At 35.7% G+C, this 72,089-nt stretch overlaps 2 protein-coding genes across 6 annotated transcripts; both read left to right on the forward strand.

Annotated features, from left to right (window-relative positions):
* Positions 1-303: 303 nt before the first annotated feature.
* LOC114281578 (uncharacterized) lies at positions 304-31,799 on the forward strand. 5 transcript variants are annotated; one of them, XM_082892472.1, is made up of 13 exons: positions 304-644; positions 13,814-13,923; positions 14,018-14,128; positions 14,243-14,300; positions 15,832-15,921; positions 21,004-21,098; positions 21,290-21,343; positions 27,709-27,846; positions 28,954-29,011; positions 29,112-29,226; positions 29,328-29,397; positions 29,852-29,923; positions 30,931-31,799. In XM_082892472.1, exons 1-13 carry the CDS (start codon positions 467-469, stop codon positions 31,045-31,047), a joined length of 1,266 nt encoding a protein of 421 aa, XP_082748598.1. In that variant the 5' UTR covers positions 304-466; the 3' UTR covers positions 31,048-31,799. The 5 variants fall into 5 exon arrangements, with proteins under 5 accessions (XP_082748598.1, XP_082748596.1, XP_082748597.1 ...); XM_082892470.1 differs by having other exon boundaries at positions 326-644; positions 14,243-14,312; XM_082892471.1 differs by having other exon boundaries at positions 326-644; positions 14,018-14,060; positions 14,178-14,312.
* A 2,433-nt stretch (positions 31,800-34,232) lies between these two features.
* LOC114281579 (Pentatricopeptide repeat (PPR) superfamily protein) lies at positions 34,233-36,281 on the forward strand. Its single transcript, XM_028224083.2, has one exon. It carries the CDS (start codon positions 34,333-34,335, stop codon positions 35,842-35,844), a length of 1,512 nt encoding a protein of 503 aa, XP_028079884.2. The 5' UTR covers positions 34,233-34,332; the 3' UTR covers positions 35,845-36,281.
* Positions 36,282-72,089: the final 35,808 nt, after the last annotated feature.

Genomic DNA, 72,089 nt, shown 5'->3' on the forward strand with positions numbered 1-72,089 from the left:
CCAATGACTTTTGGTGATGTTTTGAACATTTCAAGTCTTCAATGACTATCAAACGAAAGTTCAACGATGATCTGAAGGTGATAGATGTGGCAACTATAGTGACAGTGAAACATAAGAGTATTTTGATTTTTAAATTTTAAAAAATAAAATTTTATAATAACAATTAAAAATAAACCAAAAAATCATGAGAACTTATTAGTCCATCTATCTCCCTGCCAAGAGTTTTTCAGTCAGCCCTCTCTATTTTTTTTTTTACATATTTTTAATTTAAAATTTTTTATGGGTAGTGTAGCCTAGTAAAACATCTGGGTTGGGTTTTTAACAGGTCACCAAAACTCACTGGCCCAGTAAACAAAGGCCTGGGCTTACTCATATCCTCTCTCTCTCTCTCTCTCTCTCTCTCTTACTTTGTCCTGTGAGTAAACTGAGCAGTGCTTGAAGTTCTTTTCTCTGCATAACCAGTAAGATGAGCAATCAAAGCCAAGGTGAAGACTCAGCAGATACAATGGCAAAGGCCATGAAAGCTTCTGATGATCTTTACAACATTCGGGACTCTTATTTTCCATCAAACCCAGATGACAAAATCTCCAGATTGCAATCCGATTCGGATCTTGCTCTCAAGCTCCTCGATTCCATTCCTTCTGGTACTTACTCAAAAAACTCTTCAATTATGTGTATAATTATTATTATTATTATTATAGTATCTGTTGGTTCCTGAGAAAATGTAAATGATTGGGAATTTTGGAGGGCTTTAGTTCTGCTTTTGTTCTTCAATTTGTGTTTACGCTAAAAATTATATTAAGATATGAAATATTTGATGAATAATTTCAATTTGTGTGATGGGGATTAGGAAATGATCAATGTTGCCATCGTGAGTCTTTGTTATTAATTTAATTTACTGTTGAATTGAACAATTCAAGTGCTTATGTTTTTATTGGTGGCTTCAAAATGAAAACAAAAGATGGAACAAATGATGGTCACTTTGTGAATTCACGATTGGTCGAGGCCTATTGAAAAAAGTGAATATATGAACAAGAAGAAATGGAACATATGTTGCTAAAGTTAATATCAACTTATGATTTTAATATTGTTCTGCTTTGAAATTTTGAGTTGCATGATGCAAGAAATGGTGAATGTTATTTGATCAGTAAATTTAGCAACCCAATTAAATGTTTGACATTCTTTTCCCATTTTATAGTCGAATACAAAAATTTGACAAAAAATGAAGTAGAAAAGATTGCGATGGTGAGGAAAATAATAGAATTCTGTGTTTGTTATAATAAAACAATAAAGACCATTTGAGGAGAGTACAATGAAAATTAAACTGGTTTGTGCTTTTTCCATTTATTCACAGGTTTTTAAATTGTTATTCTTATTGGAGATTAATTTATTTCTAATAATGTTTAGAAGTGTTTATTTATTTATTATTTTATTTTAGTTGTGTGTGAGGAAGAAGTGTTCTATTTTGTTATTTTGAAAGCTTGCCAATTATCTGTTTTTAGAAACTCTGTTTCTTGGCGTTTGAATTTCGCTTAGTTGCTATTTGGTTAATCTTGGTTAGGAAGTAATTTTTGGGATTTATACCATATCTGATTCAATATTCTGTCCTTCAAAGGAAAGCAATCTTGAACTCGAAGTTTAGAAGACATCAAGGGTACACCTAAATATTTGACAAGAAAGTGCCCTTCCAGAATTTGCGTAAGCTCTAACAATTCAACCTTAAATTGATCATCCACCCCACTGATAAACATAGAGCTCTTTTGCAAATTTGGTTGGAGGCCAGGCATTTGATGAAATGCAACACATTCTGAATCAACTGCAATGAATATCTGTCAGCTCCACTAAGGGTTGGTTTGGGATGTCCTAAAAAAGTGCACTTTTTGACTTATTGGTGGGTTTAGGTTGGGTTTGATGTGTTAGAGAGGTGATGTGATTTAAATAAGATGATGTGACTTAAATAAGATAGTGACTTTTTGACTTTTTGGCTTATTTAGTACATGCCAAACTAGCCCTAAATATGAACAAATCATCAACAAAAGCAAGATGCAAAATGCCCAATTCTTTACACCTAGGATAGTAAACAAAATTACCAACAGCAGCTCTATTATGAAGGATACAATGAAAACTTTCCATGACAAGTAAGAATAGATAAGGAGACATAGGGTCATCCTGCCTAAGCCCCTTCTTAGCTGGAAAGCAATCAACAGGCTCCCCATTAATCACTACTGAGTACATGACAGAAGAGATACATTATTTTACCCAATCAACCAACTTTTGGGGGAAATCCCTAGCAACCATAGTATCAAGAAGAAAGTCCCATGCAACTGGGTCATAAGCCTTCATAAGGCCAGTCTTCCAACATACATCTACCGGGCCCCTTATTTTTATGAAAACCTCTAGCTAGCTCTTGCATCATAAGAACATTATCCACTATGTACCTTCCCACAATGAAAGCTGATTGGGATGAACTGATTAGAAAAGGCATCACTTTTTGCAATCTACCAGATATTATTTTAGCGATGCACTTATAAGTTATATTGCAACATGAGATTGGTCTAAAATCTTTGACAGTGATGGGGGACTTAACTTTGGGAACCAAGGATATAGCAGTACATTCCAACCTTTATGCATTGAACCGGTATGAAAGAATGACTTCACCGCAGACTCTACATCAGGCCCTACAATATGCCAATTAGTTAGGTAGAACCTTGCATTATACCCATCTTGACCTGGAGCTTTTTCTCCCTTAATGCTGAACATAGCAGCCTTAATGAGATCAATTCCGGAACAGTGTTGAACTTTGGGTAAACCTAGACGTTGAAAAGTATCCAAATTTGTGTATCTACTGAGAAAAGCTGAGCCCAACAACCGCTTATAGAAATCAATAATCTCCATTTTGATAAAACTAGGGTCTTCCAATAAAAACCCCATCATGACTCTGAATGCTCAAAATCTTATTCTTGAAATTGTTGGTACATAACTTCTTGTGAAAGTAACTAGTATTTTGGTCGTCCAACTCGAGCCATTGTGTAGACACCCCATTTTTAACCGCTCTTAAGACTTGGGTGCTTCACTCTGAACACTCGATGATGAAATATTATACTGTGTAATTGTTCGAATCTTCAACAAAAGAGTTCAATTTTAAGCATCAAACCCAAACCTTGCACCCCATTTAGACCAAAACCTGTTTTTCTAGCCTGACCACTCAAAAAGCAGCAAGACCAAAAAATGACCGACAAGCCACATTCTTTTGGCCGGCCGGCCATCCTCTTGGCCGGTCGACCATGTTTACCGAGAGCAGATATTTTGCAATAGCCAACTACTCCCATGCACGAGCTTTGGACCAGTTGTCTCTTTTGCAGATATTTCCATTGAAGGCGGTTGAAAGTCTATAAAAACAACACATTCCCTCTGATTTTACGGTTAGAGAATTGTTGGACAAGCCTAGAGTTCCCTCAAAGCTTTCCTCCACCCTCTTGAATATAGATACAATATACATGCACCATTAAAGCTCAAACTTGAAGCTTTTTGTTGAACCTTTGAACGCAATTTCAGATACTTGAGAGTGTTTAGATTGTGGTTTGTGAACTAAGAAGATCATCCTCTCTTCCAAGAGGTGAACTTTGAACTTTTTACCACCTTTTCTCTCTCTTTTTCTTGTCTTTAGTACTGATTTTCAGAGTATTTTAGGCTTTAAAATGTGATTTAAACCTTGTTGAAGGTGGGAGGGTTAGCCACCCTTCCATAGGCTTGTTCTCTAGTGTTCTCTCTTGTTGTTCTTCCTGTTTTTGCTTCTTTTCTTTCATTTCAGCACTGTTTTAGGTAGTTTTTGATTAAATATGAACCGTATATATGTATTTAAAGCTTGTATAGATATTTTGATTCTTGTCTCATATCTCTCTCCTTGAAAGATATTGCAAATCTCTCTTCTAGTTCCCTTCTTTTTAGCATGGAAATGGATGTTTCATCCATGTTCCATGAGTAGGAAGATGAGCTTGCAATCATCTCTCTATAGCTTTCATTTCTTGCTTTTACTTAGTTTAGTTTTGTTTTTGCTTCATAGCTATATGAGAGCTCTTTAATCAAGACCATTAGAGACTCTTTTCTGGTTCCTTTGAAGTATGGAAATGGAGGTTTCAATCCATCTTCCATGAGTAGGGAGAAGAGTCTCTTTGGTTTTCTTAATGATGGAACCTCTTGTGCATGAGCTTTGCTTCCAAGAATGGCTTCTCCTAAACCTATTATCTCTAAGCTTCACTTGCTTTTGTTTTGCATGAGATTAAGTGGGTTTTGGCCATATCTTTGATTGTATCTTTCATAATTAGTTTTAGTTAGCTTTGCATCCGTTAATTGCCATCCCGTTGCTTCACTAATCATCATTTAAATACCCTTGGAATGTTTGATGATTTGTGAAGCAAACCTACTCTCTCCTTGAGAATTTTTCATGACAGGAGAGAGAAGGAAGGATGAACATCTTTTGGAAACCCCCTGGTTTTGCTCTGTTCCAGTTCTGACTGCAGTAGATCCTCTCCCAGAATCCTTGGCCGGCTGGCCATTATCTTGTATGGCCGACCACTTCTTAAGGTCAGCCAACCCCATTTTTTGTACGACTGTAGTGTTTTTTCAGTGAAACAGAGCAGATCTTGAGGCCTAAAACAGAGTCATTTTCAGACTGTGAACAGAGCAGCTTCTGGTAGTGAGCAGTGGGGGTTTCTAGAAGATGTTCTTTCCCATGTGCATGTCCCTGCCTCTCATTCAAGTCCATTAGATTAGTAGCCTTGACATTTGTGTTTTGTAATAATTAGCTAGTTAGTTCATTCATTCGGTGTTTGTAATAATTAGTTAATTAGGACATTCAGACCCTTTTGTGTGAGGGCAAATTTGTAATATGTGATGTGTGTCTCTTAACCCCCATTTCTTTCTCCCTTTCATTTATATGTTTACCGTGGTTGTATATCATATTATGTTTTCGTTCCATATCATTACCACGCTTTGTATCCATTTTTGCATACATTAAATTCGGCTGATCATGCACAATGCTCTTACCAATTCCTAAATGATTATGTGTGCTACCTCATGTTTTGAGTGGCTTCACATGTCATATTAGTAGCCGAATTTAGTAGTTGCATTTTGTATGTGTTGCATTAGTCATGTACATTGTTAAGGTCATGCATTTTTTTTTTTTGATAAATAAAGATTTATTAAGAAAGTATCAAGGAGATGTTGAAAGAATACAAAAACCGAACCCTCAAATAGGGACCTAACCAACTAAATCATCCACAAAATTTAAAACAACAAATAAATCAGGATCTACCTGACCCGACACCCAACTATACAAAACACCACAAAAACGAGACTGTAGTTGAACAATCGATTCCTTTGGAAACCTGACAATTCAGCTCCAACCAAAGCAGCCACATCAAACACAAAGGAGCAAACGCCCAGGCTCTTTGCTGGTGCTTCCTGACTCGACCACCCCCCCAAACAACCACGCACATCCCGAACTTGCTTGGGTTGCACCCACACCAACGCCAAACAGAGAAAAAACAAGCACCTACAGGCGAGAAGCAATCGGACAGTGAATAAGCAAATGATCAACGGTCTCCGCATCCGCACAACATATGTAGCACCAATTCACCAAAATATGATGCCGGCGAATAAGATTATCAATAATCAATAACCTACCAAATGTTGCCGTCCACACAAAGAAAGCCACCTTCGACGGAACACCAGAAACCCACACATGACGCGAAGGGAAAGACCTCTCACCATCGCCACACAAAATCCCATAAATGAAGAGACGGAAAAAACACCTTTCGTGCAAGGAGCCCGCCAAACCAAAACAACCTCCTTCGCATGGCCAATCCTAACCCCATACAAGAAGGCCAACAAGTCCACCAACTGACCAACCTCCCAATCCTGAGTCTGCCAATGTAGCACTATATCCCAGACAAGCGCCTCACTGCCACCACCCAAATATGAAGCCACCGTCACATTAGGATCCACTACCAACTTAAAAATCAAATAAAAACGTTCTTGTAAGGTGATCTCCCCACACCACCGATCTTTCCAAAATCACACACGCATACCATTACCCACTCGATAATTGATTTGATCCCAAAACCTAACCCTACCCAACCAAATACTTTTCCACAGCCCACATCCATGAGAGCCCCCCACCTCCCTGGTGGCTGGTACACCAATCACCCCTCCCTAAAACATATTTGGATGCCACCACCCTCTGCCATAACTGATCTTGATCATTAGAAAACCGCCATAACCATTTACCCAACAAGGTCAAATTGAACTTACACAACTGCCTCACCCCTAACCCCCCCTCATCCTTAGGACAACAAATCTGCTCCCAACTAACAAGGTGATACTGAAACTCCCCACCATCACTTCCCCACAAAAAATCATGCTGCAATTTCTCCAAACAACTAGCCACAGACACATGAATAACATGGATCGACATTAAATAAGTTGAAACATTACTCAAAACACTCTGCACCAAAGTCAAACGACCACCCTTCGACAAATATTGCCGCTTCCACCCGGCTAGCTGACTCTACACCCTTTCTAACACCCCATCCCACACCTCCTTCGCCTTATAAGGAGCCCCCAAAGGCAAATCCAAATAAGACACTGGCAAATGAGACACCTTACAACCCAAAATGGTTGCCAAAGTTGAAAGCTAGGCGACCTCCCCTACCGGAATTAACTCTGACTTGGCTAATTTCACTTTCAGACCCGAGACCGCCTCAAAACAAAGCAAGACACAGTGCAAATGCCGTAATTGTTCCGAATCAGCCCCACAGACAATTAAAGCATCATCAACATACAAAAGGTGAGAAACACAAACCTCATCCCCCACTGAAAAACCTGCCAGCAAATCGCCCTGCACCGCTCGCGACAACAATCTACTCAGCGTCTCCATGACAATAATGAACAGCAAAGGAGACAATGGATCCCCCTGTCGTAAACCCCGAAATGTCTGAAAATAACCCGCCCGCATCCCATTCACCAAAATCGACATTCAGACCGTCGAAATTCGAAACCAAATCCACCGCCTCCACTTTTCCCCAAAACCCATCCGTTCCATAACAGCCATCAAAAAATCCCAATTGACATTATCATAGGCCTTCTCAATATCCAACTTACAAAGAACGCCTGATTGCCCTGCGCGCAGATGAGAGTCAACACACTCATTTGCTACTGACACTGCATCCAAAATTTGGCGGCCACCTACAAAAGCGTTCTATGACTCTGACACCACATCCCCCACTTGCAACTGAAGCCAGTTAGCCAAAACTTTCGCGAGAATCTTGTACACACTGCCCAATAAACTAATCGGCCAAAACTGACAAATACCCGCAGCCCCTCCCACCTTAGGGATCAGAGCAATAAAAGTCGCATTGAAACTCTCCGCAAATTGGCCCGTCTGATAAAATTGCCCTATAATTGCCATCACATGCCCTTTGACAACCTCCCAACAATGTTGGAAAAAGGCCATAGTGAAACCATCTGGCCCCGGAGCCTTATCTCCACTCATCCCCTTCAAAGCATCTACCACCTTCTCTTCTGAAAATGGTTGCTCCAACCCCTCAGAATTCAAGAGGCCACTAAACACCACTCCATCAACCACCGGGCGCCATCCCTCTTCTTGTTCCCTAAACAAATGCTCATAAAAACCAACAATCCCCACCCGAACCTCCTCTGCGTCCGTCAACTCCACCCCCCATCCACCGTAATCTTCCCAATCTGATTCACTTTCCTATGGGCATTTGTCATCCGATGAAAAAACTTTGTATTGCGGACCCCTGCCTTCAACCATAAACACCTTGATTTCTGTCTAAAACTAACATCCTCCATCTGACCAATCCGAACATAAGTAGCCCACAAGCACTCCTTCTGAACCACCTCCTCGTCAGACAAACCCACATCAGTTTCCACAGAATCCAATATCTGCAGTTGAGCCAACACCTCCTCCTTTTGTCCATCCAAATGACCAAAATCCTCCTTATTCCATTGTTTCAAATCCGCAGCAATTTTAATTTCCCACCATTGGCTCACCCGATCTATAAACCCATAATAACGAAGCCATATATTCTCAAAACGAAAAGGCGAAGGGCCCCTCTGAATACCCCCACCATCCAACGGAATAGGCTAATGATCAGACATCGGCCTAGCCAGACGCCGCTGAACTGCCCCTGAAAACGATCAATCTGAGAAGCACCGCCATGTGTAATCCCTCCCTGTAAAGGCAAATCCACCGAACGCAACTCATCAGTCAAATCTGAAAAAGCTCGCATGATGCCCGACAAACGACCCCCTCCCAACCGTTCCCCCGACCACCGCACCATATTGAAATCTCCCCCCGCACACCACGGCAACTCCCAACGAAAAGCAACACTCTCTAACTCCTCCAGAAACAGCCATTGCTCCGTATAACGAGCTGGACCATACACTCCTGTGAACACCCATCGATAACCATCATCCACACATTTGAACAAACAAGACACTAAAAAAGCCCCAACCTCCTCCTCTCTCACCACCACCCTTGTATCCCACTAAACAAGAATCCCCCTTGCCACACCAGATGCCGGAAGGAACACCCACTGAATACACGACCCCCCTAAATCTCTTTAACCACCTCCCCACCCACACACTCCATCTTTGTTTCTTGAATACAAACGACATCTGCTTTCACACTCCACAACTAAGCCCCCACCGCCACACGTTTCCCTAGATCATTCAGACCGCCCATATTCCAGGATAATACCTTCAATCTCATTTCAAAAATAACTGTTTGTCCCTTCCCCGCCTGACTTTCTTCCCAGAGTCCCCCGAACGCCTATCATAGTTAATAGAACACTCCAAATTCCGTAACTCTCTATCCTCCCTCTGACATTGGACCCCAGTCCGAACCACCTCCCTCAACGGAACCCCACTACGCCAAGACATCTCTATTGCTGAAAATAATTGCATTGCCTCTGACTCATGCCCCTCAAAAGAAACACCCAACAAACGACTAACCTCACTAATTCTTTTTAAAACCCAATCTGAAACCTTAGTAGGTGAAGGCTATGAAACCCCAAAACCGCCCCCTACCTCTGCCCCCCGCCCTTCACCACCTAAACCTGCCTGACCCTCTGAAAGTGATGTCGATGCACCCATTGGTGACCGTCGTCAATCGTTATCTCGCCCGTGAACCTCTATTGTCGCACCACCACCACGGCCTAGGGCACCCGAAAGCGACCCAAACACGTAATGAACCGAAGGGTTCAAATTGGGTTGACTCGGCGGACGTGTAGCAACAAACGAACCACGACGTGGGTCGACTCCCAAACGGCCCTGCAAACCTCGTGGACCCAAATTGGGCTTCATAAATCCAAGCCCAAATGACTTCAGTCCAAGATGATCAACTTCCATATCCCGACGGTGCCATGGCCCAATATGGGAACCTCTCTCTCTTTGGTCCAAAGCCCCATCTCCCAAATAGGCTTTATTAAACTGGCTCAGACCCACACCCCTCATCCCAAGTCCATGGGCTCTACCTTGATCCACCCTTTGTGGCCCAAAACCTCTACCCAACTGCTCATTAGGAAATCGTCGAAAATCTCTCCTATGATCATGGCCCAGCATCTTTGCACGAGAATCGCGGCCCCAATCTTGCTCCAGTCGCATTGTTGTCGGCGGTGCCCATCTACGCCGACCCCCTGACAGCCACCATGATTTCCGCCGGCCCATTCATCCCCAACCTAGGTCGAAACCTTCCAGAACCGGTGCAAGACCTTCCTAGCGGTCATCCACTGGAGGTATGAAATTCTGATGACGACGAACCCCTGAAGACATGACCACCTGTACCACACGCTCATTCTGCTCAGACTTCAGCCACGCAGCTACACTCCGGCTGCCACCCGACACACGACCTAGAAACAAACCAGAAGCAGTAGCCCCATCCACCTGTCGTAGCCGTGAAACCAGCCATCTGATCTCTGCCCCATACAAAGCGATCTCACTACGGCGGCCTTGTCCTCGTTCTACCATCAACAGCCGTCGAAGACCAGTAGCAGCCGCCCCCAATGTCCTCTATCTCGTACGACCGAGGCCCTAGGAACAGAAGGCACCGACGAGGACCACGCTCTGGCACCGACAATAGGTTTGCCAAATGCCCTCGCTCTCGCTCTTTCTCTCTCATGCTCTTTTACCTCTATAACCTTTAAAAACAGCTCAAGAACAATTAAGTGTATTGAAATGCCTTGTGACACCAAGCAAACTTAATCCCTACATCTCTCTCACCTTCGAATTGCCAAAGCTTTAATCCCAAAATGTGCCTACTCAACTCCAAAAAATAAGCACTATAACCATTAAGCCATCAACATAACTGTTTTATGCATTTTTCTAATTGTTTTCTTTTCTATGGCTTGCTTCGGAGTACTAGGTGAGCATTTTTGCTTTAGCATATTACATGTGTGTTTGTGTTGCCATGTTAAGCATACTACCATGAGGCTACATGCTTCTTTGAAATACCTCTTTGAGTGCCTATGGATGAAGGCTATTTTGTTTAAGTTGGAATGACTTTGATTATTGTACATATGAGCTAACTTTTCTTTTAAGTTGCACATATTCAAAACTCTTTTAAAAAATGCATGAAATCAAAGCATTCCAATATAGGTGATGTGGTCTATACTTGTGTGCCTCACATAGTAAGTTAGCATAATAAAATCAGAACAAGAGCATATAATATTTATAAAATTCATATCTGATTAGTAGAGGCCGATCTTTGATCAGGTGAGTGGGGTGCTCAATTCATGACTTTCCTCTCTCATACATAAGTTTCCGAGTCGAGACACCTTGGTTATGACGGACAAGTAGCCTTTGGCACGAGTCACGGATTTCCTAAATTTCTCAAAAATATTTAGGTTGCGACTCTAAAAATCTGGCAATACAGTCCATTTTTGGCATCTCTGATGATTAATGGATTTTTTAAGATTTATCGGATTTGGACTCTCATTCGTTTTTCTGTTTTACATTGCACTTGTGAAATCAGATTCAGAACTAAGGGAGTTCGAACCTGTGAAGCATGGACACGCCAGATTTCATGCCGTGGCAGTGTCTGACACGGGGACACACCGGATGGCGTGTCCCTTTAATTTAATTATTTTTTTTGCAGGGACACGGCGGGGACACGCGTGTCCACCAAATCTGGACACGCGTGTCCAAATCTGGACACAGAGAGCAAAAGAGAAGAGTAAAGTAGAAGAGCAAAGGTCAAGAGACAAACCTGGTCTTCGATCCAGTCAACTCGCCTGTTAACCTCCATCCAGTCGACCACCATAAGTCTCTCTCTCTCTTGCCAGTCGACCTCCATCCATGACCTCGACCTTGACTCGCCTGTCGACCTCTATCCGTAAGTCTCTCTCTCTCGTCCCTCTCTCTCGCCTTCCTTCTCACTCGCGTCTCTCGCTCTCGCTCTCGCTCGATCACTCTCTCTCTGCTCTGATCTGATCTGATTCATATAATATATATATATATATATATTTATTAGGTTTAATATTAATGTATCTATTAGGTATAATATATATATATATATGTATTTATTTAATATTAATAAAAAAACATATCTTATATCTTATATTTTATAATATATATATATATATATATATTAATAAAAAAAAAGTAGATAAAATAAAATAAAAAATTAATAGAATCATATTTATTTAAAAATATAATAATTAAATAAAATAATTAACTTGTATTAAAATAAAAATATTTATATAAAAAAAATTTTGCCGTGTCCCCAGCCGTGTCCGTGTCCCCATTTTTTTAAAATTGCCGTGTCCCGTATCCGTGTCCGTGCTTCATAGGTCCGAACTGTAGGGCTATCGTACCCGAGGAGACTAACCCCTCCGAGAAGCGCGAAAAGCTAGCTACACATTGCACTCTAGATTTCTGCCTTTTAAAAGATTCTTCGGCAAGGCTTAGTTCTGGATACTTATGCATACTTAAGAGAGTAACTCAGATCCAACCTTCACTAGGCTATCATTGAGAATAGTATCTGTATTCTGACTCTGAAATTGCTCAAGGTTAGCTTTTGCTTCTGCCACTCCCTTAGAGATATCAGAAAAATGAGCATGGTTAAGGTTCCTTAAGATGGGCTTAAGCCTTTTCAATTTGAGTTGCAAAACCTGCATGGGGGAACCGCTAGCAGGAAGCAGCCACGATTGAGTCAATAAACCAATAAAAGTCTTATGTAACATCCAAAAATCGAAAATTTGAAAGCTTTCATCATGCCATGATCCTTAGAAATGGATACAACAAGCGGACTATGATCAGAAGAAATACCAGGATTAAGGGCCACAACTTGAGAATTTGGAAACAACTCCAGCCATTTCGGATTAATGCAGACCCTATCCAACTTGCTTTTCCTACTTCCCATACCATCCTGCTTACTAGACCATGTAAACCAGGCACCTTTAGTAGTAATTTCAGTAGCATCAGTATCATTGAGACAAGTGATAAAGTCATCAGCTGAACTTGGATCAAATCTAATACCATCCAACCTTTCAGAAAAATGTCTAACAACATTGAAATCACCTAAAATAATCCAGGCCTTATCATCCACCCTATATTTGAGATTCCTCAAAACAGACCATCATCTCTTCCTAACAGTGGAACTATTAGAACCATAAACAACGGAAACATAAAAGGACTCCTGACAAGAACTCATCTGTGCTAATACTGTAATAGATCGAGGAGAAATATCAATAGGCAAGACCATCAGGCAAAATGGCTTTTGTTGCTTCTTCAATCTCTCTTCTCTCTCTCTCTCTCTCTCCCAGATAACAGTAAGAATTGACTTGTAAGATCAAAGTTGTAACATAACTTATCGAAGTTGGATCGGTAAGTTGCTTTACATCGCACATTATAAAATAGTTACTTCGAAAATGATTTTACCCAACTTCTATGCAACCATACACCAAAATTAGGAAAATATTTTTAATGAAAAAATCTTACATCAAAACAAACAGATCCTTAATGTATTATGGGAAAAAAAAAAAAAACAGAATTGAATCATAATAAATCGTAGCGAATTGTAATTAATGGTAAATTGAATCACATGATTCACTTAATTTTTGATTCAAGGGCATGATTTGAATTCGTTTCATTCCAGTAGAATTTTATTTGTTAAGAGACTGATAAATGCGTTTCAGTTTGTTGCTTGAAATAGTTGTAGAGATGAAAGTTTATCCCATAATTTAAGTTATAATTTATGTTTTCTACTGAAAGGTTGGGGGGATCATGTACTTATTTGGTCATAGGGATAAGATCGTTGCATTCTTCCATTTTGATTTTTCTGCAGAATTTGAAAAATGTAGGAACCTTTGGCAATACAACTAAAGGATTTGAAAACCTAGCTCTAGGTAAATTCTTGTTTTGCATGGATTTACAAGAATTTACCATACCTATGTTATGTGATATTTCTGACTTTGATGATTTGTCATTATTGCTTGAAGAATTGATTGTATTTTTTCTACTGAAGCTGGTGTTCTGTTATAGTTTGGCCTCGAGGAAATAAATAGATTAACAACAGGCATTGACTTAAGGTGTATAAATATTTTTTCTAAAAATTAATCTTGGTTATCATAATGGACTGCCATTCTATTTTGGTTTAACCACTGATACACTGACAGTTAATTTTAATTGTTAATCTGGTGTTCATCAAGTGATTTTCTGTACATTTCTGCATTCTATGGTTTTTGTTATGATTATGTTTTTCAGAGCGCAAAACTTACATGATTGTATGCAGAGCAAAGGAAATTACCTATGCAACGTGCAACATATGAATATTTGAGGGGAAAGATATTAGATGTATTTCCTGATTACAGAAAAGAAGCAGAAGACCATCTCTCGAAAGCTGTAAGTCAGAAAAAAAGTTTCAATCCTGGTTGTTTCATGTGCTGCACTGCTAAGGCTGAGGGTTACGTTTTGAAATTGGCTGATGTTATTCCAGGTGAAGTTGAATCCATCTCTGGCAGATGCTTGGCTATGCTTAGGTAACTGCATTTGGAAAAAGGGAGATCTACCTTCAGCAAAAAACTGCTTTACACTTGCACTAAGCAAGGTTACGTTTTTTGAGTTCTGATATATTTCCATTGTTTCTCCAATTTCAGCGGTGATGTGTGCTTTTATTCCATCTGTGTATATTCAACTACCAATACTTTTATATCTGATGCAGGGTCCAAACAAAAAGATACTTTGTCAATTATCTATGCTAGAAAGAAGAATGGCTCAAGGCAAGGATCTCAGTTCAGTGTTATTTTTCTGTTTTCTCTTGGTTCCTCTTGAATACAATCTTCCATATTTGTTAAAACACAAGAAGTTATGATTCTGTTTTCTCCTATGGTTACATTATACTTGGGTTCTTGGTTCTTTGGGAGATAATTTATGGAGTGCTCTCTATTTTAGATCTGGAATGTTTGGGCCATTTATTTACATGAGACTTTATTCTGGTCAAAATCGAACAGTCTGGGCTGCTGCTGCCCAGACAATCCGTGCAGAGGGCAGTTTGAGTATGTTTCCTTCTAACCTGCAACTCCCCCAGTTTGACTCTTATAAGATAGTTGAACTGCTGATGTTGAAATCTGTTAGGAAGTGTTACCATTGGATGGTGCATGCTTCATTTGTAATTTCCATCCTATAGAGATCTTAAGATATCAAATTTGAATTTGCTTTCAGGCCTTTTTATCTTATCTCTTTGGTTCTTGGTGGCATGAAACTTAATGCCATAGACTCTTTCCTCCATCCTTCTATCTTGTCTTATAATTCTGTAGCCATACAAACATCTCTGTTACCTATCATGGTCATATTTCTTCTCATCTAATCCTTGCAAAATAAATAAATAAAATACCTAAATTAATTTATTAAATAATAATAAGAAAGAAAGCAAGGAAAGTTGTCCTAATTCCCAGTGAGTTTATTGTTTATTTTTTTACATTCTCTGCAGTGAGCTTATTTAGGAGATTAATGAATCTATTTTAGTTAATAATAACGCTGTAAGAGACATTGCTTGTACCTGTGATCGTATTCTTGTTCCAAAAACCTTTACTGGTTTTTCTCGTGTCTTTGTCTATCAAAAGGAAGAAGGAAAGAGAAAACATTCACTGCTCTATCTATTTTTTGATTTTGAGCTTCTTGAGTTCTGAATCTTTCTGCTTGTTTTGTTGCTACCAGTTTCGTTGATGTCTTTTAATCTAGTACCTCTGTTGTGGTGTTGATGGAAGCAACAGGCCTAGAGATGGTGAATTTTGTTAGAATTTTTGTGTTCTTGACTGACTTTTTTGCCCTTGTATTGCCAGCTATATTTGCTGAAGACAATCTGATAATCATCAAATTTAACTGGTCTAGAAACTTTGGGAGTACAAAGAATAACTCCATCGCTTGGGAAAAAAAAAAAAAAGCATGATAGATGGAGATAAAAAAAAGATGGTTTATGATTTTTATATTAGGTGAGTATTCTTGTAAAAATGTAAATAGGGCATATTTTCTAGTCAGTCAAAGAAGGGTAAAATATATAAGAGAAAATTAAGATTGGTTTATCATTTCAAATCAGAAAGTAGCCTCATTCTCATGCTATTTGTGGTCTCTAATTTTCAATTTCTGGTTTGCTAAGGCTTGTATAAGGTGTAAATATAAAAATAATTCGGAGATCTGATCACAACAAATGGAAGCATTGCAGAGCTCACTCTCTCTTCGAGTCAAAGGCTGTGCATCAATCATAATATAAATGCATTCATCTGCTTTCCTAATTCTTTGTTATCTTTGTAGGTGCTGATAATCAGGCAGAGATTGTCGAGGAAAGCATCAAACATGCAAAGGAAGCTATAATGCTGGATGTGAAAGATGGGAATTCTTGGTGTAAGGCTTTGTATCAGATCTAAGCTAAAACAGTAGTTTGAATTTCTTTGGCCCCATATATCCCATTTGGTATGTTGCATTATGTAATATATTGTTTTCTTAGCCATGGGAAAATGCATTGTTGTCAAATCGGGATACGAATCGTGTATTGTTTTTTAATTTTTCTGAATCACGTATCATATTGTATCGTATCATGTATCGTAAGATACTTTAATACCTTTAGAAATAGGTAGAAAATTAAATATAGTTATAAAAAACAAATATCTTATGAGAATAAAACACAGCAATGTATAATTTTGTCAATTACACAAGCAAAGTTCCTTAAATTAAATATATGCATGTAACAATACATATTATCTTCACAATACATAGATTAATAACGCAAGATTCTTAATACCATACAAAAGATATGTTAAAAAGGTCAAAAAATAAACTAAAAGGTACCATTCTCATCTCAAAAACAACTTTTTTATAATAAGTTAATGAAAATTTTTGACAATATTAATTTACATAAAATAATTTGAATATTTTTTTTTTCAAATTTGTTAAAGAAATTTAAGGGCTTGTTTGGTTTGTGTTTGTAGAGTAGTTTTTGAGATAAAAAGTACGAAAACTTATTTGGTTTGCCTTTTTTCAGAGATGGTTTTGGAAAATTATTTTAGGGAGAGAGTTTTAAAAAAAGTGATTGATTTGATATGTATGAGAGAGAGAGTGATTTTGGAAAGAAGCAAACCAAACAAAATTTTGAGATTTTTTTTGGAAAAATTTGTTTGGTTTAATTACTCTTGAAAATTTGTTTGTAGAGAATTTTTCTCAAAATTTTTTCCCAAAAACAAACCAAACAAGCCCTAAGTATTTATGCAACATATGTATCGCATTATGTATCGCGTATCGTATCTCGCAACATATATCGTATATATATCGTAAGATACATTTAATTTAAGATACGTATTGACGATAGTATCGATTTCCTTCTGAAAGGTTTCAAATCATAAGATACGTATTGTGAATCGTAAGATACTGACAACCTTGGGAAAATGCACAATGTTCCTTCACATGTTAGCTATCAACTAACTTTTCTAAGCATACTTAGTTTAAATAATGGTTTGACTACTCTCCTCCTATCCATGAACATGCATATTTGAATGCCTGCATGCATGCATATATGCATACTATCAGACATACAAATATTTAAGGTTGCATACATAGACATGATATATTCACATACACACCTACTTATAGTGTTCTAATTAGCTTAACATCTTCTAAAAGGGCAGTGCTCTCCCTAGATGCCAAATATTTGCTTCTGCAACATCCTTTGAGCATCAGGTTGTCAAAGGACTAGTGTTCCCATCAAAGCCCGTAAGATAATCTTTCTGTTGTTTCTCCCTCTCTCACAGCCAATTCTCTATGTTTCTTTCACAATCACACTGTGGGCTTTAAGTTCAGCTCACTCTTCCTTGTCTCAGGCGGTGCAAAATTGCCATCATCACATTGCACTAAATTAAAGAGATGAAGTATTTTGATGTTCCATAATTTTGTCATTCCAAAAGATCTGTTTAGAAGTGAAGCAGAGATATTTACTGGGCAAAACTGGATGTGGATGTGAGTGTTCTAAGGGAGAATCCTCAGGAGAGATGGTGTTGCTATTGTTAGTCATCAACTAAGGTTGCACGAATCATGGAGGTGAGGTGTTGCATGATGTAATTGCTTTTACTTCCCCATTCCAAAAGTTCTGCACCAGATATCAGCTGCCCAGAAATGATTGTGTTCTAATCAATAGAGATCATGTAATGATTTAATTTGATAGCATAAGATAAGCTTATAAAAGATAAGCACAAACATAGGAGGAAGGTACAAAGTGCAAATGCCATCAAAATGGAATTGCTATTTAGTCAAAATAAATATAAAATAAAACAATTATAGCAAAAGTCAGCCACAAAACCTATGAACAATAGACCCATTAGTCCATTAATTACTCCTCTTCAAGAGAATGCTTGGTGTAAGAATAAGTTGACTGCAGAACTTATTTTATTGTTAAAAAAGAAGAAGAAAGAAAGAGTGTTGATCTCCCTCTGACTGTTGTTATTTATAATCAATTATGCTTAACTAAAAAAGTAGCCACCATATTTTTTATAATGCTAGTCAACACTGCACCTCAAGTTGGTGTGATATAGACATCACACATTGAGCTCGCTGGGGATACAGTTGAAAATAATAATTGGAAGACCTTTTGTGTATCTCCCATTTTCTCCTGTCGACTTTTCTTTTATAAAATGCCTATATACTTCAATATGCCTAGTCTCTCATGTTTAACTGGATTATGAGCAATACTAATAGTAGATTTATTATCATAATGAAGCCTCATAGGCTCCTTAAAGAGAAGGTCTATCTCCTTCAACAAAACCGTTAACCACGAGAGTTTGCACACTTCATGTGCCATCACTTTAAATTTTGTTCATTTTACTATGTCAAGTGAGGTTACTGTGAAGTGAAGTCCGACGTCGCCCGAGTACTTAATTAATGTTAAGTATATACCCTCACCTCTTGAGTTCGTTTTTAAGGTTGAGTTCTACCCAAGACCGTGTAACATGGTATCAGAGCTAGAGTACTCAGAGATTGGTAGGGTGCGTGTCCTTAGCCTGCATGCTGCAGGTGCTGCCGAGTAAGCACGCTAGGCGTGAGAGAGGGTGTGAAGTGATGTCCTAGATCGCCCAAGTACTAAAGTAATGTTAAGCATATAACCTCTTGAGCTAACTTTTGGGGTTGAGTTCTATCCAAGACCGTGTAACAATTATCTATAACAAAGGTACCCACATCTTGAAGTGGACCCCCAGTCCATAATTGATCCCACCTAGTTAGCGTTTGTATAGGATTTAACTCTCAAATAACCATGTTTGGCAAAAACCTTTCCCGGGAGCTAACTTTAGGGACTGGTTAAGAAAAGTTTGAGGGACATGCACAAAGGACTCACCAAGCTAGCTGCATAGACTATGTTACGTAGTGTGAGATAAGTTTCCTAACCGTGTTCAAATATCTTCTAGCATTTAGCAAAACACTCTAAAGTCTTCACCCAATTTATGATTTTGACCAATTGGGGTATCTATTGGCTCACAGTTAAGCATTCCATTCTCCTTCAACAAAGTAAAGGCATATTCCTTTAGGAATTGAAGACACGCTCAAAGTTTGAAGTAATGGTTGCAGTCACTATAATGGTAACAGTGGCAATGATTTGGTTTTCGGGTGTGATGGGTGTGGCATAACAGTTTCAGCAATTAGAGCTGCAATTTTTTTTTTCAGGCAACTTTGCGAAAACTTACAGATACATATGTTTTGTTATTTCAAAATTACATTTATTGGGATTAAAATATTTTTGGGTGGGTTTTGTTTAATTTCAAAACATGGTCTAATATATGTACTGATTTTTATACTAGTTCTGAGTCCCATATTAAGAGAGTTTTACATATTTTCTTTCAACAGTTAATCATTTCTTGAGTCATAAATTCATAATGCACCACTTTAATATTATGTATTTTGTTACTAATAGTTTATAGAATAGTGTTACATTGTGTTTTAAGTTTGCAGGATTAAGAAGATCTAAGTTAGTAATTACAAATCCTATCTAAACAAAGAATTTCTATATTAGTAATCACAAATCTAAGTTATCTTGAAGGGATAAACTGGAAAATTAATGGAAAAATAGATCTAACCTTGTTTGCAAACTTTAGTTTAAGGATCGAGATGCTCACATGTAGATTTGAGGGTTGGTGACAAAAATCTTGTACATCTAGGTTTTTTAGAGGCCAATAGTGTGTTTTGTATGAGATTGAGAAGTTGAAAGGGAAAAAACTTAATAAAAAAATAAAGCTTTTATTTTGTTAGAGCCAATTATGCCGTTACAATAGCCATAGCAGTCATAAAGATCTGTTAAGGAACCATAACAATAGTTACACCTGTGACTTTTATTCCAGTAAATATTGTGGCCGTAAGGGGTAGTGGAGGTGACCCATCCGGTTATGTTACACCATTATGTAATGATAACAATCACTACTTTAAATTTTGGATACATTTATCATTTCCCCTATATCATTTTTGGTGCTATGTGCCCTAGCCTTGTGGCTACCTACCCATTACCTCACTTAGGCCCTGCTGTAAGTGACAGGCTTGTGCGCTGGGTACAACATTTTACTAAATCATATGCATAAACTATGAGGATAGTAATATTAATTATGTACCTAATGAAGACAGTTTGACCAGCTTGAGATTGTCAAAAGTGAGACCCACCCCAAAGTGAGAGAGCTTTGTTTATTTTCTTGTTTGGTATTCATTGGGTTATGATGGCATCATGAGCGGTAGGCAGGAGCTTGCAAATTGCAGAGATAAAGGAAGGCTTGGATTGCAGCCCCCATGGCCATGTGTGTTGTGTGGTGCATGTGGAGAGATAGGAACTGTTGGCCTTTGCTGATGTTGAACTGCCAATACAGAGATTGAGATCAGTTTTGATGTGTACTTTTCATTATTGTCTATCAGGTTAGTTTTTAATTCACTTCCCCGAGTTAGCTTCAGCCATACGTCTTTTCTCGCATTGAAGGAAACAACCTTTTAGATGTACAAAATGTGTAAGTTCTATTAAAAAGGATGCAAATAATCCTAAGTGATGTGAATGAGGATGATTTTTGAGAAGGTTTGGTGTGTTGCTGAGGAGGTGAATGTTGGAATGGCTGTTTTTCTCTCATCTGAGACAGCCAAGACAGTTGCAGAGATGATAGCTATCACTACAAACAGAAAAGGAGACAGAAAGAGGGAGAAAAAAAGAGAGAGATGTATTGAGGAGTGAGAGGGAGAAAAGTTATTTTGTTGACCTCTTCACTTTTGTGAGCTTATTGCCCTTTCACAACCTGAAGCTTTAAAGGCACCTTACAACCATTATGTCCGTAGCATTAATGCCCCCCTTTTTAAATCCTTGTTTATTCCATCGGCATATTTGTTTACCCACTTTTTGGTGCCTAAAGTTTCATTTTATTTTTATTAATGTTAATGTCTATATTCTCTTTCTTTAACATCTTTACATCTTCCTGACAGACAACCTAGGAAATGCATGGCTCACATTTTTCTTTGTGACTGGAGCATGGGATCACAGCAAACTTCTGCAATCTTTAAAAGCATATCAAAATGCTGTAAGTGTGCACAGTACTAGGTTTTTGTTTGAATCCAATTTCTGATGGATTCTTGTGATTTTTTTGTTGTTGCTGAATGTGTTAAGTTTCTATGATATTCTTTTATACAGAAACATATTGTCAGCCTTTTTGTTATAATTTTTGCCTTTCAGAAGTATGAAGATGTTCTAACATTTTATGATTTGTACCAGGAAAAAGATGAGAGTATGAATTCCAACCCTGATCTCTCTTTCAACTGTGCAACAGTAAGTTGTTTTTTTTAGTCCCCAACTTTCACCTTTCTAAATTTTATGATTTTCTGGAACTTTCTTTTTTTGTCTGCTAGAACTGAAGATTCTTCAAATATGTAACTTTGCAACATTTCTTCGTATTCTATGTGTCCATGCCTCACATGATTTATGGATATGGACCATTTGGCTATTTTAGGTTGATGTTTACTTTTGCCAGTCTGAAAACTAGGGATTAAGCAAATTAAGAATATAAATCAGTTTCTTCTTCTTTTCTTCTTCTTCTCATAAATGTTTTCATGGACAGAAAACAGAAAACGAAAACAATACTAAACGCACTAGTAGTTTACTTCTATTAAAATTAGGTGTAGCAGTGGTGGATTAGTTTTGAGTTACCAATTTTGTTGTCTTAATTTGGTCATTACAAGGATAGAAAATATAGCTGCATGGGTGTTGGTGAGGTTCTTCCTGACTGTTATGTGATTGACACTGCCTATCACTGTGAGACATACAAAAGCAGTTGCACTTGATGGCATGGGAGGCTGGTCTTCTATTTAACAAAAAAAAAAAAAAAAAAAAAAAGAGGCTTGGACTTCTAGTTTTGTGAAATAATGCATGCATAATGTGAGGCATTGCTAAAGTGAGTTGACCCAGGTGGGTGACATAGATTAATACAATGTAGGCCAATTCTGCACCAGTGGAAGGAGCAAATGTAGTTGAAGTAGTGGCACTGAAGAGTTAAGGGAAATGGAAAAGGCAAAAATTATCTTGGCTGGGGCAATCGTATAATGAAATGGCCAAACAGATTCATGTGTTGACCCAAATCACTAGGAGGGCAAATCAAGTCGAGTTTTATTTTATTTTATTTTATTACTATTATTATTATTTTTTTTTTTTTTGGGGGGGTGGGGGGGGATAGTTTTTCTCTCTTATTTAGTGAAGTAACATTTATTTGTAAATCTTGTGGACATTTGTGAGGCTTCGTTAATTATAACTGCGTAAATTGGGTTGGAATGGTCATTTTAGCCAGAGATTAATAGTGAGGGTGGTTGATGCCATGGTAGAATGGTCAATCAAGTGAACGAGTCCTCCTCTCGATTGCTGCTATTCGCCATTGGTCTCCATCACTTACATGCTAAGAACGCTAAGCAGCAGAAATTGGACATAATGCACCGATGCTTGTCTGCCGACTTCTCTATTTATAGATTTCTATTCTATGATGAACGAAATCTCTAGCTATAGTAGTTGAGCCGTATGAGAGCTAAGCTCCACTTTTGGCTTAAGAAAGATGGAGAAGGGCTCTTCCTAAGTAGGAAAATTATACTTGCAGGCATCCTTTCCACTAGAACAAGTCCTTGATATTGAGAATTTACATGATGTCATGTAATAAAATATCTGCATGATATAGTTCTTTGTTTTACCTTTTACCTTTTACCTTTTCAGTTCACTATTGTGATGCACCTTTGGTACTAGTATTACAGCAATTTGATACATTTCAAATTCGTACCACATTGGTGCCATAGCTAATTTGCTATTTTGATAATAGTGTTGGAAAATGTGTATAAAGTGTATTGAAATATGTTAAAAATGAATAAAAATATGTAAAAATGTTTTGGGATATGTAAAATGTGTATTGGAATTATAAATATTTTGGCTTTATGTTGTTCTTACTGACAGCCCTTAGGGCTGCAAGACCCATAAAATAGCATCTAGAGTTTCCTTTAGAGACTAACTATTAATTATTAGTTGGCTTTATCATTATTCATTGTCCGGTCACATCTCAGTTATGGAGTTTTATTGTTGCTTCGTTTAGTTTGGTTTGGGTGCAGCCGGGATCCGTGTTGGGTGTATTACAAAGTTGGGGTGAGGCAAGGGTGGGGAAAAGGCGTCAGAAGGCTTGGTTACTTGCTTCTCATTGTTTGCTCTGATTGGTTTGGTTGGAGTGTAACAGGCATGTTTTCAGTATGTGTGTTACTCAATTCTTTGGTTAGAAAGTAGGTTTCTCTTGGTGTTGCATAGTTGGATTACGGGTTCGGTTGATCTTGACGTTTTGACTTTTGTAGATTTTGTGGAGGATTTGATTAGTTTGTTTGTTTTGCCCAAGGTGGGTTGGTTTAGTTTTCTTTGTATTCTTTGCATCACTTTGATGTTTTTCTAATAAAGTTTGATTATTTATCCAAAAAAAAATGTTGAAATGCTTAAAGTTGCTTCAACATTAGCCTTAAGATTCTTTCTTATCTTCATTAAGGGAGTGTTTGATAACCCAATTCAGCTCTTAGAACTGAAAATATTAAGTGATTTCTTAATTAAGTTGGTTTGATTGTACATATATGGTATCACTTAAAAAATTAAGTCCCACTTAAAAAAGGTAAAATTTTCAGTCAAAAAAACCCTACTTTTTTCTCATCACTTAACGCACTAAGTGGGGGAAAAAAGAGGTGCTAAGTCATATAGGTTTAGAAAAGTTATTTCTCAAAGCATCCTTCCTCGCGGTTTTGGCTGCTTTGTCTGCTCTCCCTCTCTGTTTTGGCTGCTCTTCCAAGAATTCAATTCATCTATTGCGACAAGCAGGTAAATCTAAAAAATTATTTTTTTATTTGGATTTAACTTGCATATATATACATGAATACATTGTTTATGAGTTTTTATTTTTTATATGTATTAACTTGTGTATGTTTGCATATATATACATATATACGTTTGTGGGATTTTTTATTATGTCTTTATCTTGGTTCTTCATCTGGTTTTTCTCTAGTAGGTCTTTCAAACAAAATCTTTTGATTGAGTTTTCTGAATCTATTTTTGAAACAAATTGAAAAAATAGGAGGGGAATTGACACAAGCTAATCAAAATTTTATGCTCAATTTACATGAGCAAATTGCAATGCAATTGCACTATTTATATTGAGTTATAAATGTAATTATCATATTTGCACATTGACAATTTTTTAGTTATTATTAGAAATTGAAGAACAATTTTTTTTTTTGTCACCAATTTTCTAAGATAAGTTATGATAAATTTTTATAATTCCTACATGTGAAAGGATTCTACGGACATTTGATATTGGCGATACCATGAGCAAAATGATGAAATACGACATAAGTTTTTAATTGATTATTTTTGTAATTATTATTTTATTGCATGAATGATTTAAAACATATACAAGAGAGAAAAATCCTAATAATTATAATCTTTTGAAATTTTGAAATATAATGTTATAATTACGATTACAATAATTTTTTTACCAATTGTATTAGTGTGATAAAAGAATTTAATGAAATATTTCAATGTAAAAAATAAAAATTAAAAATTTAATTATTTTTGACTTCAGCTACTTGTATAGATCAAATAGCTTAATTGAATCAGTATTTAAATTTCAGTATATACCAAGCAACTTTTTAGATTAAAAAATTCAGCATTTAGTTTTTCGTACTTAATTTTCAGTTTTATCAAACAGCACCTAGTGTCATCCTTTGCAAGTGTTATCTTGTGCAATTATTGCTTATATATGCTTTTTAGTTCTAAACCCATGTATATTACTGCAATTGTAGGGCTGCAAAATCTCCTCTTTTTTGTTTTTTGTTTTTTAATTTGAAAAAGCATTTTCAGAATAAAAATAAGATTTCTAGAAATACAAAAGAGCTAAGCTAAGATTATAAATTAACCAAATGACAAATAAACGTTACTTGTATGAATATTATGATTGATTTCTGTTGTCCACTGATTTGTTAAAAGTTAAAACTTCAAGTTGCAAAAATTTTAAATCCAAAAATTAGTGATATAAATATTTTTTTCCTTTTTAAATTATCAATATATAGAAGATTTGTGTACACATCTACTTAACAATGTTCTTTCAGATAATGGTTGGTTCGGGAAAAAACTTCTTTTGCAATTTGTTATGATTGAAAAGCTTAAAATATTCTTGTGATTCAGTTGTTTTTTTAATTCTGATGAAATAAAGTTCTGTTTTTTATTTATCAAAAAAAAAAAAAAAGTTATTTTTCTTCTTAGGATAATTCAAAGCGTGAAGTATTGTCCATTTTATTTTATTTTATTTTTTAAAAATTATAGTAGTATCGCCCAATTTCTTGTGCTGCTATTTATTGTTTTTCCTATTTGGTCAATAGCTTATTTTTGTTTCTTAAAAATCTTCTTTGGATGGTTATTGTTGACAAAATAAATAATGAAGTTACCCCTCTTTCTAACATCTTAAGCTTTTAGATGAGTTGGTGGGTAACAATTCAATATGGTACTCGAGCAGACAATAGATTTTATGTTTGAACCTCACTATTTACTTGATTATTAAAATACTTGCATGTGTTTACACTAACTATGAAGAAGAGCTTGGCCACACATGAGGATCCGTGTTGAGAATATAAATACTAAAGTTACCCCTCTTTCTAACATCTTAAGCATATGGATGAATTGGTCGTTAATAATTCAATAGTTATTGTTATTCTAATGTACCTTTGTTAATTCAATGTTTCACAGCATGTCTATGCATATCATTTATCTCTATCAACCAATCATGATTAATTAAATGATACTAATATTGCTTTCATTTTATCTCTATCATTATATCACTGATTGTGATGTCAGGCCAACTTACACTTGGCGTAAAAATAGCTATTTTTTTATTATTTTATAGCTGTTAATTCATAAAAACCTTCCTCCAAGCCATATTTTATGAAGTCTAACATCAGATTGAATTCTTGTCTGGGGCTTATCATGCACAACAAGTATCAACTTGATAGGACATCGTTGTGTTTTATCCATGAACTTGTGTAACTTTGAACAGAACTCTAAATAGAGTTTGGTATCAATGGGAAAGTTCTGCACCTCCAATCAAACTTGGTTTTGTTTTGCATGACGAACTATGGGGGTGTGCATTTTATCCAGGGATTCACTTGTTGGGAGATGAAATGAGCCAAAAGTTCTTGAAGGTGTAAGAATTGTAAGGTGTGAATTTGATCTGACGTTGTAATGATAATTTATATGGGTGATGGTAATTTAAATGATAATTTAATGATAATTCATTTGTTATTGCTTACCAACATAGTTTTCGAATTAAGTTCAAATTGTGAAACAAACTTCCAGCTTTTAAATCATGAATCCAACCGAATCGTGAATCATAGAATTTGATTTTCATCAAAACATATGTAGAAATTACACAAAATTGAAGTCTTATTACTTTTATTGACATGATCACATGACCTAGTGGGTAAGGAGCTTGGCATCGTAACTGACCATTCTTTTCAATTCCATTTTGGTACATGATTAGTTTGTTGTTTGTCAAAAAAAAAAGTGGCTGTACTATATGATAACAAAGAAGTTATACATGTTGCAAATCACCAGAAATATTACCAACTTCACAAACGTATAGCTTTAAACAATTTAAATGCTAAAGTATGTCTTCCTCAAAACAACTACCTGTCGTCATCTTAGATATTGGATATAATTCAAATACTTCATTAGCCAATAATGCCAAATAATTTCGAAGTTTCAAGGCACATTGCATAAATGAGTAGTGTGCTTCATGGATTGTTATGCAAATTAGTTGCACTATTTTTATTTTTTATTTATGAATCAAAATAAAACTAACTACTATACAATTAGGAAAAGCTCGGGAGATTCCAACTAGGTCTGGTTAGGCTTAGACTTTCTTGCTCGCCATGTTTCCATTCCCATTCAAAAACCAAAATAATGAGCCTTCTAGTTAACATTGGCTGTGGCTTCCTTAAATTAGTCATGAAAACTTTGGCATCATGCTTGTTTGGTGTTTAAAATAAGCTTACAAATCCCATGGATGCGGTATTGGTCAAAGTGAATGTTTGATGGAAATGGATTTAAATTTCCCAAAATCTCTGAACATATAATGATATCTAGCTTTTGGTTTCATTGGTTTCTAAAAAGTTTTTCACTGCTCAAATAATGAAATTGGACTGAAAGCAGTCAAGCGCAATTATATAATTATATAATAAAAAAAAAGGACTGAAAGAAATTCTATATCATGGTAGTAGGCAAATCATGTGTTTTATGAAATTTTGTATTTTAGATTCAGGGAAGATTTTCTTTTTGTTATACTTCAGCTGACATTGGACATTCTTCCTGGCTGTAGAATAGCTGGGTAGGTATTGGAATCCTACTATTCTGGTGTCATGGCTTATATGTAGGTATCTGCATGTATATATCTTTTCCCTTTCCCAACCACCTCTAATTTAAGGTTGTTACATAATCTTTGTATTTGGTTGTCCATGATCAGCCGTTGATCCATCTTTAGATTTATTATTTTTGTCCAACGCTCTTTTGTTGAATGAAAGCTCATATTTGACTATTTGTCTGTTACATGTGTACGATTTCCAAAATTCATGTATTCATTTCAGGTAAACAAATATCTAGAGAACTATGAGAGGGCTCTTACTAATTTTGAAAGTGCTGCCTCAAGGGATCCTGGTCTGAATGCTGCTGAGGAGGCTCACAAGATAGTCAACCTTCTTGACAAGTTGGAGAGTTTGTTGAGGGTAATGAGTTCCTTCTACGCGTAAACAGTTTGCTATAGTTCGTTTTTCAGGCTTGCATATACATTTCACGAACTGCACTATGATGAGACACTGGGGTTGTAGAAGAATGCATGCCCATGAAAATTTGTTGGCATATTATCACAATTGAATTTTCATGATGGCAGTGAAGTACTTTTATGACAGTAGAGAATTGATAGTATGTGCCCATGGTTTTAGAAATTTTGATGTCAGTTTTGGTAATGATGACATGGATAAGAGCATTGTTCTTAAGCGTATGTGATCTCATATCGAAAGGATATGGGTAGGGGCTTCAGTTCTTGAAATGAAATCAGTATTGGTGTGTCCAACTCTTGGAAGTATGAGCGGCAGTGGGTGGTGAACTGGATTTCTAGTTGATATTCAAGGGTTAACCTTTTACACTATACCCTCGGTGCTGGTGAGACGTGTGACAGCCAGAGTATTGATATCAAGGAATAGTTAATCTTTACTAAACAATTGGATAGTTTCCATGAGGAAGAATTAGTTGTAATTTCAATTCCATAATAGTACTCTTGGTTTCAATGTTTTATATTGCAGTACAGTTCATTAGTAATTTGAATATATTGATAAGCTTAGCATTTCTCAAGTTAGTTCCAATTTCCCCCAGGGAAAAAAATCATGGTTCTATCACAATAGAATTCCAAATAGTAAAAAGCTGTTAAAAGGAATCATGGAATTGCAGTTCCAAAGCCAGATCAAGCTTTTGGCCTTGCCATTACTTCCCATTTTAGATTCCATCACAATGTAATTTTTGTTGAAAGCTATAATTTTTTGTCCTCTAAGAACATTGCATACTATTCAATACACCATATCAATCATCCATGTTTGGTTGGTTTGCTAGTTCCTTGACCCCGGTGTATTTCAATGTTCAATCAATACCTCACCCCTGTAGAACTCCAGCAACCATGTTCGAACGATGAACTTCTGTCTTCTTTTCTTTTCTTTCTGAAAAAGAACCCAAGAATCCAATGTTCATTTTGAATAATTAAATCAATTCATTGCTTTTCCCAGACTGATATAGCTTCTTTGCACAGAGAACATTTGCACTAATGTTGCTTTGTTTTACAGGGACAAACTAAGACGAAACGACTTGTTTCTTTGGCGTCATCTCTAGCTGCAGTTAATTGTAAGCTACCTGATTCTTCTATGCTTTATTTAGTGGCCTACTCTCTTTCCATTGAACCTGTTATTTAACAGTTCATATAATTGGAACTTTTTTCTGCAAGTGAATCCTTCATACAGAAGAGCCACTATAGATAGTCTGTCAGAGGGTCTGAACAAACAAGTTGCAATTATTGGAAAAGTGCTATTCTTTGTGAAGCATGAGAATGTGGCTCCCTTGTAAGTTCCTTTTGGCCAGAGGCTGCATGTTTGGGACATTAGTGTTTTGTGTATCACCATTTATTTATTTAGGTGGAACTACATTTGCTTTGATTATGCAGATACTATTTGGTGTGTGATTCAAATCACTTTTGCTATGTCCTCTCGGTGTATGGAATACGTGATGATGCAGTAAGTTCCTTGACTCTGGTTGATAGATTGGAGATCCTTTTTTATTGGAACTTCACTTTCTCTTCTCTTTATCCATATGAAGGGTCTCTAAATATTCTTTTAAGTTTTTTCCCTTTTAATTGAAACAAAAAAGAATTTAAAGGAAGAAAGTTTTGTTGAGCTAGTTCAGCAAAAGACCTAGTTCCTTCTTGTGGAGCGAAAAAAGAATAGTTCCCAACGTGCTTCAAATGAGCAGCTTTGATTTACTTTTAGGCTGTGTTTCGATTATAGATTTAGGTAGGAATTTGGAATTGGAAAGGGAAAGGAAAAAGTGGTTGAAATGTGAATGAAATATAGTTGCATTTCACCCATATTTTTCTTTTCTGAATCCCTACCAAAATTCATGATCCAAACATAGCCTTAGTATATCTTTCATTAATTTAATAATTTACTGAGATTGGTGGTTCCCTCACAGATTAAAGAAGGAGATCAGCTCACACTGGTGGAGCCTAATTACCGTAATGTTGATTTTTCTTGGAAAGGAAAGGTATGTTCTTTTTTTTGGTCTATCCTAATTTCTTTAATTTTTAGGACAAAATCCATTTTATCTCCTGTGGTATAACTTGATAGCACTTTACCTCCCTATTTTTTAAAAATGGCCATATGGCCCCCATGTTGTTTTAGACTAAAATGCAACCATTGACACCGTTAACTATAGATGTGAAATGACTATAATACCCTCAAATCCTATATTTTTTTGTTATTTTCTTTCTCTTTGATTTCTCGTACACATAATTTATAATGTCTAGCATTAATTCAATTAAATCAAAATTAATTATAAATTCTTAATTATTTTTTGTAATTCTTAATTCTTAATTTTTAATTTTAATTTTAATTTAATTATATTTTAGATCACAAATAATTCTAAATTCTTAAATATTTATTATAATTTCTATCATGTTAATCTAATTTTAATTTAATTACATTTTTAGATCAATTCCTAATTATTGTTTATTTTATATTTTATTTAATTGTAAAATAAATCAATTCTTAATTTTATTTTATATTTTAGATAATTCTTAATTATATTTTAATTTATTGTATTTTATTTTAATTAACATATTAATCTAATTTTAGGTTTGGAGAAAATGATGGTAAAATTGTCATTTCGTTGTGTTAATTTCATTTGAATTTTACAGAAAACAAAACCCAATCTAAAAAATAGTGTGTAATATTCATTCTGTTAGTTTGGATGGAAAAACTAATGGTAGCACTTTAGTCCAAAACTACATGAGGACTTTCTGGCTATATTTGAACGATAAAGAGGTAAAGTGCTCCAGCCCCAAACCATAAGGGGGTAAAATGAATTTAACCCTAATTTTAATATGCTAGTCATAGTTGTGGAACCAAAACTAACATCTTGTCGTCTGAGTAATTCATTTCATGGTATATTATATTCTTTGAAGTTATTAAAGACTTTATTTGAATTGTTTCCTCACTCTTAAAAATAATTTCATGACAACTTTTGTTTTCATACGCGTGTTATTGTACCAGTTTTACCAGTTCAGATCAGTCCGTGTGGATTTCTTGGAACAAGTGCTTGTGAATGGGAAAGCTCTATCTTTTCAGCAAGCAGTTCGGTCATCGATCCATGCTCAACATAAACCTTGAAAAAGTAGTCATTGTTTCAGTGTAGTTGTTTGATTTGTGTGAATGAGATAATGTAAATGGAATAGGGATAGGAAGAGAAAAAAAAACCCGTCAACTGCAAATCCTTGCCTCCAAGTCCAATTACCAGGGGAGAGGGGAAACACAATAGGGGCACATGTTTTTTTTATCTGGAATGCTTAAATCTGGGGAGGGAAAATCTATTTTTGGTTATAGTTCTAGAAACACAGAAACCGATCACAGAATTGAATACAACCCTTTCACATGGGTGTGATGTGTTCTCAGACGTTTCCTTTTGATTAATAGCATGATTAATAGCAGAAGATAGAGGGGAGTTGTAATGTAAGAACAGATTTGCTATGAGTGCACTGAATAATATTTTAGACTGGGACATGAAAATGAGGAGAACCTAGACGAACAGGTCTGCTACCTACTGTATTGGACCTTCGACCAAGCAATTTTACCTTTGTCGAATTGGAACCCACCACCACTGCATTGCACTCAATCCTCCATGCACAAATATAGATTCATTCTTCATATTTGGTTCAGCCTCACGACCCTTTGCGGGTTGGTAAGTTAGAGTTGGTATGTTTGGATTGTAAATTTACAAAACAAAATGATATTTTTAGTGTGTTAATGCTTGTACATTGAGATGGACTTGTTATGTTTGGAGTGTAATCTCATACACATTTCATTGCTACCTCAAATTGATTGGAGTCATTCAATCAACTTCCATGCACAGACAGATTCATTCATTGACTCTTTTTTTAGAACGATTCATTGACTATTTGTTTCACTTAAAGCTCTTACATATATAGAACACTGGAGGTGGAAGAGAACTCAGGTGATCTAACATTACAAGCACTAGTTCAATCAATCAAGAAAGTAACAAATGGAGGACTCTATGGTGATGAATAGTCGCTATGGCCCTGACAGCTGTGTCAAGAATTCCAATTTCAAAAGTTCAAGATGAAAGCTTTCAAAAACTAATCCACCAGCATTGCAGTGAAAATGAAGAAGATTTGCAGAGTTTTCTCTTGCACTGTGCATGTTCTTCCCTTGCACCTGACCTTGTTCTAGCAGCAAGTTGGGTTGGAAGTTGCAGGGTCAAAAGGGGGACGAGGGTCCAAGAGGTTGTGGTGGCTGTGGTGGCTAGGGTTGTGGGGTGGCATGGTGGAGGGAAGGGCCGGAGGAGAGGGTGGAAAAGAAACTGGTGTGGTGGGAAGAGGTGGGTGTGGTGGTATAAAAATGGCCCCATTTTAGGAATGGGAATGGGAAAAAAAATTAAAATCGCAAATCGGGGGTGAAGAGTGTAAAACCCAACCCGCCCCGCCCTGCCCTTTGACATTCCTAAGCAGCACTCCTTTTAAATTTATTTTCTCCCATTTGAAATTTTGAACAAGTTTTTAATTACAAATATTTTTCCTTCACAAATTGTGTATTGGTATTCTCAATTTGTTTCTCTAAATTCAATTAGGGGTAAATTACACTTTTTATTCTTATAATTTGATTCAAATTAGATTTTGATTCTTATAGTTTTAAATTGAACAATTGGATCATTCATTTAAATTTTTTTAATCTATTCTTTGTGTACATCTATGGAAATTGACTAATGTTTAAAAATTATTAATTTTAACGTAGAAATTTGAACTATAAGACTAAATCAAAACTAAACTTAAAGTATATAGGGATCAAATTATTCCTTTTTTAAATAATAGAGATCAATGCAAAATTTAAATTTAAATGTAATAGTGGGTGTTTGAGTTTTTTTTTTTTTTAATGGCTTATTTTTTTTTTGTAATGAATTTTTTTTTTAATTTTTGAAAAAGTAATAATATTCTAAATTCTACTTGACAAGATAAATCAGGAAATCAATTTTTTTTTTTAAATCAGGAAAAATAAATAAATAAAAAATAGTGAACTTTTACCAACATTTTAAAAGAAAAAGAATTAAAAAGTAATTTTTAAATTGATCTACACATGATGAATCAAAAAAGTCAAAATTTTGACATAATTTTTTTAAAAAAATTACTAAAAACTAACAAGAAAAATTAAAAAAAAATTGTCACTTGAAGTTTCAAACAACCAACCTCCTTGTGAAACAACATTGTTTCCCAAAAAAATAAAATAAAATAAATTCTAGAAAAACAAAAGAAGGGAAAGTTATTGGGGTACTCTTCGTTGGACAATGAAATGTCAGAGAAAATGAGGCTTATGATTTTCTGTTAGGTGATATTCAATGGGGAATGGGTCGTCGGTCGCCCTTCCCCATCGCCCTTTCTTGTCGCCCCCAAAACGACGTCGTTTTGGGGGCGAATTTTCAAAAAAAAAAAAAACGCAGAAAAGAGAAGAAGGAGAGGAAGAGGGAGGGAGAGGGAGGAGGAGGAGGAGGGGAAGGGCCGGACTGGAGGGGGCCATAAATACAGGGGAGGAGGAGGAGGAGGAGGAGGAGGAGGTGGGGACGGGTCGGAGGCGGAGGCGATGGCGGTCGCAGGTGCTGCGACGAGGTGGAGCTGCTGCGACCTGCGACGGCTGCGACGGCGGCTGCAACGGCGGTGAGGGACGAGGACGGCGAGCTCGCAGCCTCCTCCTCCTCCCTCCTTCCTCCCTCTTCTCTGCATTTTTTTTTTTGAAAATTTGCCCCCAAAACGACGTCGTTTTGGGGGCGACAGGAGAAGGCGACGGGTGATCCGGATTCATATTCAATGTGTTTAGTTTTAAGTTTTTGAATTTAATTTTTTTAAATTGAGTTTTTTTTATTTTTTGTTTTTATTGAATACTTTTAAAAATTTAAGTAGTTTTTTTATTTTTTTAAAATGTACGTTACTTAGATGTATCCAAAAATAAAATATTTAAAAATAATAATAAATATACAAGAATATTAAGATATATTGAATTTTCGTTTCTATTTTTATTTTTAGTATTTAATGAATTTGTTTTAAAAAAATTTCATAAATATTATATTTTTTAAATATATTTAAGTTAGGTGCATTTAAAAATTAAAAAAATATATTTAAAATATTAAAAAATTCAGTGAAAATAATAAAAAAAAACACGAAAAATAATAAATTTTAATTTTGTGAAAAGTGAATCATGAGAAGTGAATTGGTAAAAAAAGTAAAACATATTATTTGGTGTTAAGTGATGGAAAAATATAATAAACAATAATTAGTAAAATCGTATAGATAGATACGTGATACTCAGCAATACTGAATGATTTTCCGAAAAGAAGTGTGTTAGTATTAGAGAGCTAACACAGATATGCTGAAATGAAAGCAGAAGCTCTTGATGCAGAAGATAACAAAAGCTCTCTCCAACAAAAACCTCTTCTTCTTCTTCTCATTCTCTACACATTCTTCTTCTTCTTCTTCTACGATCCCATCACATATACAAATACCCAACCTCGTTTCCTTCTACTTCCCTCTCCTCCACACTTCCCCAAGCCCAACCCATCTTCGCCATCTCCACGCTCGCCTCCTTCGTACTTCCCTCTACAGCAATATAATCCTCAGTTCCAAGCTACTTTTATCATATTCCCGCCTCAACAAACTTTCCCCAGATGCTCTCTCCGTCTTCTTCCACATGCCCCACAGGAACATCTACTCCTGGAACATCATAATCGGAGAGTTTTCACGTTCTGGGTCGCCCCTCAAATCACTAGAATTGTTCCTCCAAATGCGTAACTCCGATGTTCTACCCGATGTTTTCACGGTTCCTCTTGTTCTGAGGGCTTGTGCTGCTGCTGGGTCGATCGATTGCGGGATTTTGGTACATGGGTTTTGTGTGAAGATGGGAATGGAGAGGAGTTTGTTTGTTGCTTCTGCTTTGGTTTTCATGTATATGACTTTTGGGAAAGTTTTTTATGCAAGGGTTGTGTTTGATGAAATGCCTCTGCGGGATTCGGTGTTGTGGACATCCATGTTGGCTGGGTATGCTCAAAATGAGGAACCCATGTTGGCCTTGTCTGTGTTTAGGGACATGGTTTGTGTAGGAGTTGAGCTTGATGGGGTGGTTATGGTGAGCTTGCTTTTGGTTTGTGGCCAATTGGGTTGGTTGAAGCATGGGAAGAGTGTTCATGGGTGGTGTGTGAGAAGGTGTATAGGCTTAGGGTTAAGTTTAGGGAATGCTTTGATTGATATGTATGTAAAATGTGCCGCATTGTGTTATGGGCGTAACGTGTTTGATAAAATGCCGGAGAGAGATGTCATTTCGTGGAGTGCTTTGATCTTAGGGTACGGATTGGGCGGTTGTTTAGATATTGCTTTCGGGCTTTTTGATCAGATGCGTATGCAAGGAGTAAAACCCAATGACGTAACGTTTCTTGGTGTTTTGTCTGCTTGTACCCACGGTGGATTGGTGGAAACTGCACGGTCTTGTTTCAAAATGATGAAGGATTATGGTGTGGTGGCCGAACTTAAACACTATGCTTGTATGATTGATTGCTTGGGCCGAGCAGGGCTGCTTATAGAGGCTGAAAGGCTTATTGAGGAAATGCCGATGAGGCCTGATGGGGCTGTACTTGGGGCTCTATTAGGGGGATGTCGAGTTCATGGTAATCTTGAGGTTGGGGAACGAATTGCAAAGAGACTCATTGGGTTGGAGCCAGAGAGGACCGGGTATTATGTCCTTTTGGCCAACATTTATTCCGATGCTGGTAAATTTGATGATGCAGGGAGAGTTTGGGACATTTTGAAACAAAGGAATATGTCTAAAGTACCCGGTTGGAGTCTGATAGAGTCAAAGAGTTGTTTCCAATATTTGCCTAAGGATAAAATTTCATCTAGTTTTAAAACCAGCTGAAGTCTGGACTCTGGAGAGCATGGTGGCCAAGGGTCTGTATAATTTACTTACACGGAATATGGAATGAAGAAAAAAGTGTACATTGCCATTGGACAAGGTGTATAGAACAATGACTACACAATTGTTGCAATTTTTTCATAATATGAAAGGTTTGGCACGTACACAGCAACCTGATTATCTAACATTTCGTAGACATTTTTACCATAGTTGGAGGATCATAAAAACTATTATCATCTAATAGCAGTCATCTCTTGCTGCAATACTAACCATAGGAGGAATGATTAGGGATAAAAGAACGAAACATTATTGGTTTGTGAATTAATTTATGAAATTTGTAGTTCTAAGAATCTAACTCCAAAATAGACATTGTAAGAGAGAGATTATGTATCATTTGATCTGATATAGTTGATTTCTGAATAAACTTCATGTGTTGATTACACTTTGATTTTGAATTGGAATGAGGTGGTGTTAAGGGAATTGAGACATGTCCTTAAAATTATTTTGGAACTTTTGGTTTCAAAACCATAAACTTCTTTATTCTGAAAGTTTGTTCGGAATTTTTCTTTTCATCATTTGCCCTCTGATTGGTTGGCTTAACATATTCTACACCCTAATGGTGAGGAATTATTCTAATCTTCCGGGAATTTTACATTGGCAGTGTACTCAACTAATAGCAGGGGGCTAAGAATTACATGATGCCAAAAATAAGAAAATGATAGAAAAATGACGTGATCTCATTGGATAGGCAAATTGGATAGGCAAATGGCCATGTAGTCTTCCTGACCTATAGAATAATTTTTAGAGAAAATTGTTAAAAAGGACAAGATAAGAGGGGAATAAGGCATTATGTTCAATGAATATTTTTTTATTAGTGAGAGATCCACAATTTGTGGGATAGTTTAGTGAGAAGTCATTTTTTATTTTTTTTTGAAGGACATTTTATTTTCAATTTTACCTCTTAATTTACCTGTTGATTTTTTTGTTGACTATCTGTTCAAAGAAAATTTTTTATCTGTCCAAATTTTATTATCTGTTCAATTTTAAATTTTTTTTTTCTATCTATTGAAATACCAAGCAAAACCAAATTATATATGTTGAAATAGATAGCCAAACCAACCCTTATCTGTTGAAATCTCTCACCACCAACACTCAAATATAATCCAGCACATAAACATATATCTGTTCAATTTTTTTTTTTTTTTTTTAATATGTTCATCCACCACTATAACAACAGCCACAATCAAAAGGGTGGAGAAAATTGAGAAGCGATCGGGGCTCCGCCGCACGCCTACATTGCTAGGTCATTCTCTCGCAAATCTAGTTCTCTCTCTCTCTCTCTCTCTCTCATTCGAGTGGCAGATCTGGTCCAAAGATCCTGGAAAATCAATTATTCAGTGAAGTTATATGCAAGCATACTTATTAATATAAGTACGCATTTTTAAATGTAGATCACAAAACAAACAACAAATTTGAGCACAAGTGTGTGTTTTCTCCTTCAGGTTTTGGTTGCATCAAAACCAGGTTCAAATTAGATAGAAACAATTCAGTGGCTAATAATTCATAAAACCACGAATGTATTACTCAACAAAACTATTAGTGAAACAAAACAACAAGACACTTAAATTAATCATACATCAAGTAGCAGTGCGTGCTCCGCCTAATAAAGGATGCCATGCCCATAAACATCAAGTAGCAGTGCGTGCTCCGCCTTATAAAGGATGCCATGCCCATAAACCTCCAAGTGAAAAAATAAAACCGTGCGTGCTCCGATAGTGGGGAGGGGAGGATAAAAAAAATACTGTAATAAGAAATCATATACTATTGAGCTGTGAATTGATCATTGTCTAAGCTAATCAACATCATTCATTCACTACTTTGGTGGATTATGTTAATTGTGGTGGATTCTATAGGTATTGTGGATTTGATACTCAACCATTCATTGTTATTCGTTGAAGACAGATTGTGGATTTAATTTTATAAAAAGAGCACACCAACTAGTTAAGAGGGTTCAACACCATGAATTTGGTTAGACTTAGTAGTCGGTAACGGTCCATTTGTTTTGGAAGATAGAGGAAGGAATAGCATTGAGATGAAAGTGAGACTCACTAATATTTTTGGAAATTTGGGGAGAGGATTCATAAAACGTATTAGGATGGGCCTTCAATGTTGGGATTTATAATCTGTCTAGAGACATGGTATTAGAAAATAGTTTGTTTGGCTTAGGATGTTACCAATCATCTGGGAGATGTCCAGCTGGTCAACCAGACAAAAGCAAATTTTTATTTTTATTTTTTGTAAATGTTGGAGAGCACATTTTGAACATTAATATTTAATAAATTCTGTTTTTTGTTAAGTAAAAACCATGGTTTTTATTTGTTTTATTATTTTATATAAAAATAATTTAACAATTCCCATACTAACAACTATCATCAAAACAAACATAATTTTACCACTTTCCTCACTAACAATCCCCTCCCTCACTAACAATCATTTCACTATCAATACTCTTCATTCAATCTCTGAAAACAAACAGGCCCTAAGTTTGTAATTTGTACTTTATTGGTGGATTGGTTGGCTAAACAATGTCCCATAGTTTTTCCTACTTGAATTTTTCACATTAAAAAATAGGAGAATTACAAATCAGTGGGGATAAAAAAAAAAAATTTAATTATAACAAGGTAAAAAAAGTTTATAATTTTAATTATTAATATTTATAATGTTTATTAATTTTTTGTAAATACCTTTTTTTGATCCCCACTGATACGTCCGCTTTAAAAAATCACACAAGTCTCATTGTAACTCTCATTGTACATGGTTGATTTTTACACTTGTGATTTATGTTGCTTAAAATTAGTAAACCAATAATACCAAAGCAAATCCATACTATTGAATTAATATATTATTAAAAAATATATTTTCAATTTTTTTTTTTTGTGTGTGTGTGCGGAAATCTTGCATCGAAAACATGTTACACAAAATATTTATCGAACTCGTCATGTAAAACAAGTGATCATAAGGAGACACTTAGGTATTAGTAAAGTAAGATATTAGATTCGAATCAATACAGTTGTGTTAACCTACTATTCTAAACTAATTCTACTAATGTACAAATATATCTTACTATGTTTGCTAAAATCTAATCACACAGTCAACTTAATCCAAGCAGTTTACCTTATTCGAGATATCGAGGAATGAAGCCAGTAAATTGAGACATCAGGGTTAGTGCCTTTGTTGATCGTTAACTAGGAAAGCATTCTTATAATAAAATCAGTAACAACTCACAAGAACTCTATGCACAAAATAACTTGAACGCAATAACACTTTTATTAGGACTTTTTTTCTTATTTGTTTGCACCATAAAATGTTTTTCAATTGTGGCAAGCCGCCTTATAAATCATTCAATTGGATTTCATGTATCCTCAATCCATTTAAATGAAGAGGTATTGTTGACACTATAATTTAATTTTCCGTCGATTATGGCCAAATCTATTTTAGTTAATTATGGTCTATCAATTATGGTTTGTCAATTCAGACCATAAATCATCTTTCAAGAATAAATTTGGCCACATTCGTTACTACTATTATTAGTATTATCTTTATCATCTTTTATTGTTATTATGAATTTGGTTGCTAAATTTGTGCAGCATGTAAAGGAATTAGGTGGGTGGTCAAACATTGATATGGATGATGTTGAGAAAAGTATGGCCTGTTGAGGAACTCATGGGTTTAGATTACTCCTCTCTCATGTGGTTGAGCCTATAAATAAGTCCACTAGAATATAAAGAAGAGATCTAACACAACTCACACAAAGTGAATTCTAAGAGTAATTTCTATCTAAGAGTATACAATTAGCATATTAGGAGTATTTTAGCTATACCATTGCTACTGTTTTCTTGCCAGTTGGCAATTTTACTATTTCTTTATTTTTGATCAAGTTCATGTAACTCATAATAAGTGATAATTTTATCAATTTAATACCAATTTAGTTCCTTTTCTTTCATATATATATATATATATATAATTTTTTATTTAATTACCTCCAAAAAAATTCTTAATCCGTTTAAGGTATAAAACTCCACCACATTATCTGATCTATTTTTGTTTTACAAAAACTAAGGCAAAGTTTGGGAAGACTAAATAAGTGCACTTTTTGACTTTTTTTGTATTATGTGTAGAAAAAGTAGAGAGGAGATGTTGATTGATGTAACCTAAAAAAGATAAAAAGATGAAATAAATGCACTTTTTTAAGTTAGCCAAACTTGACATAAATATTGTCTGTGGATTGACCTTAACAAAATTTTAGTAACAGTATCCTAATAACTTGGCCAATGTATTGTCCACAACAATACTTGCGCCAATACAATTCCGCAACTTTAACATCTTGGCCCCAAGACCATGCCATACGACCTTATTAAAAAAAAATATGTTCCCATGAGAAAATAATAATAATAAATAAATAAATAAATAACTCGTCGGGTAGAACAAGTTTGGAAAGTAGGGTTATTTTGTGTTGGATATTTTATCTTAGTAGAGTATGAGACCTAATTAATTTATTAAAAAAAATTAATTAATTTGATTTGGTTTGATTATAATATATTGGGTAAATTACATTGACACATCTTGAGATTTGGTCCAATTACTACTTCTTGACGTTTTGGAGATTACATTCCCAACCCTACGGTTAATAGTCTCATTTCACAAACCCCCTTACTTATATAAAAGGTAACAACTTCTAATAGAAAAATAGAAAAAATTACATTTAAAAAAAAGTAAAGGAAAGTGGAAAAAAGAAAAAGAAAAAGAAAGTAAAGCATAGCAAAAAAAGAGAGAGTGCATGAGTTTAATGTCTTCATTCCGTTTAAATAATTACAATGACAAGGGAGTTAGTATAATTTCTCAAACGTCAGGGAATAATATGTATTAAACTTAAATCTCATAAGATGTAAATATAATTTACTCTAATATATTTTATATATTATATTTAACTTTTAAAAATTCAATAAATATTTAATAATTTATTTAATAACAGCTAGAGTTTGATTATAAAAAAAAAATCTCAAGAATCAATAATATATATATATATATATATTGTTTGTGTGTAGCGTGAGGTTGCGGTGACTGTTACAAAATTGATTTAATTCGGGGATAATGCTTGGGATCTCCTTTTGGGGGTCACCCCCTCACTCCCCCCTTTGCCACGTGGCAGGGGGTGATTGGAGGAGCAGGAAAAAAAAGAAAAAGAAAAAGTAACCAATGAGAAAGAGAGGGGGTCAAAGGGGATGGGGGAAAAGAGGATGAATCATTACTCTTAATTCGGTGGGCTGACATTGGGTGAGGGCATAGTGCTTGGTGCAAAATTGATTCAATTGGTGAGAAGTGTTGCTGGTATTTGACTTGGTCAAGTTCAATAATTTGTGCGTTGATTGCTACTCTGCTTTGAAGTATCTAGTTTGGTTTTTAGTTTTGATTTGAGCATATTATTTTGGCTCTTTTATAATTCTATTTTAAAAATTTTTATTCATCTATTTAGTGAAATCTTTCCTTTTGATTATTTGTAATTATTTAGAATTCATCTAAGGGTGATTTGTGAGACCATTTGTGTCTCGTTTGGAAACTTTTTGGTTGATAGTGGAATAGAATTTCGATTCCGTGGATGTACCTCATATTGAGGGAACTACGTAAAATTCCTGTGTCGTTATTGATTTAATTTTTTGGCATTAATTTTTATTTTCATTGATTAATTTACTTGTGGAAAATCATCTATTTTCCCTGACAACTCGTATCAGAGTTTACGATTTATTTGAGTTTATTTATTTGTGTAAATCAATGGAGGGAAATATGGGTCGCATGTCTAACTTCAATAAAAGCAATTGGGTAATTTGAAAAACTAAAATGGATAACCTATTATTTTGTAAAGATTTGTATGGACCCATTGAGGGTAATAGTGGCAAACTTGAGGGTATGAATGATAATGAATGGAAGAGGCTTAATCAAAAAGTTGTTGGTGTTATCCGTCAATGGATTGATAACAGTGTGTTTCATCATGTTGCTACTGAAATTTCGACACATGATTTATGAAAAAAAATTAGAAAGTCTTTATGATAGAAAATCAGCCACAAATAAGGTTTTTCTATTTCGAAAGTTAGTTAATTTAAAATATGAAGATGGCAACCCCATTCCGGAACATTTGAATGAAATAAAAAAGTATTGTTAACCAACTTGCTTCTATGAAAATTATTTTTAACGATGAGCTGCAGGTTTTGATACTACTTAGTTCTTTGCCCGAAAGTTGGGAGACTTTGGTTGTGACAGTTAGTAATTCGATGCTCGATAGAGTTGTAACAATGAGCCAAGTCACTAGTAGCTTGTTGAATGAAGAAACAAGAAGAAAATCAGTGAATTTTTCTCATTTGGAGGCATTTGTTGTGAGAGGCCGAAGCAAAACAAGGAGGAGAAATAAGACTTCTCATGGTCGTGATCAAAGTAGTGACAAATCAAGAGATGGTTCTCTTTCAAAGAAAAACATTGAGTGCCATTATTTTCATGAGAAAGGGCACATGAAGCGGGAATGCGAAAGCTCAAGAAGAAGGAGAAAAGACGTGAAAAAAGTATAGATAAGAAGCAAGAAGACACAACGGTGGTTACTACCGATGATCTCATGGTTGTTCGTGAAGATGATTGTATTAATTTTGTGGGCCAAAAGAGTAATTGGGTGATTGATTTCGGTGCTTCTTTTCATGTGACTTCTAAAGTTGATTTCTTCACTACCTATACCAAAGAAGATTATGGTTGTGTTCGAATGGGTAATGAAGGTTTGTCGAAAATTATTAGCATGGGTGATGTTTGCTTGGAAACAAATTTGGGCTGCAAGTTATTGCTTAAAGATGTGAGGTATGTTCCTAACATTCGCCTCAATTTGATCTCTACCGAAAAGCTAGATGACGAATGCTACAATAACAAATTTGGTGATGGAATATGGAAGCTCATGAAGGGTTCTTTGCTGGTGGCTAAGTGCAAAAAAACTCATACACTTTATTCAATGCAAGGAAAAATTTGTAAAGGTCAATACACTTGAAGATGATACTTCTACCGAGTTGTGGCACAAGCGGCTTGGGCATATGAGTGAAAAATGGCTACAAGTTTTGCTCAAGAAAGAGTTTCTACCTGGTTTGAAAGGTACACGTTTTAAAATTTGTGTTCATTATTTGGCGGGTAAACAATATAGAGTTTCTTTTCATAAAAATGTTACATCTAGAAAAGAAAATGTTTTGGAGTTGATTCATTCGGATGTTTATGGTCCCTTAAAAGTTAGAACACATAGTGGTGCACTTTATTTTGTTATTTTCATTGATGATTATTGAAGGAAAGTTTGGACTTTTATACTAAAAATTAAAGGTCAAGTTCCAGATGTATTTAAGCATTTTCAGGCCATGGTTGAAAGAGAAACATGACAGAAATTGAAGTGCATCCGATCAAACAATGGTGGTAAATACATTGGGTCATTTGATAAGTATTGTCGCAGGAAAGGTATTCGGCACCAAAAAACAGTTAAGAAAACTCCTCAACAAAATGGCGTTGCCGAGAGGATAAACCGTACCATTGTGGAAAGAACAAGGTGTCTGCTTTCACTTGCTAAATTGGCAAGATCCTTTTGGGGTGAGGCAATGAGGACAGCGGTTGATGTGATCAATTTGTCTCATTCCTATCCTTTGAATGGTGATGTTCCAAAAAGAGTTTGGACCGGAAAAGATGTGTCTTATGAGCACTTGAGAGTGTTTAGTTGTCGAGCTTTTGTTTACATTCCAAAGGATGAAAGGTCCAAGCTTGATAGTAAGTCAAGACAATGTATTTTTCTTAGTTATGGGCGTGATGAATTTGGTTATAGATTGTGGGATCCAGTCGATAAGAAAGTTATTCGAACCCGTGATGTTGTGTTTCTTGAAGACCAAACAATTAAAGACTTTGGAAAATGTGATCAACCGAAGCCAAAAACTAGTGATCTCATTGACCTTGATCCATCTCCTTCGTCTTCGGTAGATAATGAAAATGGAGGAGATGTGCAGCCACCTCTTGAAGATCTAGATGATGATGCTACTCCAAAAGAAGTTAAGCCCGAAATTGAGGAAGAGGATCCAACTAAAGAACTGCCACAACAACTTGAGTTAAGAAAATCGACAAGGGACCAGCAACTTTCGAGAAAGTATCCTCCCAATGAATTTGTGTTGATTTCCAATCAAGGGAAGCTCGAGAGCTACCAAGAAGCAATTGAGCATGCAAAGAAAGATGATTGGAAAAATGCCATGGAAGAGGAGATGAATTCCTTACTTGAAAATCACACTTATGATTTAATGAAATTTCCTAAGGAGAGGAAAATTCTGAAAAATAAGTGGGTCTTCAGATTGAAGAATGATGGCAAGAATCTGAGATACAAAGCACACCTTGTTGTGAAAGGCTTTGAGCAAAAGAAAGGTATTGACTTTGATGAAATTTTCTCGTCAGTTGTGAAGGTGTCTTCTATTCGGGTTATACTTGGCATAGCCGCAAGTATGAACCTTGAAGTTGAGCAACTTGATGTGAATACCACATTTCTTCATGGTGATTTTGAAGAAGAAATTTACATAGAGCAACCAGAAGGTTTTGTAGAGAAAGGTAAAGAGAAATTTGTTTGCAAATTGAAGAAAAGTTTGTATGGCCTCAAGCAAGCGCCGCGACAATAGTACAAAAATTTGACTTTTTCATGATGAATAATGATTTTTTTAAAATCACTTCGGACCATTGTGTGTTTGTGAAAAAAAATTTAGATGTAAATTTATTATTCTTTTGCTTTATGTTGATGACATGTTAATTGTGGGTCAAGATTATACTATGATTAACAAATTGAAATTGGAATTGAGCAAGTCTTTTGCTATGAAAGATTTGGGGCCGGTAAAGAAAATACTTGGTATAAAAATTATTCGTGATCGCAAAAAGGGGCTGATTTGGTTGTCTCAAGAAAGCTATATTGAGAAAGTTCTTGAGAGGTTTAATATGGATAAAGCAAAGTCAGTTGGTTGTCCACTTGCGGGTCACGTCAAGCTTAGTTCGAATCAATGTCCTATAAGTGAGAAAGATAAGGAAAAAATGTTGAAAATTCCTTATACTTCAACGGTTGGTTCCTTGATATACGCCATGGTTTGTATAAGGCCGGATATTGGTTACGCCGTTGGTGTGGTGAGTCGTTTTCTTTCCAATTCGAGAAAAGAACATTGGGCAGCGGTGAAGTGGATTCTAAGATATCTTTAAGGGACTTCAAAGGTTTGTTTGTGTTTTGGAGATGATAAGCCTATGCTTGATGAGTTCACGGATTCTGACATGCCCAGTAATGTTGATTTTAGGAAATCTACGTCGGAGTATTTGATGACTTTTGCAGGAGGAGCTGTGGCATGACAATCTAAATTACAAAAATGTGTTGCTCTCTCAGCTACCGAAGCTGCATTTATTACCATCACAGAAGTTTGTAAAGAAGAGTTATGGTTGAAGAATTTTTTGCAAGAGTTGGGCTTGAAGCAAGAAAAGTATCTGCTTTATTGTGATAATCAAAGTGCTATTTATTTGAGCAAAAATTCTACTTTTCATTCGAGATCAAAACACATTGATGTTAGATATCATTAGATTCATGATGTGTTAGATTCGAAATTGTTACAACTCGAAAAGGTTCACATAGATGATAATATTTCAGATATGTTGACTAAGACTTTGTCGAGAGATAAACATTTGAAGTATCGAACTTTGGCGGGTATGGTTGATGTCTCCGCCTAAGTCTATAGGAGAAGAATTGTTAGGTATACCTCCTTAGTGGAGTATAGGACTCAATTAGTTTATTAAAGAATTTTAATTTGGTTTGGTTATAATATATTTTATAAAGAGTATGGAACCTAATTGGTTTATTAAAAGAATTTTAATTTGGTTTGATTATGTTATAATATATTTTATATATTATATCTAATTTTTGAAAAGCTGATAAATATTTAATAATTTATTTGATACTAACTAGAGTTTGATAAATAAATAAATAAATAAACTCAAGAATCAATAAAATATATATATATATATATATATATTGCTTGTGTGTGCCGTGAGGTTGCAGTGACTGCTACAAAATTGATTTAATTCGGTGGGTTTGGCATTGTGTGCTAGCATAGTACTTGGTGCAAAATTAATTCAATTGGTGAGAAGTGTTGCGGGTATTTGACTTGGTCAAATTCAAGAATTTGTGCCTTGATTATTGCTCTGCTTTGAAGCGTCTGATTCAGTTTTTGGTTTTGATTTGGACATATTATTTTGAATCTTATACAATTCTGTTTCAAGTACTTTTATTTATCTAATTAGTAAAGTCTTTCTTTTTTATTATTTGTGATTATTTAAAATTTATCTAAGCGTGTTTTGTGAGACTATTCGTATTTCATTTATAATTGTTTGAAAACTTTTTGATTAATAGTGAAATTGAATTTTAATCCCGTGAACATATCTCACATTGAGAAAACTACGTAAAATTCTTATATCGCTGTTAATTTAATTTTTTCACATTAATTTTTATTCCCATCAATTGATTTACTTATGAAAAATCATTTATTTCCCTTAACAATGTGGTCAATCAAACTTGTCATAAACACCAATTTGAAAGTAAATGCTGGTGAGTGGGAGCACCATAATGAGTCAAATTGTTCTTTGCAATTCTCAATTCCAATTTTAGTGATAAATTAATTAAAATTATCAAACGGACTCGGATTTTCTCACCCATCTTTTTATGTATTTTGATTAATTGTTGATTTATATCTCAACATTACATATGATTTAATGATTATAAAAATATCGAGATAGAGGATAAGAAAATTTAAGTACAAACACTTCTAACTCAAAATTAAAACAAACTATCCAGCGAGAGAGAAGAAATCAAGATGTTGAATATCGTGTCAACTGTCGTAAAATAAAGAACCACCTTAGGGAATGTACATTATTCCTTGAAAAATTTAGAACCATCTTAGGGAATGTACATTATTCCTTAAAAAATTTAAAAGCACCATCCATTTTATTTATTTTTTAATAGATTTATCGAATACAAGTTATTTTAAATTTATTTTTTAGGTAAATTATGTTGATACTCCTTAAGATTTATGTTTAATATCAATTTCTCTCTCACATTTAAAAAATTACACGGATCTTCCTGTGAGTGTAATTATGTTGACGATGTTAACTTTTGGATTAAAATGACATATTCGTCTCTTAACCTTCATATATATATATAATAATAAAATAATATAGATATTTTATTCATGTCATTTCAAGAGAAATAACAATCATATTGTTTGGTTTAAGTTACTTCTCAGAAAATTGAATTTTTTTATTTTTCGTGTTTTTTCATTTTTACTGAATTTTTAAAAAAATTTATGCAACTTTTTTTTATTATTTTTTAGATGCAGCTAATCTACATATACTTAAAAATTATAATATTTTGTGATTTTTTTTTGAATTCACCATATATAAAATAAAAATATAAAAAATTATAAAAATTTAGTACATTATCGTATTTCGTTATATTCAATGAATTTTTAAAATTTTTTTTATACAAATTTTATACTTTTTAAGTATATCTAGATTAAATGGATATAAAAAGTTAAAAAAAAAATGATCAAAACATTTTTAGAAATTATTAAAAATACAATAATACGAATTAAAAACTCAAAAAATTATTTCTAAAAACTCCATGATGGTGTGGAGTACATTTTTGTTGATGTTATTTTTGTATAAACGTATTATATGTATTGTATTTTTGTGCTTTCAAGTTTGATTGGGTGATTAGTTAGAGTTTACGTGAATGGTGGTGTTTGGAAATACTATAATAAATGTGGGTGAATAGATGAGAATGCAAAATGATGGTGGAAATAAAAATGAAAATTTTTATTCATATATAACAATTAACACAAAAAATATCATAAAAATGATGTGATAGTCATATTATTGTAAATATAAATAATATTTATGGGTGCTTTGTTTTAAAGTGAATGACCATCATTAAACTATATCATTGTGTTTGAAAATTCTATATAAAATTTATGTTTGTATATCATCACTCTATAAGAATATGTTAAGGTAGAATTGAATGATGAAAAGTTATTTTTAGAAATTGGGCGCCCATGTGGCATGACCCTTTAAACCTTTTGAAACCTAAACCTTTTGAACCTTATCTATGTAAGTTTGAATTTTGAATTCAAAACTTATTTGGATAACCACTCAGGTTATCTATATCTATCATATCAACTGATATGGATAGATGGATAGATAGATGTTGGTTGTTATATATTATATACATCTGATATGATGGATATAATATATCGATATCACAGATACGTTATGTGGTTTTACCCATAACCTTTTTTCCCAGACTCTCTCTCTGACTCTCTCCCAGAAAACAACGAGCAAGCCATTTTGCACTGTGACTTGTGTGGGTGATACTCATTTTGTAGTATCACTCCACTGTTAGGTTCGTTGACTGATCAGATTTTGGAAGCACGTGATTTACCACGAGGTTGTGTCATTAAGGTATGACCGAATTATCTTTATCCGCTGCGTTAATTTATAATGCTTTATGATTTACATTGGTATCAGAGTCAATATGGGTATTTTTGTGCTTATTTGTATACGATAAAATGTGTATAATTTTATACAAATATACATACACATTATATGCATGAAAATTAGATTGAGGATGTGATACATCTCATTTTTATGTCCATTAAATGTCATTTTTGAGACTATAAATGTATTTATTGTGAAAAATGGAGTCCGATAGTACAAAAATCGAACTAGAAAACATCCTGGAAGGCGGAGCGTGGGCCTCACGCGCCACCTGACGCCGTGGGAGGCTTCCACGCGCTTCCACGCATCGCCACGCGCTTCCACGCGCCTTCCCGGGCTCTCACACGCCTCCACGCGCCGAGATGCGCTGCCACGCGTGAGCTGTTCCGCGCTGTGCACGCACGCGCCCTCCGCGCCACACACATGCGCCGAGCCGTGCGTCGAGCCGAGCCATGCGCTGAGCCGAGACGTTTTTCTCCGCCGGCTTGGCTGCCGATGGTAAGGGTCTGTTTGTTTTGTTTTCAAATTCTGAATCGCGTTAAATGGTCATAATTAATTCATTATAGATTTGTTTTATGCGTGGTTAGTACTGTTAGACTCAGAATTAATTTTTCTATATTCTGTAAAATTTTAAAAATTTTACAAAAATAAAAAACATTTTTTCTGTGTTAATAATTCATGTTTTATGCTTTAAAAGGCTTCTGGTATTGCATAAATAATTTTCTGGGGTTGAAATTATTATTGTAGACTTCTGAAAAGTTCTACTATTTACTGATATTATTGTTTCAGTTTATCAGTTTCTGGATTTTTTATTTCTAATTTTATGTGTGTTTATTAGTTATTTAAAATTTTAGAAAAATTCCAAAAATTTCAGAATGATGTACATTTTAATTATGGCATAATCTGAATATTGTTTCAGTTTTTCAGTTTCTGGATTTTTTTTATTTCTAATTTTATGTGTGTTTATTTGTTATTTAAAATTCCAGAAAATTTCAGAAAAATTCCAAAAAATTTCAGAATGATGTACATTTTAATTATGGCATAATCTGAATATTGTTTCAGTTTATCGGTTTTTTGGATTTTTTATTTCTAATTTTATGTGTGCTTATTAGTTATTTAAAATTTCAGAAAAATTTCAGAAAATTTCAGAAGTGATATAGTTTCTGTTATGGAATAATTTGAATATTAAATACAACATATTATTTTTTTTAGGGTTTGTAATATGTTGTGATTAGAATAGCATGATTAATTGTTTTTTTATTTTAATTCCGTTATTAAATGTAACATACCGTGTATTGATTGTGAATCTACATTATGATGTTATTGTATGGAATTAGAATATTTTATCATATTTTTTAGACATGCCATAGTAAGTGGGAGGTTATTCAGTTGAGAGAAATCTTTGTAGATTAACTCCCGAAAACCAATATTTTGCACATAAATTAAATTAAATTTTGGATAATTGTCACTTGTGGCGTAAGAGATGATTACGAGCATAGCGGATTTTCGATCTTGCGACTTGTGTAATATTGTCACTATTTAATTTAGATTTTTGTGGCAAAATTATATTATGCTAATCAAATTAATCCCAATGCGAATTTCTCTCTAAATTGACTTAGCTTATGGAAGTTAATTGGTTGACCTAGACTTAGTAAAGATGTTCAAATGTGAACAATTTAATCCCATTCTTTAGATGAGCAAAAGTCTTGGAGACTTTAGGTCAAGCCTTAATTGAGCCAAAGTAAGGAAACATGACTCAAAGTCGCCGTGATTTTGTTGCCTTGTTTGGCACAATAAAAACTAATGTGTGCACTATGGTTAGTGGCATGCTACGTAGTTTTGGTTGGCAAGTTTTGGAGTTATGAAATTAGTAAGCCCTCAATAGATTTGTATATTGAGCTGTGCGGATTGACTTTGTAATTTGACTTGTAATGATGTTGCATCATTGGATGAAGTAACATTCAAAAATCACGTCATCCAAGAAATACGAGCTTAAATAAATTAGTCATTAAGTGTAAGATGAGTAGCTAGTATGAGCAGTGTTTTGCTCTCTACCCAATTATTGGGAGTGGATGGAGCAAAATTTCATGCACTATAATAGTGTGTGTTGAAATATCACGTGAAGTTAAAAGATTAGCGCTTAGAAGCTGCAAAATCTATTAACATTAAGTGAAAAGATTAGCGCTTAGTGGCTACAAAATCTATTAGCATTGCCAACTTGTCTAAGTCTGTACACTTACTGTTTCCACACTTGAGTGTGAGACATGAGGAGGGGCTCCTTTGTATGATTCCTTAGCTAGGCGAACGTTTTTTTTTAATAACTTTTACCACTAAGCGCAAACGTTACAGCATAGTAATGAAAAGGTCAAGGCTGACAAGGTTGTTATGACTCTAAGAATTTGACGCATCGCTTGTGAGAGCATTGTGTTGAATTAGACTCTTTAGCCTAATTCGCGCTTAAGTTACTTCAGGAATTGTCATAAAATGCAAGTAACTATGAAGCGAGAAATAGATATGGCAAGAGGAGTAACGTCATCTTCCAACTAAATGCAGTAAAGTGTATGGAGAATAAAATTGACTTGAAGGTGCAGGGGATTAGCACTTACTAGTTAAATTTGCGACTTAGGCGCACTTGATATCTCCATGACATCCTTTTATGATCTAGTGAATATGAATTAGTCGTGAGTCATTACCTAGTTAGACCTAAACCTTTAAAACTTATCTTTGAGAACTCACACATTAAGATGATTGGAATTAGTTTATGACATTGGTCATGAGCCAGTGGCTTATTATACTTAATCACATTAATGAAATGATGACACGATGGTTTGAGTAGGCCTTCTCGGGCCCACTCGCTTATGACATCCTGCTTTCATGTAAATGTGTAACTTTGTTCGCAATGGTTGCACACAAGTAAGTAGGAAAGCCGTAGAAAGTCATTTGTATTGGCGCATTTAGTCCACTATGATATTTGTTACTAGATATGTGTAAGGGTATGATAGCTAAGCCTCAATCTCGACACATTTATAGATTACGATACGCATCTGAGTCAAGACTATTTGATCTCCCATAAGTCAAAAGTTTTGAGATGATTTTTGACATAGCACATATGAGGTTGAGATCAATGAGATAATGGCTTTCGTGCCTTTAGTTTTGACCAAGGTGGCGAGTATCTATTTGAGTTATTTTAGAAAACTCTGTGAAGAGAGATAGATGCTTAGAAAATTGATTATTCCTAGTACTCAACAAGACAATGGTGTAGTAGAGATAATGAATTAAATATTGTTAATGTTAGGTGGATAATGGCGCAAAATGTTTCCCAATTGGGAATTGCACTAGTTTGTTGCCTATATCCCTAACTAAGTGCCCTCCATATCAGATTTTACACTCCATTTGAGTAATGGGTTAGCGAAGAGCCATCTATGGGCGATCTATAACCGTTAAGAAGCTTATCTTTATTTTACTTCTCATAAGATTGCGAAGTTAAGACCTAGGGTTCTATAGCGCATTATTGCATGCTGTCTTGTAAACACAAAGGGTTGTGTGGCGCATTATTGTATGCGGTCATGTAAACCCTCCGAGTCATGTGCATATAGGTAAGCAGCTTTGTGGTAGTGTAACTAAGTCACATAAAGTTTTATTAGTAAAGGTGACGTGAATAGAGTTTTTGGAACTCTATAAGATAGAGAATTCTAAGCATAGCGCTCTATGTAGCCTAGTTGAGAATGGAAATAAATTTCCAATATCCTAGGGACAGTGGGAGCGATGTGCCTACTAATGGATTACTCCATTAGAGAAGAATACTCTAGATTCTTAGTTGCATGGTAGCGAATGTGAAAATTTTCCACGTCATCACTGGGTGATTGAGAGGGAAACATTCATGATTGCTCCGCAAGATGATAAAGAGCCTAGGATAATGCCTAAGGCTCTAGTCACCTATTTTTAGAAAAGTGGATCAATGTTGCGCAGTTTAAGACAAAGTCTTTGAGGATTAACCATTTTTATAATTTGGTTGACTTTCCATTATGACGCTGTAGACACCCCATTTTGACCGGCCCTAAGACTTGGGCGCTTTCTTTTGATTACCCGATGATGACAATTAGAATGTGTTTCTCACAAAATTCTCAGTAAGAAAGATGGAATTTAAGTTTTAATCCTAACCTTCACCCATTTTTTGGCCAAACTATTTTAGACCTTAAAACCCTCTTTTCAAAATATATTTTTTTTAATGTTTCTACGATGTCCCGAGGCTCCCATTTCGATTAAAATATTGCGCTTTTCAGTAAACCGAGTAAGGGCAAAGTGGAAATGAATGGAATGGAGGTGAAATTTTTGAAGAATATTTAAAAATATCTTCTTTATAGGTTTGGAGTTGAAGGAAATAGGAGGGGATGAAAGAAAGCTGGTTTAGGAAAAGGATGAGTATCAAATCATTAAGAAGGAAATGAGCAGCCTTCACTAAATTAGGAATTTCTCTTTGTACACTTGGAATTTAAATGTGAGGCCACCACCATTGGAAAGTAGACTTCTAGGGCTTCAATTTAGACCCAAAAACCACCTTAGACCAAGTCCAAATAAGGGAGATATGCCCATTTGAAATTGAGCTTAAGAGCAGATTTTGTTGATCCAGCCCGAGACAGCCTTCACTAAATTAGGCATATCTCTTTGTACACTTGGAATTTAAATGTGAGGCCACCACCATTGGAAAGAAGACTTCTGGGGCTTCAATTTGGACCAAAGAACTACCTAAAACCAAGTCCATATGGGGGAGATATGCCCATTTGAAGTTGGGCTTAAAAGTAGATTTTGTTGATTCGACCCAAAACAACAATAGCCCATTTTTCTTGGTTTTGGTTCGGTTGGGACAACCCATTTACCCATTTTTTGAGCCATTCAAGTGCATCCACTCATCCTCCATTATACCTAATCATCCTCCATTGTCAAAAAGAGGTTTGGTTTGCATCCATAAAGGAGTATCCCATGCAACCACCTAGAAAATTTGCCCTCCTATCACATTCTTGTCTCCCACCTTGTCTCCCACCTTCTTTTTGACCTTTACTCTCCCTCATTGCCTATATAGAATGATCACATTGTAAGAGAGGAGGAGGACCACGAAATTGAAGAGAAAGGAGCGAGAAAAGGGTGAAAAAAGAGAAAAAGATTGAGTTTTTGAACCAAAAATATTCTTATCTTCCATATACACCCCATACCTTCCATAGCTGCTGAAATTCCTCATTTCCATACACCAAAACCACTCCAAAAATTCTGATATAGCCAAAGATCAATTGCCTCGACCATAAGGAAGAATGTTTAGTGATTGAAAGTGAGAAAAAACTAGAGAGTTAACCACTTTTCATACCACAAACTCCATAAACTCCTTAATTTCGAATTGAGGATTTGAGAACACACTTTCTACACTTGAGGGTAATCAAGAGGAAGTTTGGAAATCAAGAAGTCCAATCTTTCTTTGGAAGGTGAATTTTTAATCTTTCATTTTCTTATATTTTGTATCTTATATTTATTTTCTTGCTTCTTATTTCATTGTGTTTTGTTATAATCCAAGTGGTTGTTTATCTCATATTTATTTTCTTACTTTATATTTCATAGTATGTTGTTATAATCCTAGTGGTTTGTTTAGCTCATAATTATTTATTTATTTTTATTCGCATACTTTAATTTCATATTAGTTTTGTTGTAATCTTGCATGTTTTACCTCATATTTATTTTTTTCGTGTATTAGTCTCATATTAGTTCTGTTGTAATTTTGCATGTTCTATCTTATATTTGTTTTATTGCTTTAGGTTTATATTGTGAGTTTGCACTTTTTATTTTATTTTATTTTATATTTATTTTCTTTTTTAATCTAACCGGTAGTGGTTAGTTGAGCCACCTATATATTTTTTTGCTTGTTCCTTTTCTTGGTTTTGCAACAAGACAGGTTTTGCTTGGCCTAGTTCGCCGGCCGGCCTATTTGGCCGGTCGGTTAGCTTCTTCCGAACAAGATGGCGTAATCTCCCAATATTGACCAATTTCCGCCGGCGGTTCTAAAGAACATGAAGCTTTTATTTTATTTATTTATTTTATTTTGAGTGTATTGTGAGGTTTTTATTTTGTTGTAATATTCTCCTCATCCCTCTCTAATTTGGTTTGTAATTATTCTTTAAATGTTGTAATAATTCCCCGCCCCGCTTTTTTCTATCCCGTTCTTTTACTTGCTTTCTTTATTTGTACATAAACATCATATTTATTTTTCATCATAGTTATGCTTTGCATCCATGTTTCATGCATCTTGATTCGGCTAAGTTTGCATTTGTGGATTTAATCAATTCCTATGTGATTATGTGCGCTACCTCATTTCTTGAGATGATTCACATATCATATTTTAGAAGCCGAATCTTTAGTTGCATCTCATGAGTGAATTGCATTAGGATTTTGTATATAAGATCATGCATATTTTACTAACTTTGTTTTACTGTTTGTTCGTGGGACGTCAAACATGTGAGTTTTTATGCTTTAGTGTCCCGTGTGTGTGTGTTTTTCTTACTATGTCTAGCATTCTACCATGATACTAGTTGCTTATGTGATATAACTCTATGAATGCTAGTGGATGGAGGTTGTGTCACTTAATTTGGAATGATGTTGATTTTTCATGCTTGTAAACTCAATTTATTTGGGTTGTACATCGTCAAAACTCTTTCAAAATGCATGATATCAAATTGTTCCAAAATGAATGGCATAGTCTATACTTGTATGCTTCACATAGTAAATTTTAGGATTTATTAACTAATCAGAACATGAACATATAAATAAAATAAAATTCATATCATGGTTAGTAAAGGCCGATCTTTGATCGGGTGGGCGGGGGTGCTCATTATTGACCTTCCCCTCTCATACCTAAGGTTCCGAGCCAAGCATCCTTGGTAACGACGAACAGTGGCCTTGGCACGAGTCATGGGTTTCCTAATTTTTCCAAAATAAATATTAGGTGGCGACTCTGAGATCTGATGACGCAGTCCATTTTTGACAAAATTGCAATAAAATGGATTTTCAATAAAAGTTGCCAAATCTGGACTCTCATCTATGTTTCACATTGCACTCGTGAGAATAGATCAAAGAGATCTCGGGGGTCCGAACTGTTTAACGTGCGCGGGTACCCCCCGAGCATGTTACAGTTTCTGGCGACTCCACTGGGGATTTTATGAAACCTTGACTCGAACTCCATGATATGACCTTTATTTTCAATTATATGTTCATTGCATTGCGTTCATTGGTGCACTTCGAGTCCTTGTGTTGCCCAGATACTAGTGGGAGCACAGGTAAGCTTTTTGTGACACTACACCTATTTTTACGATACTTTAGAGGCCTTGTGTTGTAACCTTTTGAGATTTGTCAAAAGGGTAGCTTTGCTATGTAGCCCTGCTATCTAGCTTTGCTAGCTAAGGTTCTCAGACTCCGAAGAGAGGCTATTTGACTCTTCTAATTTCCTGGGACCTTTATTGGTTATGACCCAAAGGACTCTTTGGTAACATTACCTTGGCTTCAACCCGTAAAGTAGAGCCAACCTTGTACATATAGTGAGCTATAGTACCTTTCAAATTAGGATAGGATACTTTCCCATTTCTAGGATGTATGATACCGCTTGTGTGAATAGTGAAACCCTAGATCATTCCAAGCTAGGACAGGATAACCCTACCCTCTTTGGGGGTGTTTGTTCTCTTTCCTGCTTTATGTGTAATGTATTGGATCTATACAGGGGTTCTCAAATTTGAATGAGTGGCTCAGGCTGTTCAGTTTAGCACCATTACTTCAAAAACAAAAAATAACAAAAACATAAAATAAAAAAAAAAACAAAAAAAAATTTGTTAAAAAAAAAAATGCCGATATCCCACAAAGTCGACCATCTTTGTGATTGGGGAGTGACCACCTGTTGATTGCATGAGCTTTATTTTGAATGTTGTGGCTGGCCCACACTTTGACTAGCAATTTATTTTGAATGTTGTGGCTGGCCCACACTTTGACTAGCAAAATTGAGAATGGTTTTATTCTGAGTTCTGAATTGAGTATTGAGTCTAAGTTTGACTCCACCAAGTTTGTAGAGTTAGAGTCAGGCTCGAGTCAGCCTAATGAGTCAGAGTCTGTTGATTTCGATAGTGCTAACCTAGACATTTCTGTCCTGTCTAGGTCCTCTTTGTCATTTTCTTTTGAGTATGTTGTCAAAAATCTGTTGCCATTGCTGAGTCATAGTCTCTTTTCAATAAACAGAAAAACAAAAAAACAAAATGCCATAGAGTCTGCCTACTTCTCTGTGCCTTAATTCATTGCATTGACCAAAGTTTTTCAAAACTTTTTCCAAAACTCTGATGAAAACAAAGAGGAAGAATTTCCTCGGGATTTGCAAATTTTGATCAACTGAGAAGAAGAGAGGTGTGCTAAGCCTTTGATGAATAAAATCATTTTTGTTAATGTGGGTACTGAGAATGATCCTAGCTTTCCAAATTGGTTCTATCTTATCTTCGTAAGAGTACGGGTGATTAGTCACTTTGTTAAAAGATTTCAAAAACTGTTTTTGCGTGGTCCTACGAAGACATGCTTGGAATTGATTATACAGCATAAGATCCCTCTTGACTCGTGGTCCGACCTCCTTAGCTCCTTAGCTTTCAAACCTTGATTCGAAGTATTCAATGATCATTCAAAGTGTAAGGCTTGCATAGCTGAATTGGAAATAGCCCTTGAACTAGGGGCCATGATGTGATTCAAATGGGGGCAGCCCTTCAACTAGGGGCAATAAGGTCGAATATGATTTAGATTGGAAATAGCCCTTGAACTAGGGGCAATGATGTGATCCAGATTGGAAACAGACCTTGAACTCAGGGTAGAGAATGTGATATCGATTTGAAACAGCCCTTGAACTAGGGGTAAAAGTGTGAGGCTTGGATAGTTGAAATGGAGGCAGCCCTTAAACTAGGGGCAATAAGGTACCACCCTTGAGAGGCTCGCTGGGTTGAAAACTCGGAAGGGCGACCCAGGCAAAAGTTAGAGCACAAAAAAAAATAAAAAAAATAAAAATAAAAATGAAAAGCTCGCAAGGTTGAAAACCCGAAAGGGCAGCTTTGGCAAAAGTTAGAGCCTAAAAGGAGAGTGTCAATACCCGAGTGAACCTTAGCCAGAACTATGTAGGGATTGGAAACAACCCTTGAACTAAGAGCAAGAAGGTCAGATGTGATTTAGATTTGAAGCAGCCCTTGAACTAGGGGCAAAAGGTTGGATGTAATCAAAGAGTTAAAACTGAATTGTTTCCCAATGAAGACCGCCCAAAAAGGCAAAACCCAGAATTTGAGAGAATGAATTTTATTATTGAAGGACAGTCGAGGTCCTATCCACTACACTAGGGGCAACACTAGAGGCAAATTCAAACCCAATTAGCCTAATCCCTACATCATCATATCTACTGGTCAAGTGTAGCAGTCGTTCATAGATGGCCTAGAGATTTCACAATCAATCAACATGGACAAGTTAAAACCAAAAGTACTATCCTTGAGAGGCTCGCTGGGCTGAAAACCCGGAAGGGCGACCCAGGCAAAAGTTAGAGCAGAAAAACAAAAAAAATATATAGAAAAAAAAATGAAATGAACAAAATGAAAAAAAAAATTAAAAAAAATAGAAAAATGAAAAAATGAAAAGCTCGCAAGGTTGAAAACCCGAAAGGGCGGCTTTGGCAAAAGTTAGAGCACAAAAGGAGAGTGTCAATACCCGAGTGACCCTCAGCCCGAACTACGATGGCCTGATTCCTATCTTTGGGATACGTAGGTAGCTTCATCTCGAAGTTCGGCCCTAATAATTTTTCAACTCACTCTTCTCGTCCATGTTTGATTGGGGTATCTTTATTCGACTCGGCTATCTTTGATTGGCTCGTTCCCATTTGATTCAGTTGTCCTATTTCTCTTTCATGACGGGTTCAGGCACAAGATGAATTCAGTTGTACATCTCAAGGGTTGATTCCATGTTGGTTGGGTAGTGGCCATTTGCAAAAATAGGTTTTAATTAATTTGAATGAAGTTGACTGATTTTCTCAAAAATTATTCCATTTTTTCAAAACTTAGACCATTCTTTGGATTTAAAAAGGGAAAATTTTCAGTGCTCATAGCTTAGCTTACGTGATTTCAAAACAGAAATTGGAATAAGTATGCTAATCTAACTCTTATGTTGATCAAAACATTTTTACAAAAAAATCAAGAGACAAAAAAGGGTCAAGGCAATGAACTAGGGGCATAGTCGAGTTAGAGATTCTGTCTTCTCCACCGCTCCAGTCAACTATTCAGTGTATATAAGTGTGTATTCATACCAGTCAGTATATATAAGTGTGTATTCATACCAGTCAGTGTATATAAGTGTGTTCCTTTCATATCAGTCAGTATATTTACACCAGTCGGCGTATTCATACCAGTCAGTGTATATAAGTGTGTTTGGATCGTTTTGCTTCGTTCTTGTTTCGTTAAGTCATTCTTTGATTCAGGTCAGTGATAGGCTCAGAATTCACTAAAATACAACCATTGTCAAGTTTAAAATTCAAAACAAAATGATTTTTATGTTCGGTGTTGTGCCATTCATGCTATCCAGATTTACAGAACAAACTTGTTTTATTAAATGCCAGGGATCAACCCCGATCAAAGTTGTACAAAAAGGAGTTGAAGGTATAAGTGCTCACTCCAAAAACAAAAAAAAAACACACACACACAAAAAAAACACAAAAAAAAAAAAACACAAAAAAAAAACAAAAACAAAAAAAAAACACAAAAAAACAAATAGAGAGAGAGAGAGAGAGGAATCTTTTTCTTCTTTCTTCTCCGGCAGCAACCCGGCGGCGGAGATTGCAACCGGCTTCATTTGCACACAACTTCGTTGCCTGACTTTACCATCAGCTGCCTCGCTTCATCTTTACTCCTTTGAAGCTTTTGAAGACTCTGCCTCAGCCTTGGCAGAGTTTCCAAAGGAGATTATTCCCCGCCGGCCATCAAATTGGTTGTGCGAAGAAACTCCGAATCGAGTCACGGAAGTCGTCAGTCGTTTCAGCTCTTTGTTCTGCTTTTTCAGCGCACTAATTTCTACTCGAGCGTCTTTGTACATACGTTGAAGAAGGGAGAGTTGTGCATGTAACTGATGTACTTCACACATCCTGTTCTGCAGTCGACGGGACAAGTTGGAGACCGCTATCACGGTCTCCACACATGACCTCAGCGTATACGAGTTTGCTTCGATGTTAGACTGTGCCGCCATGATTTGTTCAACTGACATCGCTGGAAAGTTAAAAACAGGAGAAGGAGGAGGAGCTCGTGGTTGAGGTTCAGGGGAGTCAGAATTGGTCATCTCTATCGTAGACTCGTTTAGGTCTGGAAAAAGAGTGAGAGAACCTTGTGAAGAGACCATGGCAGAGAAGAGTAATGCAAAAGAAAGAGGTTGCAGAGCGGTGACAGAGAAAGTTTGCAGGCTTTTGCTCTGCCTCTCTCTTTCATAGGCTTTAACTTAAGAAGAGGATGAAGCCAAAGAAGAAGACAAAGAGGGAGGAAGGCTCGAGACGATCTTTGAAAATCGGGGTAGGATTGGATAGCCTGTCGGTCAGGCGCCGCGATTGTTGAAATCGCACGATAGACACGACGCTCAAAGAAGATGAAGGAAGAGAGAGTGAGACAAAAATAAGAGAAGAGAGTGAGACAAAAATAGGAGAGGCGGGAGAATTGTATATTTATACATATATGTATACATATTGTATATCTATGTATTATATATATTTGTTTGAACGTTTTGGTTACAAGAGTGGCTTGGGTTCAGTGGTTGAAGGCTGGAAGGTTGAGCCCGAGGTCAGGAGTTCGAACCCCACAAACAAATGTTTCTTTTGTTTTGTTTTGGTCTTATATATATATATATATATGTCTCGTATACCTATATATATATATTTGTTTGAATATTTTGTCACAAGAGTGGCATGACTCAGTGGTCGAGGACTCGAAGGCCAAACTTGAGATCAGAGGGTCGAACCCCCGTGTCTATGCATTTTGCATTTTGCATTTTTCCTTTCTTTCTTTGCGTGTTTTGCGTACGTGCGTTGACGTCAGCAAACGGAATATGCCTTCTCAGTAACGGTATCTTTCCGTTGATGGCTGCAAACAGAATATTCCCCGAATCTATGTATGTATACCGTACATGCATGTCTGTGTATATTGTCGTATTTGTATGTATTTTGTCTGTACATAGTATATGTATATAGTATTTGGTTCGAGCATACAATTCCTTCTTTCATTCTGTGCATCTATCGTACAATAATCTCATTTCGAGCATCTATCACACAATTCCAATTCAATCGCGCTATCTTGCGCATCGCACTGTCTTGTGCACCAATTTTAATCACATTATCTTGGGCATCGCATTGTCTTTTGCATCAAATTCAATCGCCCTGTCTTGGGCATCGCACTGTCTTGTGCATCAATTCACGCGCCCTATCTTGCGTATCGCACTGTCTTGTGCATCTTAAATCAATTGCGCTATCTTGCGCATCGCACTGTCTTGTGCATCTTAAATCAATTGCGCTATCTTGCGCATCGCATTGTCTTGTGCAATTTCAAATTCAATTGCGCTATCTTGCGCATCGCACTGTCTTGTGCACCTGCATTGTGCTGCATTACGTTATCTTGCGCATTTACCCCGGTTAAAATACAGCTAGGTGACCCTGTCTGTTTACACCACCTCGGTTAAAAACAGCAGGTGCGCCTGTCTGTTTACACCACCCAAATCAGTTAAAAAATAGCAGGTGAGCCTGTCTGTTTACACTATCCAAATCGGTTAAAAACAGCAGGTGAGCCTGTCTGTTTACACCAACCATCCTCCTCTCGTGTGAGACGCGTTAGGATTGCAAATTGGTTAAAAACAGTAGGTGTGTCTGGTGTTTACACCATCTTTCCTCCTTACATTCTGTGCATCTAACGCATAATAAAGCACATATCGCACAATTTCGATTCCATCGCACTGTCTTGTGCAATTTCAATTTAATCGCGCTATCTTGCGCATCACACCATCTTGTGCACTCCCTAGGTCTAGGAGACCTTAAATCCTCTGAAGGTGCAATTCCTTTGGTGTTTGTCGTGCCCGAACGACTTCAATGGTCTAAGAATGGTCTAGGAGACCTTAAATCCTCTAAAGGTGCAATTCCTTTGGTGTTTGTCGTGCCCGAACGACTTCAGATGGTCTGGTATAGCCACTTGCCTGTGATTGCAATGAGTTCCTAGGAGACCAACTGCGACGGTGGAAACTAGAGTTCGAATGGCGATGCCTAGAACGCGAAAGGTTTGGAATTTCCGTGACTAAAGTCTGGTTTAAATACCCAGGGGTGTATCCCCGGCTTGAAATCTGTATGGCAGCCCCATAGGTTGAGGTAGCGTGTATGCGCCTCAATTCTTGATACTGAACCAACCTAGTTTGTCACCCCGTTGGAGAATAGGTAAAGTTGTGAATATGATCAGGAAGAAAAGCAGCATCGGTGGCTTCTACATGTAGAGGTTACCCATTGTCATTCTACCATACCTTCTTCCACTTGCGTGAGACGCGTTTGGATTTCGAATCCACCTTTACTCCTTTCACGTGAAACGTGTTAGGATGTAACGTTCTCCTTGGTTAAAACCTTCCCTCTCTCCGTATAAAATACGTTGAGATATGCCTGTTGGTTACACCATTGTCATTCTCTTTGGTTAAAACCTTCCCTCTCTTCGTATAAAATACGTTGAGATACGCCTGTTGGTTACACCATTGTCATTTTCTCTGGTTAAAACCTTCTCTCTCTCCATATAAAATACGTTGAGATACGCCTGTTGGTTACACCATTGTCATTTTCTACTTGGTTAAAACCTTCCCCTTCTCCGTATAAAATACGGTTAGGTACGCCTGTTGGTTACACCATTGTTGTTTTTCTCTGGTTAAAACCTTCCCTCTCTCCGTACAAAATACGTTGAGATACGCCTGTTGGTTACACCATTGTCATTCTCATTGGTTAAAACCTTCCCTCTCTTCGTATAAAATATGTTGAGATACGCCTGTTGGTTACACCGTTGTTTTTCTCTGGTTAAAACCTTCCCTCTCTTCGTATAAAATACGTTGAGATACACTTGTTGGTTACACCATTGTCATTTTCTACTTGGTTAAAACCTTCCCCCTCTCCGTATAAAATACGGTTAGGTACGCCTGTTGGTTACACCATTGTCATTCTCATTGGTTAAAACCTTCCCTCTCTTCGTATAAAATACGTTGAGATACGCCTGTTGGTTACACCATTGTCATTTTCTCTAGTTAAAACCTTCCGCCTCTCCATATAAAATACGGTTAGGTACGCCTGTTGGTTACACCATTGTCATTCTCATTGGTTAAAACCTTCCCCCTCTCCGTATAAAATACGGTTAGGTACGCCTGTTGGTTACACCATTGTCATTCTCATTGGTTAAAAGCTTCCCTCTCTTCGTATAAAATACGTTGAGATACGTCTGTTGGTTACACTATTGTCATTTTCTCTGGTTAAAACCTTTCCTCTCTCCATATAAAATACGTTGAGATACGCCTGTTGGTTACACCATTGTCATTTTCTACTTGGTTAAAACCTTCCCCCTCTCCGTATAAAATATGGTTAGGTACGCCTGTTGGTTACACCATTGTTGTTCTCTTTGGTTTAAACCTTCCATCTCTTCGTATAAAATACGTTGAGATACGCCTGTTGGTTACACCATTGTCATTTTCTCTGGTTAAAACCTTCAATCTCTCTGTATAAAATACGTTGAGATACGCCTGTTGGTTACACTATTGTCATTTTCTACTTGGTTAAAACCTTCCCCCTCTCCGTATAAAATACGGTTAGGTACGCCTGTTGGTTACACCATTGTCATTCTCGTTGGTTAAAACCTTCCCTCTCTCCGTATAAAATACGTTGAGATACGCTTGTTGGTTACACCATTGTCATTTTCTACTTGGTTAAAACCTTCCCCCTCTCCGTATAAAATACGGTTAGGTACGCCTGTTGGTTACATCATTATTTTTTTACCTGGTTAAAACCTTCCCCCTCTCCGTATTAAATACGGTTAGGTATGCCTGTTGGTTACACCATTGTTGTTCTCCTTGGTTAAAACCTTCCTCCTCTCCGTATGAGATACGATTAGGTACGCTTGTTGGTTATACCGCCATTCCTCCTATCGCGTGAAACGCGTTGGGATTGCAAGTTTACTCGGTTAAAAACATCAAGTGCGTCTGGTGTTTACACCATCTTTCCTCCTTTTGCGTGAGACGCGTTAGGCTGTTGTTTCACTCGGTTAAAATTATGTTGTGACACATTTGTATGTGATCTTGTGGCACATTTAATGCAATGCACCCCCTGTTATGTTTCATATCATTTGCACGAAGCTTGCCTCTTCATTGTTGTCATCTTCATATCTTTATCATCACTCCATGGCACTCTATTGCATTACATAATCATGAATTTTCAAACAACTGGCTTCGCAAAGCGTGTAAGTCCAACCTTCAAACTGCATTTTGAGCATGTCACTTCCATTCTGCCCCTGAACTATGCTGGTTTGATTCCTTGCAAAAGGATACGTAGGCAACCTTCGGGTTCAACCACTTGCATTGCATCTTGTTTGTTTGCCCAAGTCTTACGGCCTTGTCAAAAGGGTCGTTTTTGGGTTTTGACATTCACTCACGTCATGAAATGACTTTGAGCTCTGTCAAAGAGGGGCAACTGTGGACACCCCATTTTGACCGGCCCTAAGACTTGGGCGCTTTCTTTTGATTACCCGATGATGACAATTAGAATGTGTTTCTCACAAAATTCTCAGTAAGAAAGATGGAATTTAAGTTTTAAACCCAACCTTCACCCATTTTTTGGCCAAACTATTTTAGACCTTAAAACCCTCTTTTCAAAATATATTTTTTTTAATGTTTCTACGATGTCCCGAGGCTCCCATTTCGATTAAAATATTGCACTTTTCAGTAAACCGAGTAAGGGCAAAGTGGAAATGAATGGAATGGAGGTGAAATTTTTGAAAAATATTTTAAAATATCTTCTTTATAGGTTTGGAGTTGAAGGAAATAGGAGTGGATGAAAGAAAGCTGATTTAGGAAAAGGATGAGTATCAAATCATTAAGAAGGAAATGAGCAGCCTTCACTAAATTAGGCATTTCTCTTTGTACACTTGGAATTTAAATGTGAGGCCACCACCATTGGAAAGTAGACTTCTAGGGCTTCAATTTAGACCCAAGAACCACCTTAGACCAAGTCCAAATAAGGGAGATATGCCCATTTGAAGTTGAGCTTAAGAGCAGATTTTGTTGATCCAGCCCGAGACAGCCTTCACTAAATTAGGCATATCTCTTTGTACACTTGGAATTTAAATGTGAGGTCACCACCATTGGAAAGAAGACTTCTGGGGCTTCAATTTGGACCAAATAACTGCCTAAAACCAAGTCCATATGGGGGAGATATGCCCATTTGAAGTTGGGCTTAAAAGTAGATTTTTTTGATTCGACCCAAAATAACAATAGCCCATTTTTCTTGGTTTTGGTTCGGTTGTGACAACCCATTTACCCATTTTTTGAGCCATTCAAGTGCGTCCACTCATCCTCCATTATACCTAATCATCCTCCATTGTCAAAAAGAGGTTTTGTTTGCATCCATAAAGGAGTATCCCATGCAACCACCTAGAAAATTTGCCCTCCTATCACATTCTTGTCTCCCACCTTGTCTCCCACTTTATTTTTGACCTTTACTCTCCCTCATTGCCTATATAGAATGATCACATTGTAAGAGAGGATGAGGTCCACGAAATTGAAGAGAAAGGAGTGAGAAAAGGGTGAAAAAAGAGAAAAAGATTGAGTTTTTGAACCAAAAATATTCCTATCTTCCGTATACACCCCATACCTTCCATAGCTGCTGAAATTCCTCATTTCCATACACCAAAACCACTCCAAAAATTCTGATATAGCCAAAGATCAATTGCCTCGACCATAAGGAAGAATGTTTAGTGATTGAAAGTGAGAAAAAACTAGAGAGTTAACCACTTTTCATACCACAAACTCCATAAACTCCATAATTTCGAATTGAGGATTTGAGAACACACTTCCTACACTTGAGGGTAATCAAGAGGAAGTTTGGAAATCAAGAAGTCCAATCTTTCTTTGGAAGGTGAATTTTTAATCTTTCATTTTCTTATATTTTGTATCTTATATTTATTTTCTTGCTTCTTATTTCATTGTGTTTTGTTATAATCCAAGTGGTTGTTTATCTCATATTTATTTTCTTACTTTATATTTCATAGTATGTTGTTATAATCCTAGTGGTTTGTTTAGCTCATAATTATTTATTTATTTTTATTCGCATACTTTAATTTCATATTAGTTTTGTTGTAATCTTGCATGTTTTACCTCATATTTATTTTTTTCGTGTATTAGTCTCATATTAGTTCTGTTGTAATTTTGCATGTTCTATCTTATATTTGTTTTATTGCTTTAGGTTTATATTGTGAGTTTGCACTTTTTATTTTATTTTATTTTATATTTATTTTCTTTTTTAATCTAACCGGTAGTGGTTAGTTGAGCCACCTACATATTTTTTTGCTTGTTCCTTTTCTTGGTTTTGCAACAAGACAGGTTTTGCTTGGCCTAGTTCGCCGGCCGGCCTATTTGGCCGGTCGGTTAGCTTCTTCCGAACAAGATGGCGTAATCTCCCAATATTGACCAATTTCCGCCGGCGGTTCTAAAGAACATGAAGCTTTTATTTTATTTATTTATTTTATTTTGAGTGTATTGTGAGGTTTTTATTTTGTTGTAATATTCTCCTCATCCCTCTCTAATTTGGTTTGTAATTATTCTTTAAATGTTGTAATAATTCCCCGCCCCGCTTCTTTCTATCCCGTTCTTTTACTTGCTTTCTTTATTTGTACATAAACATCATATTTATTTTTCATCATAGTTATGCTTTGCATCCATGTTTCATGCATCTTGATTCGGCTAAGTTTGCATTTGTGGATTTAATCAATTCCTATGTGATTATGTGCGCTACCTCATTTCTTGAGATGATTCACATATCATATTTTAGAAGCCGAATCTTTAGTTGCATCTCATGAGTGAATTGCATTAGGATTTTGTATATAAGATCATGCATATTTTACTAACTTTGTTTTACTGCTTGTTTGTGGGACGTCAAACATGTGAGTTTTTATGCTTTAGCATCCCGTGTGTGTGTGTTTTTCTTACTATGTCTAGCATTCTACCATGAGGCTAGTTGCTTATGCGATATAACTCTATGAATGCCAGTGGATGGAGGTTGTGTCGCTTAATTTGGAATGATGTTGATTTTTAATGCTTGAAAACTCAATTTATTTGGGTTGTACATCGTCAAAACTCTTTCAAAATGCATGATATCAAATTGTTCCAAAATGAATGGCATAGTCTATACTTGTATGCTTCACATAGTAAATTTTAGGATTTATTAACTAATCAGAACATGAACATATAAATAAAATAAAATTCATATCATGGTTAGTAAAGGCCGATCTTTGATCGGGTGGGCGGGGGTGCTCATTATTGACCTTCCCCTCTCATACCTAAGGTTCCGAGCCAAGCATCCTTGGTAACGACGAACAGTGGCCTTGGCACGAGTCATGGGTTTCCTAATTTTCCCAAAATAAATATTAGGTGCTGACTCTGAGATCTGATGGCACAGTCCATTTTTGACAAAATTGCAATAAAATGGATTTTCAATAAAAGTTTCCAAATCTGGACTCTCATCTATGTTTCACATTGCACTCGTGAGAATAGATCAAAGAGATCTCGGGGGTCCGAACTGTTTAACGTGCGCGTGTAGCCCCCGAGCATGTTACAGACGCAAAACTGTTATAAAGTTATGCGTAATTTGGATTGTCATTGTTGAGGCATAAGGCTCGCTAGATACCGAAAAGTCGTACCATTAAGGAAAGTGTAGACCATGAGAATACTTCCTCCTCGGGAGTGAGGTTATTTTGACTTAGGCTATGATTGACATAAGTTCGGAACATTGATTTGTGGACATTGTGACCCAACTTTATCGTTAGAGAATTAGATAAGTAGATCCGTAGGGATTTACCTTCTGCTTTTATGGTGAAAAGTTAGGAGCGCAAAAAGGTTGCTAGTTCCAATAAATCTTTATAGCCTAAAACAGTTATCCAAATAGTGGTTCTTAGATTTTGTTAAGCCATGATAGGCCAACGATGATCGATGAAGACCACTGAGGCATGATCAATGGTCCAAAAGAAGTTTTTCCTTACTTAGTCATTATGAGCCAGGAATTTATAAGGTTGTCGCCACCTAGGGTGGGTAGTCCTCTATTTTAGATATGATGGACATGGGTGATGTAATTTATATGCTTGGGTGTACGATCCTTAGGGATTGTTTTAGGAAAATTCTCAGTTTGTCTTCGATGACTTACATAAGGAATATCCTAGAATGATTCTAGATGCAAAATTACAAACCCATTGACTTACCTATCGGTAAAAGCCAGAGCCTTCGCTACTGAGTGAATCCTCGGATTGTCTTTGGGAGAAACAGATGACCTACATTCCTTGATCTTTTTTGTTGTGAGAGCCTGAAGTACGCTATGTGGGCGTATTTGGCATGATAAGTGTTATCTTTGGTAAATGGTCAACTGAGTTATTTAGACATTGACCATGCTCATTAGATTGTGGATAAAATACTTTACTAGTAGTATATTAATTTGCTTCTTGTAAGATTCAATGCGCTAGTTGGGCGCATCCAGAATGAACGCAAATTGGTTACCAAAATATCTTTAGAGAGGTAGTTGCGCAAGAGGTAGTGATCTTGAACCACTTCATATAAGGCGCAAATGGTGGATTCTGTTGTATATGCTTATCGCAAGAGGTGCTGATAAGGGTTATGCTTGGAATCTAGAATTGCACAAGCTGTGGTCAAATTTTTCTTAATCGATCACTTATTTGTTATGAGATAATGGGATGTTGACACTATTATGGTTAGTGTTATAATGATTAGCAGATGATGATGTCAGCAGGCAAGATTAGCTCACTCACACGAGCAATCGCCCTTGGCGCTTGGGAGCAAGCAAGGATGAGGCTAGTGGTTTATTTTTATTTGGAGCCAAGAGAGGCTTAAATAATCCACTATATATGTCGCCTTGGTTACAACCAAGATGAGGTCGTGTTAAGGATCAAACATGGATATTAGTACCCACTTTCCATGTTGTGCCTGTTATGATTAGCCAGATGCGAAATCTCATTTGGCGCCTAGAAGGCAAGCAAATAGAGAATTCGAGTTAGGCGCTAGAAAGCGACTAGACTTATATTTGTACGGTGTATCGAGGATGACGTCACTCTTTTGGAAGAGTTACTCCACCGTAACATGTATTCATACTATATGTGTTTGGCGACTAAGTAATGAGGTGAGAGAATGGATCCTTGTTTCCTCACCGTGTGAGTCTTACGTGTCATTATTGATATGACTTTCATTTATGTACCCTTTTGTGACTTTTGACTATGTCATAAGGTAAGGGGTTGATGTTCTGCTACTTTGGTATGTTGCCTGCGGTCATGTATGATTCGGCCTTAAGGGACATCACTGGGAAAGCAGTCAATCCTAAACTAAATGGCATGCGGGCAAATGGAAGATCATCTAGTATTACACCACTATTGTATATTCACTGCCGGCAACTCACATCGCTCTGCATGAGAGGCGGATTGAGTGTGAATATATTGCAAGAATTGAGAGGGTCAAACATGCTCTTTTGAGGGATTAGAGATGTTTTTTGGACCGGTGTAATTAGATGGGTCTGGGGTATATGAGACACTATTTCTGTTCTTTTTGGGTTGATGTCTCTATGCTGGCTCATTTTGAGTTTCTAGTATAGAGCTCCCACATGCAGGTGTTCTCAGCAGTCGCACGGTGCATTGGCTAGTATGAGATTGTTCTTTTTTTTGGGGGGGAGATTGAGATAGAGATGTGGCAGTGTCATGCCAACTCATGTGCGAGTGGGAGATGTTAGAAATTGGGCACCCATATGGCATGACCCTTTGAACCTTTTGAAACCTAAACCTTTTGAACCTTATCCATGTAAGTTTGAATTTTGAATTCAAAACTTATTTGGATAACCACTCAGGTTATCTATATCTATCATATCAACTGATATGGATAGATGGATAAATAGATGTTGGTTGTTATATATTATATACATCTGATATGATGGATATAATATATCGATATCACAGATACGTTATGTGGTTTTTACCCATAACCTTTTTTCCCAGACTCTTTCTCTGACTCTTTCCCAAAAAACAACGATCAAGCCATTTTGCACTGCGACTTGTGTGGGTGATACTCATTTTGTAGTATCACTCCACTGCTGGGTTCGTTGACTGATTAGATTTTGGAAGCACGTGATTTACCCACGAGGTTGTGTCATTAAGGTATGACCGAATTATTTTTATCCGCTGCGTTAATTTATAATGCTTTATGATTTACAGTTGTAGATGGTAGTCATGACGATAAGAAGAAAGAAAAATAGGCAAGATGGTCATTTAAAAAAAATTTTGACATAACATCAGCGATTTTTATTTAGTTCTTAACGTTCACTTAACGGGAAGGGGCAATTTGTAATGTGACTATAAATCCCAAGGAGAAGAATGTAATTTTCATAATGTGAAGGGAATCCGTATTAAACATAAACCTCAAGAGTGTAGGTGTAATTTACGGTTATTTTTTTAATCAAGTTGTTGAAGTTATATTTTTAAAACACATATTTAATTAATTTAGTATTAATTTTTTTTTTTGTTGAAGTTTTCATGTTTTAAAAATATGACTTACATAAGTTCAAAAGAATTTGTATTTAAAAAGTTTATTAGAAAATAACATAAATTTTGATAAATCAAGCACGGTCAAAACCTAACATTAAGTACATGTACCGAAGAGAATTGACGTGTAAAAATAAAATTATCTTAATATTTTATACATGTAATTACTTTCTTATTGATTGACAATAATAATAATAATAATGAATTATTGCAGACCATTACCTCTCAAATACGTTAGAAAAGGTATTTATCAAACTCGTCGTATACACTAAGCTTGAAAATGTAAGGTTTGTGATGGCTCCATAATGAGTCAATTGACATTGGAATATTTTGACATTGCTTTTCTTCCATTTTTTAAGGTAAATTGTAAATACATCTTGAGTTTTATTTAAAATATAGATTATTTCTTTAATTTTAAAAATTATAAATATTTTTTTATCAAATTTTTTTATTTAACAGAATTAACAGTAAAAATAAAATTCTTAACAACTCTTTTATATATACAACAATAAATTATATGAATTGTTAATTGAAATATATTCCTGATATCGTTACTGTTAAAAATTGTTAATTACTTAATAATTTATTAACAAAATGGATCAATTATTATGCGATTAAAAACTTGAAAGGATGGGATGCGACATAATTTCCAAAACTACATGAACAATGTATATCTCAAAGAAATCTTAAGGATATATTTATAATTTATCATTTTTTAACCAAGTTTTGTCTTTTGTTTTTTAAATCAAGGTATGTATCAAACACGTGAACCACTTTAGAAATGGTCTTTATGAAAAGAAAGGAAAACTCTAAGGTGGTGTTTGTTTTGAAAGATTGGACTATGGAATTGAACTATTCGTCCATTCGGACTAATAGTCTGTTGTTTGGTTTAATATTTTTGCTCAGAACTAACAGTCCCTCTAGATTATTAGTGCCTCATATGAGAGATTAAGCAATCCTAAGGAGGGGGTGAGATTATTTTCATGGGACTGGAATCTCATGAGACTAATGTGTGAATGTCCATTTTATTCTCATACTATTACTTAGTAAACAATTGAAAAATGGTAAAATAGTCTTTTGAACATTTACAAATTATTTTTTTGTGTTGTTAATTTAAAATTATATATTAAATAAAAAATATAAATTATAAATTTAATTTAATTAAAAATAATACATTAAAAATTATGGACTTATAAATTAAATTTTTTTTAGTGTTGTTAAAAAATTAAATTAAATTTTTTTAGCGTTGTTAAAAGATTAAATTTATATATTAAACAAAATTATTTTTTTAGTGTTTTTAATTTAAAATTATATATTAAATAAAAAATAAAAATTAAAAATTATAAATTTAATTGAAAATAATAAATTAAAAATTATGACCTTATAAATTAAAAAATTTTAGTGTTGTTAAATTATAAATTATAAATTATATATTAAACAAAAAATATAAATTATAAATTACAAGGGTAAAATAATCTTTTAAACATTTATCCTTATCTAGTCCGTCCAACCAAACCTTGGATTCACTAAAAATAGTCCAATCTAGACATCTAATCTCATAACTAAACAAACATAGGATATAAATCCAGTCCAATCAAATAGTCCCAGAACAATGTATCCCAAGACTAACAATTTGATAGATTACAATCTCCCTTTATCCAGTCCGTCCAAACAAACATGCCCTAAGGACTCATAATTTAATGGATTTAGAGTGGCTGTTGTGCAAGATTTAGAGTGGCTGCTAGAAGCCATTGC

This window comes from Camellia sinensis, chromosome 10 (assembly GCF_055761805.1).
Source record: "Camellia sinensis isolate YWXY chromosome 10, ASM5576180v1, whole genome shotgun sequence".
NCBI classification, from domain to species: Eukaryota; Viridiplantae; Streptophyta; class Magnoliopsida; order Ericales; family Theaceae; genus Camellia; species Camellia sinensis.

Coding starts and splice junctions, on each gene's coding strand:
- LOC114281578 (XM_082892470.1), top strand. CDS start 467: ATGAGCAATCAAAGCCAAGGTGAAGACTCAGCAGATACAATGGCAAAG. Junction 645..13,813: donor CCTCGATTCCATTCCTTCTG/GTACTTACTCAA, acceptor GATTGTATGCAG/AGCAAAGGAAATTACCTATG. Junction 21,344..27,708: donor TCTCTTTCAACTGTGCAACA/GTAAGTTGTTTT, acceptor TATTCATTTCAG/GTAAACAAATATCTAGAGAA.
- LOC114281579 (XM_028224083.2), top strand. CDS start 34,333: ATGCAGAAGATAACAAAAGCTCTCTCCAACAAAAACCTCTTCTTCTTC.